We start from the raw sequence: 51,480 nt of genomic DNA on the forward strand, positions 1-51,480 counted from the left end.
TCAATTTTTCTTGGCGAGGCCTATATGGACGTTTCCCGAGCTCTTTCTGCCCATATCAGTTGAGCCTGATAAAATTGATATCAAGAGACAGTAGCATGCTTTTCTATTTATAATGTAACACCTAAAATCTGTTAGATTACAAAAAAAAAAATCTTTTGAATAGCGAATTTGTAGAAAGTGTTACTTTTTGTTCAAAGAAATAATTCTTGAAAAGAACTTTACCCACCCCTGAATCCTTAAATTTGTAAATGCTGACAATTCTTTTTTTTCGACTTGAGATTATTCCCTTTGATAATAGATAAAACAAATTATAATAAAATAAGAATCTTGCCTTCAAACATCGATCAAAAAATATCCGTATGAATCACAAAATATAACTGCACATTTTTATTTTAGATGACATATTCAAAAGCTCACCAGAATTTTAGTACCTATCAATTTAAAGTAAAGTCAAATCGGCAATCAAAGACAAGCTACTATTTTCTGAACGAAAACATTTTGTCACTTATTTTATAATAATCTGGCGGAACAAAGTACATGTACAAATTTTACAAGTTCTCCAAGTAAATCGTAGACCCCTTTTAGTGTTTATAATTTGACGTGGGCATCGATGATGCCATTTGCTATATAATTCATAACGTCACTTCATAAAGCTGGTGTTTAACTATTAGCAATTTTATTTGTTTGTAATTGAATACGAAAATAAATGATAAATATCACATCTTGATTTGGGATTTGTAAGGATATGAATTGAGAAGTGATGTTTTTCCCAAATATCTATTACTTGAATGGATTTTAGTCTGGCAGTCAAGTTTGCTTTATTATATCATTGGTAAATCTAGCTGTAATTGAAATGTCTGTTCATATTTGAAAGCGTTTTATTTTTGTAATTACTGAAATGTTTCTTTGGTTCAAACGGTTTTATATTTAAAAATCTTTTATAATAATCATAAAGAAAACTACAAGTGTAAATTCATCTATATATGATAAAAAAACAACAACAAAAAAATAACAGTATGTCGAGCTGGAAAGTTTGGTATACAATGTCAGGAGAACTGCGCATTAAATTGCAAGCATGGTATTTGCTATCATGTAAACTGGGGTTGTAGTAAAGAGTATAATCAGGGCTATCAAGGAAAGTACAGAAAGTAAGCTTTCTTATATCTTGTAGTATTCTTATTATATAATGTTGTATTATATTTCTGTAGTTACGATACGCGTTACATAATGCGTTATGATATCGTGTTTTATCAACAATAATTATTCGATATCATCATTTATTGTAATAACAGCAGTACATAAATAATCCGTTTGTTGAACTTACTTTAAACGTTTTCACAAATAGTTTTGAAACTCGTCTTAATATATGTGGTGTGCTGTTATAAAGGAACGCTATTATTCACAATTGTATTTAATCAATTAAATTGTATAACAATTAAATTCTGTCATTGAAAAATAGTCAATAAATTATAGAAGTGTATACATTTCACATTATTGTCATGATTCCTTCGACAATGTTTATTAATAAATTATGTTAAGGATGTGATAACGGTAACTATGGTGATAAATGCGCCAATCAATGCAATACTAATTGTAAAGAGGGAGACACAATATGTAGACATACAGATGGAGAATGTTTGAATGGTTGCCAGGCAGGGTGGAATGGTAAAACATGTGATTCAAGTAAGTAAACGACCTTACCAAATGTGGTTAATATGTTTTTATGTTGACTACAATAGATTGTTTGTTTTTTTTTAATTTTATTTCTCTGATTAAACAAAAGTTCAAATTATTTCTGTTTCCTAATGTTCCTTACATCACTGCAGAAGAAAATTTCTTTATAAGAATATTTAACTTAATTTGGACCCTTAATAAAAACTTAACTTTTTATTATGTATATGTTATTCTACACAAACCTCATTCTTTACTGACCTATCTTTTATGTTGCTTTAAATGTGTTTTCTTCCACAGTTCCTCGCATGATATAATCGTTATTCACTGTTTTCGAAAATTACAGCCCCTTTATTGAAATATATAGTATATGTTTCTCAATTCAAAATTTTAACATTTCATGTTTAAATGTTGAATTCTGCTTAAGCCGGTGCTAGGGGGCGTGGACGATAGTTTGCACTTTACAGTACCGTCCATGAACAGACTCAATAAAACAGAGCCTGCAACAGTTTCAATTATGTTCTGTTGGACAAGTTATCTTATATGTGTCATTGTTGTCAGAGTACTTGCCTATTAATTTCGTAATATACAATAACATTTAAATAATGTGAACATTTGTCACATTTTTGACCAAGAAATAAACTTGTGTTGTGCGTAGATGGCCTCTGCAAATCCAGACATTTTTCCTACTTATTATGAATGACAATCGCTTCAATCGCTTCTGCATCACTGTCATTAATAGAATGTATGTCCGGAAAGTTTGGTCAAGGATGTGAGAAGAATTGTCCGTCAAACTGTTATGGCGATGCATGTGGCTTTATCAATGGCAATTGTGTTGAAGGTTGCAAGCCAGGTTTTCAAGGAAACAAGTGTGAAGAAAGTAAGTTGGTCGCCGAAATATTTTCTTATCAACCAGCAGCGTTGATTGCTTTGTTTAATTAGTTAAGAATATTGCGTAAGCCAGAGTTGTATGACAAAGGCAAGTTTACATTTTTATTTTATTTTCTTTAAATAAACGTGCATTTTTCTCATTTAACGTTTTCTGCTAACCCGGGTACAAAGTTTTCAAAGATTTTGAAATGAGACTTTCTCTGTCATCAGTTGTTCGCCGTTTAAAGTTTTCCACATGTTTCCCCTAATATTTCTCCTTAATCACGTAGCAGTTTAGCGAATTTTGACTAAATCTCATGAGACTTATCATAAGTCGGATATCTACAGGGAAAGCGGTATGTCTAGATATGATAAATAATAAAATTATAAAGGAACTCTCACACAATTTTGCTGAATCACTCTGTTGCCTATTAATTCAATCTTTACAGTCTGGAAAAGTTCCTTCACAGTAGGAATTATCCTAAAAATATTTCCAAGGCTGAATATGTATACAACTTCTGTTAATTATCTTATCAATGTCATCGTCTAAGACATACAATCAATCATTAGACTGTTTGCTGATGACACATATATCCATCTCAAACTTAATTACCGCTGCTGGAATCCTGAAGTCAAACCTAAACAAGATATGCAAATGAGCAGATTACTTGTTTGTCAATTTCAAACCGATTAAACTGAATCAATTCTTAAATCTAAGAAGCATCAACAACATTAACATCCACCCCTTTTTATGAATGATATCAAAATATCTGAAGTAGAACACCTTGGAGTAACGCTATCTAAGAAATGGGTCCTGGTGTGAACAAATTTTAAATATCAAACAAGAAACTTGGCAAAGGATCAATAGCATGCGGAAGTTAAAATGTACCATAGACAGAAAGAACCTAGAAACTTTTAACTTCACCTTTATTATGCAAGTTATAGTGTATTCAGACGTCGTATGGGATAATTTGACACAAAACATGAATTAGAACAGATTTAGTTGGAACAGCTCTACACCAAATTAGTCTCACTATCAAACCTTAACAAAGAATAAGAAGGCTTAAACAAAAATTGATAAAGTATTATAAAATGACAAACTGCGTGATATCACCATATCTCTCTTCTCTAGTCCCTAAATCCGTTGATGGTGTCACACGTTATAATCTCAGAAATGGCCTCAATTCCAAAAAGATACATTGTATCTCTCAATGGAACATTTACAGTTAAGCTGCTACCTTACCACTTTCAAATTTTCAGGTCAACATCTGATAGAGATTTTGTTACGACTAAATACTAATACAGACCAAATTCTGACTGTTGTCTTTCCTAGTAGTAGCATTTACTATTACATAAGTGACCTTAATTCTAGCGTATGACTGGACAACAACAAACCTTTAATAATAGTAAAATTATAACCAAAGTTGTATGTACACGTTCGTACATAACTTTTTATTTTTACCATACTGTAAAGATATATTTAACATTTTTTACCAGTTTGTTTTCAATAATATTTAAATGAGTCCAAAGGTATGGATGTCGATTATCAATTTATGTATACCTTGTTTATTTTATCTCTTAGAAAACCATCACTTTCAAAACTTAATAAATATTCTGTGTAGTATTTCATGTACATAAAATAGCTCTCTGCTTTTGATCAGATCGACAGCAAGTCTAGGTAACAGCTATTGACAGTATGTATACACAGATTTTAGAGCTGTTATTGATTCAGGACAATGCATATGACAGATATACAATATATGATATACAATGACAGATCCATCTTATATCAATAATAGAAATAATGAGGATAGGCAGACTTTTTTTCAAAAAGAAAAAAGAAAAAAAAATGCTTACAAAGAAGCAACATATACATGTATTTTGAAAGCTTTACGTGTAGGCGAAGCCTTATATACTCGTAGCGATTAAAATAGAACAAGTAATATAATTATATATGTATATCATCAATTTAGTCTCCCATTACTCATATATTTGTTTCATTAATCTTAATATCCTACTTGATTAAGATAGTGAAAATATATCATTTGCAGAGAAAGTAAAAAATATGATAAACAAGATCAACAAGGAAAGGCGGTGTTCAATGAACGCAACCCCCAGTCTGCGAGATAATGAAGATAATATAAAATGCTTATTTTCTTTTCCCATATATACATTTGTTAATAATTGATGACATTTTGAATGTTAAATGTCTAAGACATTAGAATCTACATTACAAATATCTTTATTTAGTTTCTAACACATTAACAGTTTGCAAATATATCGATTAAAATTTCGATGTCATCGGTACATTTCTTATGAAGTAATAAGTATGTACATTTAATAAGTATGTACATTTAGTAGGGACCCTTTTAAGACAATAACGAAATTGTTTAAACACAAACTTTTGAAATAACGTAATTTTCTGATCTTTATGTCAATAGAATCATGATCAGTAATCAAGACCACTCCGCTTATCTTATATCTAGTCCACAAGTTTCAGTCCCAATTCTTTCTTTTATTTGTCCGAGATATTGAAACATTGTTAATCCAGTCAACACCAAAGTTTATTTCTCTGAATTTGTGTTTGTGAGGAATTAATTCGGATATGAATTATGAACATTATTTAATGGATAAGAAAAATGATAATTTGATATTACGTTCTTCTAGTAAACAGATTAAAAAGTATAACATCTTTATATATATAATGCATATTGTTTGAACATGATTGTACAAAATGACCAAACGAGACCTTGATTATAATGTAAGCCTTAACTTCTTTTGCTCAGTGCAGTTGGTGGTCTTTACTTCAAGGTTGTTGTTATATTAAGAGTCACCAATATAAATGATTCTGATAAAGTTATGAATTTGTTTCTAAACCTATGATGACATCAGTACGCCGTTAAATGTTTTATGTTGCAGATTTAGAAATTATTTAAAATAAGAATTTAGAGAACTACATTTATAGTTGTGTCTATGTTATCATAGAGTGCCAAGCCGAAAAATATGGTGTAGGATGTAAAGAGAATTGTTCAGCAAATTGCAAAACTCGTGTTTGTAATCATGTCAACGGCAATTGTAGTGAAGGGTGCAACCCGGGTTATCGAGAAAAGACGTGTGAAGAAGGTAAGCCAGCTCTTGGTAAAGAATATATTTAAACGATGGCGATCATGATATAATGTGATAATATATCAACTGTAATTAACATGATATTTAAAGTTTAAACATTCTATGCTGTAAGTAATCATTTACCTGTACAGTATGACCTCGCCTCTTACTCATATCAACTTTTTATTATTATTTTGAGGCAATATTTACTTCAATAGTTAGTAAACGTTTAACCCAACGCATGATTTGTTTTAAAGATAATCCTTTATATTCATTAACCAAGATTTTTTGTTCAGCATTTTACCCACTTGAATTGTTGTGAATTATGGAATATTTACTTTTATTATAGATTGATAGTATTTTGATGTTAATTTACATTTTTATATGGCTTATTGAAACAATATTTACTTATTAATGATATTTAGAATGTAATAACGGTAACTATGGTGATAATTGCGCCTATCAATGCAGTGTTCATTGTAAAAAGGGAGGCATAATATGTAGACATACAGATGGAGAATGTTTGAATGGTTGCCAGGCAGGATGGAATGGTAAAAAATGTGATTCAAGTAAGTAAATGGAATTAACAAATGAGCAACGTCATGACAAAACCAACATAATGGGTTTGCGACCAGCATGGATCCAGACCAGCCTGCGTGTCTGCACAGTTTGATCAGGATCCATGCTCTTCGTTTTCAGTTTCTCTACTTGTAATGGGGTTGGTAAGCGAACAACATGGATCCAGATCAGTCTGCGCAGACGTACAGGCTGGTCTGGATCCATGCTGGTCAAAAACCCATCATGTTGGTTTTTTCATGGCATGGCTCAAATGTGTATTTCATTTGACTTTCATGTTTTGTTTTTCTATTTTATAAAAATCAAATAAAAATCACTTCAAAGTATCTCAATTTACCTCATTTTCATACATCAAATAAAAAAATGTATCAAACATATGTAATTCCAAAATATTTCAACACCGTTTAAAATCTGTTTGTTAGTTTTATTATTATAAATATTATTATAATACTTATTATCATTTTGTATCGCTTGACCACACAGTTAAAATAGAAATATTTACTAATCAAGAAATAAAATCCATTAGCTATTTTGATTTTATCGTCTTTTTATAATAAATTATCAGCGTCGCATATGCAAGCAGAAATACGGAAACTCAAACACACTTATATAAGAACAATTTCATTTTGATATGCCCGAAAGAATTTCAGGCATATTATGCTATACCCCCTGGCGTCCGTCCGGCCGTCTGTCTGTCCGTTCCAACATTTTGGCTTAAGGGGCTATTTTCTTTGTTATTTTCTTTGTTTTCTTAAGGGCAACTAGCCCCTAAACTCTTTGATCACAGAATTAACCTATTGTTCTCTTTTGTTCTCTTTATTGTTAAATAGCCCCTAAACCCAAAATGTTTGCTCGTCCAACCGTCCGTCTGTCCGTCCGGCCGTTAGCAATTTGGTTCCGGAGCATAACCTAAGATCCATTTGGCCCACATTATTCAAACTTCATAGGATGATTGTCAATATTGGGTAGAAGACCCCTTTTGATTTTGGGATCACAAGTTCAAAGGTCAAGGTCACTATGACCTGAAAACTGAAAACAGTTTCCGGAGCATAACTTAAGTCCTATTTGGCCCACAGTGTTCCAACCACATAGAATGATTGTTCATATTTGGTAGAAGACCCCTATTGATTTTGGGGTCACAAGGTCAAAAGTCAAGGTCACTATGACCTTAAAACTGAAAACAGTTTCCGGAGCATAACTTAAGTTCCATTTGGCCCACAGTGTTCAAACTTTATAGGATGATTGTCCATATTGGGTAGAAAATCTGTATTGATTTTTGGGTGACAAGGTCTAAGGTCAAGGTCACTATTACCCTAAAACTGAAATCAGTTTCTGGATCATTACATAAGTTCCATTTGACCTACAATGTTCAAACTTCATAGGATAATTGTCCATATTGGATATAAGACTCCTATTGATTTTGGGGTCACAATGTCAAAGATCAAGGTCACTATGATGTTAAAACTGAAAACAGTTTCTGGAGCATAACTTAAGTCCCATTTGGCCCAAAGTGTTTAAACCTTATAGGATGATTATCCATATTAGGTAGAAGACCCCTATTGATTTTAGGGTCATAAGGTAAAAGGTCAAGGTCACTATTACCTTAAAATTAAAAACATTTTCCGTAGCATAACTTAAGTTCCATTTGGCCCACAATGTTCAAACCTCATAGGATGATTGTCTTTATTGGGTAGAAGACCCTTATTGATTTGGGGTCACAAGGTCAAAGGTCAATGCCACTATTACCTTCAAATTGTAAATCGTTTCTTGAGCATAACTTAAGTTCCATTTGGCCCACAATATTCAAACTTCATAGGATGATTGTCCATATAGGAGTAGGTAGTAGACCCCTATTGATTTTGGGGTCACAACGTCAAATGTCAAGGTCACTTTTACCTTAAAACTGAAAACAGTCTCCGGCGCATAACTTAAGTTCCATTTGGACCACAATATTCAAACTTCACAGGAGGGTTGTTATTTGAAGGAGGTAATTTAATTCCAATGTCTTACAAGTGCTCCATCTTTACTGAAAAAAAGAAAATCACTTTCGGGCATATAATGCTCCGCCTAGCGGTGCTCTTGTTTGTCATTGTTGATGTCATACCATAATACTTTCTTTAATTATGTCATTAATAGAATGTTTGCCTGGGAAATTTGGTATTCAATGTAAGGAGAGTTGTCCTTCAAATTGTAAACATGATGTGTGTGGTTATCTTAATGGCGATTGTAATGAAGGGTGTAAGTCAGGCTTTCAAGGAAACAAGTGTAAAGAAAGTAATTATGTTACATTTTATTCTAGTCCTTCGGGATCATTGAGTACAGTGCTTTTAGTTTTTTAAATTAATGCATGTTTCTTTAGCACGTGGTTTATTGCGTAAAAAATTGCACTTCCCTTAATCTAATAAGCCTATGAGTCCATGCAATTTTCTCATAGTAGGTTTCTATCATTATGTTCAATCGAATGATTCACTTTGAAATTTCTTACTGCCTCCAACCTTCAGCTATTTTTTTTGATAAAGATAATAAAGATTTTTAATGTCTTCTGTTGTGAATCTTTAAATTGAAATTAATTTTTGACATATTTTGCAGCATACATATACAATAAAATTGAAAATCGTGCCTGCATAATTTGATTTGCAAAACATAACTCTTTATAAAAAGGAAACACGTGTATAATTGAATCGTTAGTACAATTTTAAGTATCTTTAAATAAATGTAAATCTGACTGAAGTCCAGATATATGTATACTTTAACACGTACAGTTAGTTATGTCCTGCATGTAAAGTTGATTGTTATCGTATTTGTTTTGCCTTCATTTCGCCTTGCCTGATTATGGAGTAATTGTCTTTTTTTATTTTTACACTGTGAACTTGTCCGGAATAAAACTCCACACCACATGAGGTATCAACAAGGAATTTTGTTATGAGATAGATCTCATTAAGTAGAAGTGCAGTCATACGAACTGTTTTTTTCTCTTTTAGTTGCTTTGTCTTTTGTCTTAGTTATTGCTTTTTTACACTTTTTTTCACTTTAAAATATTTCTTTTTGACTCTGAACTACAAGATATATCAAAACGAAACAAATTAAAATTTCTTTTTTCAAAAAAGAAAAAATATTAGGAGCGTTTCACCCGGTTTGACGGGCTTTGTTTATTAAAGGCTGTTGATGCCCCTGAAATAAATGAAATTTTACTTCTTAACAAAGGGTAAATATTAATTTTAAAATATTCAAGTAATGGTTTAAGAGAATGTAACATGCTTGTTACCTGAAGAATTCAGCGATACATGAGAGGAATAATTTATCATAAAAGTAGCACAATGTTACCAAAGTAGTATTTTGACTTCTGTACAAAATTTTTTATTTACTTTAACTGTACTGGCACTGTAACTTTATAGTTGTTTTTAATTAAAGAAGTAAAACAGAAAAACACAGACGGTTTGCACAATCTCCACAATGAATTGAAATGTGCGTTAAACAATAGCTTTACCAGCAGAAGTCACTTTTCATTATATACTGACACTGAAACACATGAAATCCTTGTCTAAAATTTGACAATGATGTTAGCTGTGTAAAAAATTATTTGGAATTTCAGGTTAAACACCGCAATCAACAAATAACAAACAACGGTATCTTTAAATCATATAAATTCTGTGACGATACAAATTACAAGTCTTTTTGACATAACATTTCGTTATTCAGAGATAAACAAATACAAAAACAGGGTATGTGGGAGAGTTTATTTACTTGTACTGTGTATTTGTGTAAAAACGAATGAGAAAATTGCACAAAATTCATGTTTTATAGCCAAGTATCGTGTGTCTGTTAACGATATACAAATTAACATTCAACCAATTTCATAGGATGACCAACAAATACATACGATGAACTCTTGTATTGAGTAAAAGAAGTCTTTTGTTTAACGCCTATAGTTGAGGGCCAAGGTCACAATAATATTAAATGTTACATCGATGGATAAAGGTTAAGGTCAAGAGTGACCTAGACTATGAAAGCTGTCCTTGCTCATTGTCTCACATATGGATAACAATGAAAACAATTGTTTGTTAGTATATAAATGTAAGTTATGCATAATATAATAACTCCATTCTTCTTTTTGTATAACATGTTTAAATTGACTGAAATGCGTAGAAAAACTATAGTAATTTTTTTGAACTGGTGGAATTAACAGTTTAATTGTCCAAATATGTATGTCAGAACTGCTAAAATCTATTATGTAAATATGGGATTTGTTTTTCTTGATTGGCAAGAACAGACATTTTTTTTAAGTTTTCTCCTTTAGTATTTTTGTGTATAATTTATCAGCTTCTAGTTAAGTATGATAACAATAAACTACATGTACATACATAAGGTTTTTCTTTCAAAATGAATTTAAATAGGTGGATAAGATGATATTCAGATATATGTATGATATTGTACTTAAATGACTATGATTATTAAATTTTTATGCCCCCACAATGTGGTTGCATATAGCGTTGCACTTGTCCGTCCGTCAGTCCGTCAGTCCGTCCGTTCGTCCCGAAATCTTGTTAACGCAACTCCTCTTAAACCGGATGGCAGATTTTGCTTTAACTTACAGGGATGAACAACCTTAATGTGTAGATGGTAGTAAAGGAAGGAATTTTCGCTGCGACCAAATTTAACAGAATTATGGCCATTGTTGATTTTTTCACTATATACTATGTAGAAATTTTGTGAACGCAACTCCTCTTAAACCGGATGGCAGATTTTGCTTAAACTTACAGGGATGAACAACCTTAATGTGTAGATGGCAGTAAAGGAAGGAATTTTTGCCGCGACCAAATTTAACAGGATTATGGCCCTTTGTTGATTTTTTCACTATATACTATGTAGAAATTTTGTGAATGCAACTCCTCTTAAACCGGATGGCAGATTTTGCTTAAACTTCCAGGGATGAACAACCTTAATGTGAAGATGGTAGTTAAGAAAGGAATTTTTGCTGCAACCAAATTTTACAGAATTATGGCCCTTTTTTTATTTTTTCATTATATACTATGTAGAAATTTTGTGAACGCAACTCCTCTTAAACCGGATGGCAGATTTTGCTTAAACTTCCAGGGATTAACAACCTTAATGTGTAGATGGTAGTAAAGGAAGGAATTTTTGCTGCGACCAAATTTAACAGAATTATGGCCCTTTGTTGATTTTTAGTTTTCAACTTGTGGCACATGTAGTCCAAAATTTTTTGACCTAGAGTCATAAGATTGACAGAACAGTGGCGTGTGGGGGCATCCGTGTCATATGGACACATTTCTAGTTTATAAACCTATTATATTTAAAAGAAAGTTGTTGTTGTTAATTTTCTTGTTATAAATACATCCCAGTACATTATCAGTTTCTCTGTGACTTTGGCTCTTATACAGACTCAATAAAACCGAGTCTGCTATTTTCATGTAATTTTGTTGTGATTAATGCTTCCGAGGGAGATTTTCAAGTGTTATCTTTTTTCTGCCTTCCTAAAAAGTTGAGGGACATTGGGCATACCTAACAATTTTCCATTTCTTAGTTTTCCTTCTTTTTTTCTGGATGTTTGGTTCCAGTATTCATAATCACCCAATGGACAAGTTGCCTGTTTTACATATTTGACAGATTGTGAAATTCAGACTACCTCAAAACCTCTTATACCTTTAAAAATTATACTTTGCAAACTGCATCGTCTTTTTTTCGCTCCGCGCCCCTGCCATTTCAACTTGTCAACTCTCGCCTTTTCGCTTGAAGGGGTCGCGGGGCGAAAACACAATGATCGTATCTTATCTTGCTTTGTCGGGCCCTTGTAAGTTATTTTCTAGTTGCTCTGCCTTCCTTTCAAGCATCGAGTACTTTAGAAATGGTAATTAGCCTCTGCCTTTTGTATATATTTACAAGATCATGAATATGTTTTTTTATTTCGTCTTTTGTTAGAATTTGACTTGGTGGGGATTTGTTTTATTAACATTGTTTTGTCAAATAGAAACATATTGGGGTTAGGAGTGAGCTTTGACTCGCCTTAAACCGGTTTAAACTCCCCAGTGCTCTTACTGCGACTAATCGTTCCAAGGCGGTACCCATCTGTGTTCCTTCCCGTGTTTCATGTGTACATGTTACATGTTTTGAATGTTTGCATGTTTTATGATGTCTGCCTTGTTACATTGTCGTTAAAAGTAAGTATTTATTCGACCTCCCCCTTTTCACCCAGATTACCCTACCCACCTCCCGTCTTTCACCTTTCACTCTTTATACCTTTTATTCTTTAATTCTAGGCCTTTTTTGTTTCTTATTTCATTCACTTATTTCCTTCTCATTTTGTCACTCTTGTTTTCTTTCCCTCTTCTGGTTTTGTGCCTTCTGAGTGTCCTGCTATTGTGGCTGGGGTGTGTCAGGGACTCCTTTATCTTGTTAATTTTCATTTTCATTTTCTAGTAAGGTTACCGAATCTCAAAGAATTCTCTTTTATACTTAAGTCAGATTGATTCACTTATTCCCTCAAACAAAAGCAAACAAACAGACAAACAAAAAGATACAAGTAAATATTAAATCATATAACAACTGACATAAATAACTTAAGTATGTCGATTTGGTTTTTTGCTAACCAACTCAAACTATCATATTGGGACACTCAATATATGTGCGTAATCGTTAGCCAGTAGGAAACATTATTATTGTAAAATCATCTTAAACTAAAGTAATGATAGTTTTACATTTTTATATTATGTTACATCATACTATTGTAAGTTAATTGCTGATAAGGGTATGTAACATTACATATGAAATACAAAATATTAAAAATTGTCAATTTTACCCTTTTAGATTGTAAAACAAAATCAAAGACAATATTGTTTGAAATAGAGATAAGGACATCAAACTTAAACTGAAACAAATTATTATAACTCTCATGTATTTCAATATTAGAGATAAAATAATTTTTTTACAGTTTCAGATAAGGTTTTAAGTGACACAAAACCGTGTACAGGATGTCATGAAACACCAAAACTGAAAATAGGTTTGATATGTGTCGGAATCCTTTGTGCCATTCTTGTTGTGTACGCTACAGTTATAACGATCTTGTGTAAACGTAATACAACGCATAACAGTAAGTTGTTTTTGTGCCTCTCCCCACTTTAGGGTGAGGGGGCATTTAGATTTACCCTTGCCCGTCCGTCTGTCCATCAGTCCATCCGTCTGTCCGTTCTCTTTTGTGTCGCATGTAACTCAAAAGGTTTTTGACCTAGGGTCATGAAGATTAACAGGAATGTTGATAAGCATATGCAGTTGTGAACCTGGGTATTTTCGTGTGGATTTATTTATTTATTTATATGGAGTAATTGCCATTGACTTAGTAAAAATTTGCAATTTACAACTTGTGTCGCCCATTACTCAAAAAGTATTTGACATAGAGTCATGAAACTTTACAGGATTGTTGATAAGCATGTGTAGTTGTGCACATGTGTACTCTGGTGTGGATGTGTATAGTATTTTAGAGTAATGACCCTTGGCTTACTAAACATTTGCAATTTTCAACTTGTGTGGCATGTAACTCAAAAAGTTTTTGACCTAGAGTCATGAAACCTTACAGGAATGTTGCTCAGCATGTGTAGTTGTGCACCTAGGTATTTTCATGCGAATTTATGTAGTAATTTTTGAGTTATTGCCCTTGACTTCGTAAAAGTTTGCAATTTTCAACTTGTGTCGCATGTAACTCAAAAAGGATTTCACATAGAGTCGTGAAACCTTACGGGAATGTTGCTCAGCATATGTAGTTGTGCACCTTGGGTTTTGCTTGTTGATTTATCCAGTAATTGTTGAGGTATTGCCCTTGACTTAGTAAAAACCCTTTCATTATGTTGTGTGATTTGTTTCTTGAGTGCTTGAGTTAGAATCAACCAACTTTACAGGAATAATGATCAACATCAATGTGAAGCTATTGTAGAGTTATTGCCCTTGACTAACAGTGGTATAAATTTGCAGTTTTCAACTTGTTCATGCATAGCTCAAAAAGTATTTGACTAGTTACCCTGAAGGTTTACAAGAATGTTGGTAAGCTTATGTACTTCTGCATCTTGGGATTTATTTAGTATTCGTAAAGTTCTTGCCTTTTACTTAGTAAAAGATGTTTAGTTTTCAACTTGTTCCATAAAGTATGTTTGACCAAGAGTCATAAAATTGACAGAACAGTGGGGTATGAGGGCACCCGTGTCCTATGGACACATTTCTAGTTATAAATTAAATAGCTTCTAATCTTTAAGCTTATATAAACTATGACAGAAAATTTTATTTAGATAAACCAATGTATAAACAAAGAACAAAAATACGGAATTAAAACCAAAGATTATATTTTTTAAATGTTTTGAAGACCAATACATTGATGCACTTCCAGAATTCAACATTATATCGATTGAAAGGCAATATATGTGATTAGATATGAACTCGTTTTTGGTATTTTACAATATTCATTTCTCTGATTCATTGATTTCATGTTAAAGAACAAGATGGGACTGGTGGCAGTTGCAATGAAAGGTAAATACATTGTTCCTTAGCTCATATATGTTAATATGTTATTTAAACTTTATTCTGATATCCAGTAAGATTTGCTCTTGGTATTAACATCTGACAAGATCATAGCTAAATAATTTGTCTTATATAACATAAGTATTAAATAATACGTAAGATCAATTCAAACTGAATTATTTAATTATCCAATATTGTCGAATGAGTAAAATGTAATGAATATGCAATTCCATCAATCTAATGAAAAGAAATTTGTCGTTCCCTAACACCCATGTCGCGATTTCCTTTTATATGACTCCACCTAGTCAACTCATTGATCTATCGTCAACAGACATAAGTGTGCTTAAATCCAGTTTAAGATTAAAACCTTAATCTTGCATTTATTTTAGCAATCTATTTTATCTTTCTTACTCTAGAATTGTCCTTTCAATTGAGTTTAATGGTCCTTGAGAAATGTTGTATTCTATTTAAGGAGCTATGATTATGCTAATGCAAATGTAACGAATATAAAAGAAACTGTAACAGCTGTAGCAGCAACAGTAGCAGCATCTGAACAAGCAAGACTTGACGATGAATATCATCAATATACAGATCCTACTCCCGATACGAGAGATGTCGGAGCAACATATGAAAATATTCAGCTTGAATGACCATTACTATAAAAAAAAGTGTTTCATAACGTGTTTTGACAAGGTGTTTAGTGTACTCCCTTACAATCTAATGAATTTGTTCAGTCCTTTAGATTCGATATGACAATGATACTTCTTTTAATAGGACTTTGTCCTTTAAAATATTATGTGCGTTGCGTTGAATATTATGTTAAAACAGCCACCAGGATTGTCGCACACTTCACTACCATTTAAAAGTGTCGTTAACATTAATTAATCATTTTACATTATATATTTAGGGTTGATTAAGAATAATTGACTAAAATTACGCATTTTTTTCAAATTCCAATCCGATTATTTTCCGGCATTATATATTTCTCCAATCGGTTTTCTTATTATCTAAGAATGTGTTTAATACGTATTTTAATGCATTATCTTCATTCTTGATGAATCAATTTAAGCATTTTTCGAAACAATGAAAAGGGTTTTTCCATTTATTGTAACTGGCAAAAGTTTCGACTGGAATAAACCCTTACTGAATATTTTACCTATTGGATTTTTTTTTCAATATTTTTTGAGAAATAAATTATATCGGAATTAATTCAAATGAAAATTTATCCTATTTGAATTTTAAAAAAATACTTAAGATAGGTTTATGTATTTTCCAGACTAAATAAAGGTAAAATGCATAGGTTAGTAAAAATGACCGTTTCACAGCATTGTTGGAATAATTTCAGATATCCTTTTCTTTATGCTGATTAAAATAATGTACTGATGAATTCGCTGTCTCCTTGCGGATAAGAAGAGACATATCACGGGGCAATCAAAATATTAGAAATTTCAGACTTAGATTTAGCAAAGCTTTTAACTGAAACTTATTTTAAAATTGTTTTGTATAAACAACCAGTTTTGATATGTACTTAGGCTTATGACATCAATCAAGGATGTCGCCCTATAAATATTAGGGTTGAACACACTAACTTCTATAGTGAGTAAACCAGGTATCCATACTTATCTACTTAGGAAATAACATCGGCCTTGACAGGTGTATTTCGGCTATTTAACACTGATTTGGAGTTTTGATGCGTAGAAATTGACCACGAAGGCTAAGGCCTGAATGGTTAATTTTGTCGCATCAAAACGACAAAACCGGTGTTAAATAGCCGATATACACCTCTCAGGCCGATGTTATTTCGATTCTAAACGATAAAATAAGGAAAATCACTTATGTTATTTTTCAAGCGGAAATAACTTCCGGTGCCGATTTTCGTATAACGCTGTTCGATTTCGCACCCTACTGTTGCGGAAGATTATAGAAATTTATTCAAACAAAAGAAATAATTAAGAAAAACGTTTATTTTTTCAAGCTTTCAACAATAAAAAAACCACGTCGTATTGTGTTAACATCAGAGCCCCATTTTCATTATTGTATGTTATGAAAATAACGTTCAGTTGTTTATGAATGCGTTGTTACTTACGATGACGTCCATTTACGCTGCTTACGGATTGGCGCCGTTTTGTCCAAAATATTTATTAATCTTATAATTTGGATCTAATATTTTGCGTTTAGTGTATATGTGAGGGATAATAATTTCGGTACTTTTGATATGGGAAAGAAAACCTTTTTTTAAACGAACTGAAAATATAAATAAAAAATGCTTTTTAAATTGTTTCTTTAAAAATGCCTTTGTAATCTATAACAATCGAGGTGAAAACATTAACAGCACATATACAGTTAGTAGTCCCTAAACCGCTGTTTATTGGCAGTTTACACCAGTTTTTTTCCTTCTTTGTCTATAGTGAACAAAATCACGTGAGTGTTAGAATATAAGGTAAATGTCAGTTTACGTTTTTTTATATATTGTTTTATTTTCTCTCGCGGTTTTGGGGCTATGAATGTTTCAAATCAATATCAGCTATAAATTATTGTGGCTGAAATTGTGCCATTCGTTTTTTGGTCTGAAGACCCCGCCAAGCGAAAACCCGAGAATAAACAAGTTAAAATGGCGGGGGCGCGGGACGAAAACACGCTTATAAGCGGTAGTTTTCGGGGCGAAGTCTAATAAATAAAACTTCGCCAGTAGGGGTGCAGAGCGAAGTTTAAGAAATAAAACGACGGGGGCGAGGAGGGAAAACACGCTAATAAGTTAATAAGTGGGGGCTGAGCGAAGCTTGATAAAAAGTTTCCAGTAGGGGGCGCGGAGCGAGATTTAAGAAATAAAACCTAGGGACACGAAGCTAAAACACGCATATAATCACGGACGCGGGGTGAAGTTAAATAGATAAAACTTGCCCTGCAGCCCGGCAAATAAGCGTGTTGTCGTCCCGCGACCCTGCTAAGCTGTAAGTAGAGAATTAACAAGTTAAAATGTCGTTTTATTTCCTAAATATCGCTTCGCGCCCCTTCGGGACGATGTTTTATTTATTAAACTTCGCCCCGCATCCCGCTAATTTGCGCTTTTTCGCTCCGCCTGCCAACCATTTTAACTTGTAAAATTCTCAAATTTTCGCTTGGAGGGGTCTCGGGGCAATAACACGAAAGGTACAAATCAGCCACCATAATAAACTAGTTTTCATATGCATTTGTTTGTCTACATATATTTTATATGAATTCGTATTGTCAATATAAATGTTAAAATAATCGAAACTTTATCTGAATTTTCGCAATACAAACATACAAGCGTTAAAGCTGAACGCCTCCAGATGAGCCAAAATATTTCAAGAAATTCAATTTTTAGACAAATATATTGATATATCTTAAGAAAATTAAAAAGATTCAACATCTAATTAGTTATTTGCATCTTGATGCATGCTGCTTTAAGGGCAGTTTTACATTCAACACCAAAGCATGCTCTATAGTGTAGTCTATTGTTTTTATGATCACTACAAAACCTGACAACCTTCTCAAATTCATAAACTAGTATATTAACAGCATTACAGTATTCAAACTGTAAGTCTAACCTGTCAAACAGATCTTGCATCTTTGCACCACCGAGAGTAGATGAATATACAGAATTACCATTATCACTTTTTCAATCTTTTTGTCTAAGGTAGTATAAAGTCGCCCGGGGCTCCTGGCCTCTGGTACTTGTTGCTTGGTCGTGTTGGGTATGCGTTCATTGAATGGTGATTTTCTGGAGGTGAATATAGCGTGACCAACAGCACATTCTTTTCATTTATCATAAGCATTTCACCATACTTTCATTTATCACATATCCTTTGGAAAATATCTAGTCAGCTGGTTTTCAATCATAATTACAATTCCAACTATGTTTCCTGCAGACATGGAATTCAGAAATAGATTAAACACATTTTCAAATATTTCAACATAGTTTAAACCCTCCGATATTCCATTATGCTTTACAGGAACTTGATCGTTTATCCTGGGTTTTTATCAATAGTGCCCCTTTGGGATTCCGCTGTGATAATGATATATTTTAAACAATGAGTATGCACCGCTTAACAATAGACATAACTGTTGAAAATTGACGTGTATGAATCTGTTTTTGGTATCTCTTTTTTATTATGTATTTTAGTTTATGAATTTGTTAAACAAAAATAATAATAATAACAGTAGTAGGTATAGTATCAGTATAATATCTAAGCTTCAAACTATTATTCTTTCTGATCAATTTAAATGCTTTTTGAGTATGTTTTAATAATTGAAAGAAACCATCAAGAATAACGTTGTCCCTGTTTTCATCCATGGACTATAACCCTTTTATATCTTATGGTGTTTGTGATGTAGTTTTTGGCGGTTTCACTGGTTATGAACGTTGAATAATTACGCTTTTTATCGCATTGTTATTATGAATGGAATGATTTTTTCTATTTCGAGAATTAATAGTTGTCCCCATAGAAAAACTTTGTTGGTGTTGGGGTTTTTTCATATAGTATGATGTTTATAAGTAATCCGGTCTCATATTATAAAGTTTAATTGCCGTGGTTTTCTTTTTTCATAATACAGGATAAGCGAAATCAGAATTTATTGCAATGAATACTAGTATTTGAATTCATTTAGTTTTACTTTAACAAAACGTTGTTTCAGGTGGTTCAGTTTTTATCTAAACCAGTCGTAACCACTGCCAAGATGGATTTGAAAACAACCTTTCTTTTGAAGAGATTTTAATTTTTAATTTTTCGATTTTTTTTTTTCAATTTTTTTGTATGTTTTTTCAGTTTTTTTGTTTTGGGGTTTTATTGCTCTCGAGGGGGGATTTCTCCCCTTTTAAAGGGTTGGGCGAAATTTTAAATCAAACAAAAATTTCTTTAAAAAAAAGGGTGAAATAATTTTTTATTTTTAAATTTGTTTTGTGAACAACTGATTTATTTATAAGAAAGTTTTTTTAAAAAATAAAATTTTTTTAACAATTTTTTTTAAAACCCCCACCATAAAATTTTAATTAAATTTACCGTTTTTAAAGCTGAAAATGAGTTTACAATGTTAAAGTTTTAAGTTTTTTTCAGCTTACATTAACTGTCTAAAAAATTTAAATTTTTTTTTTTTGTGAAAAATAGATAGGTAAATTTGATTAAAAATTAAATTCCATTTAAAATTTAGTTTAAACCAAATTTTAAAACACTATTTAGAAGTAATTTAACCACTCAACCATAGCCTTTTTTTGCAATCGGTAATTTCCTGTTTAATATTCAAATCTGTTGTGTTATATCATAATTTTTTTTTTAACCCATACTTTATTGCTTCGTTTGCGTTCTGGTCCTTTAATGTAAAATATTATAAAATTAAATAAATTTATTATTAATTTAAAGGATTTATTCCAGTTAAAAAATATATTTTTATATAAATATAAAAAATTAAAATAAAAAAATTTTTAAAAAAAAAAAAAAAAAAAAAAAAATGAGTTAAATAACAAATTTATTTAAGGAAATTTTTAAAAATATAAGTTAGGATGTATTACAACTTTTGATATGTTTTTTTTTTTTTTTTTTTTTTTTTTTTTTGTAATAGCATACTGGCACGTTTAAAGGTCCCATTTTCCTGCCGATGGAAACATATGGAATGTTTCTCAGTTTACACATTAAATTTTTTCAAGTTTTTAATTTTGAATTCCTGCTAAAGGACGGGCTTGGAGGTGTATTCGATCAGTTCGGGAAAATATATTTTGAGTTAAGCGTAAATACAAAAAAATATTTACGTCTTTTGTATAAAAATCTTAGGGTTTTCAAGAATAAGTAAAACTTGTTTGCCTCTTTGTCAAAATAGTTTTCCTCGGTTTGTTCGGGTTATTTCAATTTTTTAATCAATTTTTAAGCTAAAAGTCCGACCGCCGACTCGTTTTTAAAAGGAAATACTTGTTTTCGACAAAGAAAAATACCAGCGGCGGCGCACTCTCAGATTCTAACTTACATATTGGAATACTTTCCTATAATGTTAATGTACCTTTAATTTAATTTAATATTGTAATGTCTTTTTTTGAGTATAATATTTTCTACCAACGTTCGTTACTAATAATCAGGAAAATTTTGAAGTAAATTAATCCTCCTTCCAGTTTGCTACCGCCTGACGATTGCAATATTGTTGTTCATTTTAACAATTTTTCTTATTAAATAATTGCACGACAGGATGGAAAGTTGAAAGGGGAAACAGTACTCAGAATACTCTGATTAGCTTGCCCGTTGTAACATAATTTTTTTTTGTCTCGCCCCAAAAAGGGGTTTTAAACAATAATGAACCTTGGTATTCATTAAATCTCTTTGAGCCGTAACCAAAGGTCCACGCCTAAATAAATAAAACTTTTCTTCGGGTTAATTGTTTTTTGTCTCTTGTTTCCATATTTCAAATTTTTGGATATTTTTCTGTTCAATATAACTAAACCCAACAAACGGAACAGTTTGCCGTCTGAGCACATCTACGTGGATGTTTCAAAATTAAAAAACTTTCACCGCTTTCTAAAATGTTAAATTTATGTTTAAAAACCGAATGCTAAAGGCCTTGGTCGGTAATTTACTTGTTTTTAATACCGCCCATGCGCAATCAATCAAAGCTTGCAACATTTTTTAATTTCGTTGTTTTTGAGAGTTCTTTATGGATTTCTTTTTTCTTTATTTGTCCAAATTTATGATTTTAGTTTTATATTTTAGGAGTAGTTAAAGTGAACATTAGTGTCAGCTAATTTTAATATAGAAATAACAAAGTGTGACAAATGTATAGAATGCAGAATGCATATGCTGTACAAATAATTTAAACAATTATTAATGTACTTTAATGATCACCCCTAGGCCTAAGTTAATTTGACTTGATTACTTAAATTAACTGAGAAAAAAAATTCATTCATGTAATTCGTATTATTACTATTGATTAACCTGTACTATTTAAGACACGTAGTTTGAGAATGAAAAATAGACAAACAAACAAACAGACTAACACTTGATTGTTAAAAGTTTAACATTACCCTTACGGTCAGACTTAACAGACCATTCAGGTTCAACAAGTTTGGAAAATGTAAATGTTTGCCCAATCGAACTCGACCAATTACAATATGCATGAACAAAGATCAATACAGTGAATCGTTAATACTCATTTGTTAATATTTACGAGAAATGACGAATTCAACGAACTGATGTACTAACAAACAATAATGTTGACGTATATTTGACCGATGTAAGCTGGAAAACTTTTAGGTAAATGCCCTACGTGATAATAGTTCAACCTCGGTTGGCTCGAACTACCGATCTCTCGAACAAATTTTCACGGGCCCTCCGAGTTCGGGCTGTATTTTATATTTTTGCTCAACTTGACAGCCAAAAAGCATAATGTCACTAACTCAATGTAATAATATATTTAATATATTCTGAGAAATAAATATTCAAATAGTAGTTTAGGATAGTACTTTGTGCAGAAAACCCAAAATTGACACACACATATCAAAGCTCTTGGATTTGTATTTATAGACAAGAAGATTATGTTTATATATGATTATTCTACAAATAATCAAAGTTATTTTCCTGACCCTGTGACCTGCCCTGTCTCAAGACAGCAGAAAGAAAATGTATGCAACAATAAAAACTTTTTTGTTACCCGATAATAGCCGTCTTGACACCTTAAATTCGGCCGTCATATCTCCAATGCAATTCTCAAGCATGCATGACTATCTGTTTTTTTCTTTCTTTTTTTAATTTATTTTATCATTATTATTATTATTATTATCATTATTATTTTATTTTGTGTTGTCGTGGTAGGAGGGAGTGCAATAACCAAAACAAGTAAATATAAGAAAATAAATACAGCTACAAATTATATATGTTATTCTCTTTCAGTCGCTCTTTCTTATTTTCGCCCCCTCAGTTTTGTCAAAAGGAAAGAAGTAAATGGCAGAAATCAGCAACCATACAAAAAATCAATTTTGAATTTAGTGGTTTAATACGAGGGATGTCCGGAAAGTTCATATACTTCTTCATTTTTTATTGTATAACAATACATACGTTGAACAAATTTTGTCAGCAGAAACATACATATCTAGCGAACAAATTTATAAAAAATTACTGAACTGTGACTAACGTTTGTATTTTAACAGTAATTACATACAACATATATACATCATCATGGAGCACTTTGACAACGTCAACGGCGTCAAATTAACTTCATGTTTATCCGCTATTCAATTTCTTCCGATTTCAACAGCCATGGTACATGTCTGGCTTATACAAAATATATGTTGTGTTGCTTTTACTTTATGAATTGCATATTTAAAATTATTATTTAAAAACAAAAATGTCACTGGTTCCCATACTGTGTTGTGAGATGTCTGTCTATTTTAAAGTTGTTGTAACCCAATATACGAAATCTCGCCCATGCTACCTTTAGGCGTCTGGGGCGTTTCTTATACGATATACTGTCATCGCCGCTTGTTAATCTTGTTTGCCATTTAAACACAAGTTGCCTTTAACATTTTTGGTTGGTATTGTTTTTAAAGTACAGATTAAAATCTCAGCTGGTGCCATATTAGCGTTGCTATGAAGGTAAATATCATTACGTTGCTCCGTCCGTAAATTTGACGTCATTTTTTCAACACAGAATTTACGCACCTTCATTGCCTATAATCGTCGTTAACAAGCTGTTTATTTGCGTATGACGTCATTATTTTCACTAAATATCATGTAATAGTATCTCATGATGTCACAAAATTAAAACGACAGTTTGCGTTAAAATTACAACTTTTAGCAACTTATTACTCAAGTAGCTATCGTGATGAAATCAAAGTGCTCCGTGATTCGTTGATCATGTTGCCATGGTGATCGGCGCTTTGCGAATATTACTGTTATGATGTTTTTTAATTTAGAAATATGTAGCAAATAAATACATTAGCAAAATATTCAATCAACATATTGATAATGACTGTTTATAGTAATTTGATAGTCTTGTCTACGAACTTTCCGGACAACCCTCGTAAAACACTTCTGTAGGATAAGAATTTAAGAAAACTGACTTGAAATTGACATACTAGTAAGCTGTACTAATGAACAGCGTTAAGATCATTTTACTATACTAGAAGTTATTGTATTGAATAGATTCTAAATCAGATACCCAAAGATTTTTATTGTTCCATCCTACTAAGTAGTTTCTAACATAATATCACTTGAAAAATAGTTTAAAGATAACGAAGAAACAATAACCCTTGTTAACATTTCACAAACCCTCTCTGGTGTAAAATCTTGGACAATTATACTTTTTATAATTCAATGCGTGTAATTGTTTGTATATTTATATGGCATATATTGTATTCTCAATGTCTCTCCACCTATATCTCTTACACAAGTGAATAGATGTTGTAAAATTTTATGCAACATCATTATAAAATTACTATCATGCATATAAAAGGTAACTATTTCAGTATAATTTTGATCAAATATCTTATTAACACAAGCGTTTTTATCTTGATTACGAATTTTGTTACTGTTATGATATCAAGAACAGATAACTCTTTTCATGTGTAGTTGTACAGTTACTGGGATTACTTCCCTTTTCATGATATTCATTAATGCTATGTTATATATATGATCATGCCTCTCTGATACCTGAGCATTCACACTTGAGCTCTGGTCTTAACAACATGTATAAAATGGTTATAATAAATAACTAGTTATAATAATACATTAACAAGCGTCAGTGTGACAGTTCGCAGCATGGCTGCGTAGTTACTTTAATGCAAAATGGAAAACCTACAGCCTTTGCAAGCACATCATTGACCAACTCAGAAAGGTCATGGGTCATGCTTGAGAAAGAACTTCTTGCCATAGTATTTGGCATGGCAAAGTTCAGACAATATATTTATGGCAGACACATGACTGGAGAAACAGATCACTTACCCTTGATTAGTGGAGAGGCAAAAAGGTCACAATATTAAATTAAGACAAAGTATATCTTTCTATATAATAACATGACCAAATGTAAGTTGGTCCTTAACAAGATAATAATTTCATTTAAGGAGTTTGATCTTTTTTAAAAAGGCGCTAGTCACAAATAATACACAGTGCTAAACTGGTTCATTGACCAGCACATAAATGCCCCATTGAAAATGGAAAATGAAAATATAGACCACATGATGGTCATTAGTATATTAAACAGGAAGGTTAGGAGTCTCCATCAACTGAACCATTCTTAAAAAAGTGCATATGCTTATAACATGAATTATTTTGTTTGACCAAAATAGTTAAAGTAAGTTAAAAAAATGCTATAATATAAGTACAATATTATGTATATATCTTATCGATACATTGCTTTATCTTAATACTTAATTGTAAGGGCATTATGCTTTTGATCTTAATCTATATGTATAGCTGACAATTTACATTCAATCGAGCCATAGTTGACGTTAATGCTTTAATTGTGAATTTCTGTAACATTTTCTTTAGTAAAAATACAATAAATTTAAAATTGCCTATAATGATTCTAATAATATGGTTTGAGATGTTCTATTCGAAATCATTTAAACATATCAAATTATGTCTAAACTTGGACTTACGTCAATGGATTTTGCATATTTTATAACAACTTTTCATTAGCAACGTCATGAATTTGCTTTGCAGAAAATGTACACATATGTACCAATAACACATCTATTAAACATGTTTATATATATCAGAATTTAGATAAATTTACATGTTTCGGATTCATTCATTTTGGTAATCGTATTTTAGAAATTCTGATACATATTCAATATTTCTCAATTTATCTTTTCATGAAATCACGGCTTTAATTACAATTTAAACAGTGGTTTGAACTGTGTTGAAAACGAAATGCATCCCATCTGTATATTAGATTGCACAAATTTCACGTTGTTCTATCTTATCTTCAAATCGTTGTGTTAACACATTTTTGTTTATTTGGCTATTAACGTAACCAACGACAACATAATAACAGAATAGAAACTGTTTCTGACAAATAGAAATGTGTGTTAGAATAAGGTCTATACTTCATGAAGAGCACATTATAATACAATAGCTAAAACTTTTTATAGTTATCATCTTTTATTAAATTTAACGCAAAGCATTTTCGGTTGGATGTAACTATAGTTAGATGAAATGATGATTTTGAATATCTTTTATATGGCAGAAAACCATTTTTGATTTAAAATGCATACATCTGTCAATATCCTTTACATGATGAAAATGTCTAACCTGTAGAAATCCTTGTTGAAACAGTTGTTGCAAGTTACTGATGCATTAATTAAAGGAACGAATCAATATGGAAACTCCATCATATACTGTTCAGCTATTTATGTTTAATAGTCACGTTTTTAATTTTTTTTGAATTATAACAGTAAATCTATTTTAATTATCAAATCTACCTTACATTAAAGACGTGATTCTGGAAATATATGTAAATAAAAGGGTCAGCAGTATAACCCTTTTTATGCTTAGTTTATTTATAATGATTGGACGGACTATTTTATAATGATTGGACGGACTATTTTGAATGTTTAAATATGCTAAAACAGAGCAGCGCCATCAATATCCTTGTAGATATTGGTCAGATTGCATACAAGTACAGGAAATCGTCACTAGCAATTACATAGTCCAGCCTTTATTCTGCTGAATGTCTTAAATGGGCATGTATAGTTTCCATTTACGGGACTATCTAATACCGATATTATAATATAACAGGAATAACAGGATATCCGATATTTCAAAGGATATCAAAAGAAAAACTTAATTGTGATCAGTAAACAATATAGGCTAGTTAGACTACCTTACTCTCTACAAGATACAAGATACAAAGGCTTTTTTTTTTTTTTTTTTTTTTTTGGAACCACGTTTAAGGCCCGTTTACAAAGGCTTATCAGCAGTGAAAGGTTTATAATAATAGCAATAAATAATATGTTTTAAAACAGATGACGAATATATCTGAGTTCTCTAATAACTTCGTTGTCAATTTTGGCATGTTCATATATGTTCATCAATGTCACAAACAGTCCGCTCTTCACTGATCCATCCCTAAGAAAAAATAAATTATACTGGCTTTTACATGATTAGTTTATACCAAAAATGTTATCAATTTGTGAGTAAAGATTTCATTCTTCAGTAACTATGTGTACCTCTTTCGCTTTCAACAGTTATTAAGATTAGAGACGTTTGGAATTTGGAAAACAAAAATATAATTATATTAATGATATAAACAGTGGTGTAGCTTGGATATTTGAGGAAAAGTATGTTTTGAAGGTACATGTTTCACCCTGTTTAATTTTTTTGCTTCGTATGCTCATATGGCAATTGGTATACTTATAGTGACATTATATTTTGTATGGAAGACAATAGACTACTTTATTTAAAATTTGCTACATTTACGACACAATACTGCACATTCATACTTTACTCTGTTAAACGTCCAACATGCTCTCAATTAATTATTAAAATAATATCAAATACATGTGTGACATTTCTAAAGAGGATTTCGGAGGCATAATGTGTTTTTCAAATTTACGCACATGAAAATTCGGATGTTAATTTTACCCAGAATATCAATGCAATGTTATTCTTTTTTATTTAGGAGTTAATCAATTTGATTTATTTCCCTTTGTACAAATCTTTTACTAACAGGCCCGATCCAACCACTTTTAAAACTGTGTTTTCTTTAATCTTTTATGTTCTTGTTGGATTTTACTTCGCACAAACAAAGTTAAAGTAAAATTAAAAAAGGCGAATTTTCGAGCTTGTGCCCCTCCATGGAATATTTCAGGCAAGAACGGGCAAGTAGAACCACTACGATTCGGTAAATCTTTGATTTCACTGCTCTCTCTATGAATTTTTGGATGTCTGGCAGGTATTTCTAAGATAAAACAACATGCAAATCAAAGAACAAACCAATTTGAAACTGCATTTAGTCATGTGACCGGAATACTGATAAAACAAACCAAATCAGCAATGCAATTTCAAAAATTAATTGTTCCATTTCAAACATATTTTGTTTTCAGATGACTTGCAAAATTTAAATGTCAATCATATGGGTTTTTTTTAAAGATGGTGATATTCAATAAATTAAAATTGCTTCGTCATTGTTATGATTATCAAAATTTCTTTAAGATCTACTAAGTAGCTTTGAAAAAAGTCTACTTACATATGTTTTCGTCGTAAGACAATTTCACTATGACCTTGATATTTTGCTCATGCAGCAGACGACAATAGTCGATTGTTGTATTTTCAAGTGGCATCTTTGCGACGTAATAGCCTTTTTGTGACTGTAGCACTAAAATTAAAAAAGGGGCATATAAGATAAATCTCATCAGAGGACGACAAATCAATGTTATTGCAACACTTCTTATTTGATTTTGTTTATTAATCAAAATGCCATGTGATATTAGGAATTTATTATCTTCAACAATAAGTGTTTGATTTCATAAGTAACGACTTACTAAAACTATTTACATTTTTTATATACAATATTTAAAATGTTTAAACAATTAGTAATAATTATCTCGATACATTTCTAGATATTTTTTTACACTGTATAGATGTTTAGGAATGGGAAGTTGGCGAGAGATTGGTGCCTCATTTTTCAACATTTTACTATATTGACTACGTGAGGTATGGCACATTTTTTTAAAGTGAATTTCAATTTTAAAGATTTTCTCTGTACATACCACTTTATATTGATAGGTCACTAACTGTTTCGAGATGTGAGATGTCATTGATTTACACTTGATATCTTCTTATTTATAAGATAAACTACTTGATAAAATATAATACTGGGTCATTCCAATTGTTTGCAAGTATCTATACGAAATGTTTTAAGCCTTTGCTTGACACAACACTTAACTCGTCAGTGATCGTCTTCCGTATGCAGTCACATCCCGTAAATTTGGATATAGCAAGATGAATGATTTTAAATGATTTTTGAAAGAATTAAAGGGACTCCACTGAGGTTAAAAGGCCTAAAAACATAACATTTAAATTTCTTACATAAATGAGCTGGGACACTTTAAACAGAAAATTATGCAAAGATAGTTAGGAAATATATTTTGAAATAAATTGAAAATTGTTTTTTATGCTTTTCTTAGCCCGATTTGAGAGAAAACCGTTTAAACACTTTTCATTTTGGTCAGAGTTTTACAATTTAAATAATTATTTTTGAAAAACGAAGTGCGCGAATGATCTGAAATTTTGCACACAGATTAGTAGTTTAAACCGACATCAAATGGTACATTCATCTGGAAAAAATATTTTCAGTCCTATCATGTCAAAAAACCTCAGTGGAGTTAGTTTAAGCTTTTCGCTGATGGGCCCTTATTTACCCGTTAATCGTATGCTCAGTAACAATCGCTGTACCATACGTGCAGTTTTTGATTGATGTCTGATTGCTTGATTGTTTCGCGGATTGATTGATTGATTGATTGATGGAGTGATTGATTTGTTGACTGACTGACTGATAGAATAATTTATTGCGATGAAAGGGAAGTATGTTGTTATTTTCAGACTAATCTGTTTTAAATGGCATTGATAAAATGCATGATTAGTCTTTAAATCATTAAACATTGAATTATGGAGCTCACTTTTTAAATATATTCCTAGATTTCGAAATGTTTAATGAAATAAATAATAACTGTATATTCTTGATGTTAGGATGTTAATATATGTTTAAGTAAAATCTAATCAATTGAACTAACAAAACGTACCGCCCCCTTATTGTAATATTGAGGTTTAAGATACAAGTATGTTGTAAGAGAAACGCTTCTGTATAAATACTTTTTTAAATAAAGACATAATTATGCGAATGAGGAAATAAAAAGTAGATTTAAAAACTTCAGTAAGTACTTCATGTATGAATCATTTAAAAGCAAACGTGAGGTCAAGTGTCCGTCTTTCTTCCCGTTTGTGCTTGAAGTAACAAACAAAGAACCATCACGAATTTCCTTTTTCATAAGTAATCATTGAATGCTACCGCATAGCTTTATGACTTCAATACTATTTTTATTTAAAGATTAAGTAGCTCTTTAACCGGTTTTAAGTGCCGCAAGATATATAGCATCTTTCATGTCTTATGATATGCTCAATCGAACAGAGTCAGAAATTTTCACCTTTTAATATTCTATTTAATTGCTCAATAGGCAACAATATGTGTTTGTGCCTGAGGTAACGACGTAGCTTTATTGAGGCATACTAAGACGTGCTCTTCAATGTATTTTGGTAAATAATAAAATTAAAGTTGGGAAAAATATCATATGACAGACAAACATTAAAAAATTCATGACCAAATAGGTCAAGAAGTTAAATAAATAAATAAGTTTTATTAAACTGCCGTGATAAATGATTTTATACTCTTATCCGAGCTGAAGTGATAATTAACAGGTCTCAACCAAACATCCTAAATGTAGACTTTGCTAATGTCGCCCAGATGTCGGTCGTAAGGTTGTTTTCATTTACAGGAGTTTTTTAACTGTGATACACTATTGGCACTTTTGGTCGTATCATATATTGCTTATACTCTTACCTGTGTCTGATATTTATTTATAAATCATGATTATATTTGAATGAAAAAGTTGCCATTTTCCCTTAGTTGTTTTTAATCAGAATTCTGTCTTCGAAAATTTAAAACCTCTTCATACCACTGCCGTCCTTGTAACTGTATCCTCAAACAGACATGCAACGTTTTCAATTGTGTAGTTTTTAACCGAAATTTAATTTATTATTTTCACTTAGGCGTAGTTTTTGCTATGTGATGGCCGTACAAATAGTCAATCAATAAGACATTACTTGTAATGAGATCATGTAATAACAGGTAGCAAGTAATCTGTGAACAAAAAAGGTGTCAGAGACGCTTTACAGACGCTGCACGTCACTACTCACCACTTAACATTCTTTGTAAAGCTCTAATCAAATTCATTTTTTAAATGTTATTATGTGAACTTAATCAGAATTACACTAATAAGATCATTTAAAATAAGTTGTTGTCTTTTAGAGCGACAATTTGTTTCAAAAAGTCAAAATAAAGTAGTTAAATAGTTTTCTTTATGATATAGTGCGGTTGATATATTTCTATAGTTCTTGATTGCAAAATTAATGAATAACTTTCTTTTTATCATGTCCTTATATCTAAACATGTGATATACTTTGCTGTTTGATAATAACTCTTCTTCAATTGATAAAATAAATACTTTTTTTTCAAATGTGTGTGATCTTTAGGGTAATGATTTTCAAAAATGAAGTTGTTTATAACTGGCAATTGAAAATACATTTCATGTACTAATCAAGGCACCGATGTTGCCTCTTCAGCACCAAAATGTAGTCTCAGATGCCGGTATTGTTCAGCAAACATTTTATCAGACAAAAATGAACTGACATTGAAATGATGAAAGTAGAATAATATTTGTTTTTGATAGAAATACAGGTATCGATATGTAGAATTTTACAGGATTATTCACGTCATATCAAAATTGATGTTTTAATTCATGCATTGACATAGAAGCAAACACATACACGATCATTTAAGTAAAGATATTTTTTGATTAAACGTAAATTAATAAATGATTATATCAAAAGAGTAAGTGGCGTTCAATTCGAGAACGGAAAAGATAGTAATACAAACATTGACTAAGGCATTTATATTGTTGTAATATTGTTTCATTAAAATATTGGTTAAAGACCCGGTTGCATTTGTATACCAAATATCATGAAGCTGTGATGTTACGAAAAATTCCTTCCATTAATGTCAAAAATTTTACTAAGTCGGTAACCAGGAAGTGGATAAGCAACAGACCTGAAATCGAATCCCATCGTATTGGAAAACATGGTAATGCTGTATACGAAATATCAAGAGGCTGTGATAAGTAGTTGCTGAGAAACTTTTACAAAAGTTTCCTTTCATTGACCATTAAAGAAGCAAACCTCCAGACTCATGTCGATTTCTATAACAATTTTGGAAATGTGTTTAAAATTAAAATAATGTGAGGTGAACAAATAAAGTAATTTTCATATTGCAAACGACACTTACAATCTATGACAATTACTAAATAGTGGTCAACATATGCAAAAATGCCCTTCCTGCGTAGTAACGCAGTAGAAATGTGGCGATAAAATACTGACAAAGCAATGTTTTACCGCACTTAACATGTAAAATATAACTTGAATCTTGAATGTTTTTACCTTTCTTGAAGGTTTAATGCATTTTCCTCAAAATTGATTTTCTTGAAATAATTTGGCTCATCTGGAGGCGTGCAGCTTTAATGTCGAAAATTTAACTAAGTTGGAAAACAGGAAATAGATGAGCAACAAACCATAATTCGAATCCCACTGTATTAAAACCTATGTGAATTCTGTACGATAAATAGTTGGAGGCTGTGATAGTTAGATTTTGGGTAAATTGTTACAAACAATCCCCGAAGCCAGCACGCCGCCGCCCGACCGCCGCCCGACATTCACCATGTTATGTTTTAAAGGCTTTTAAACCTCAGTGGAGCCTCTTTAACTCTTGTAGCTTAATGCATAGAACATGACAATAAAAGGAAAAGTACTTATAATCTAGAAAGTACGATGGCAGACTAAAAGTGTATAACAGTGAGCACAAAGGTCTGTCATAAATTACTAAATTGAAAAGCAATAACTATTCAAAATTAAATATATATATATATTCCCCTTTGATATTGAACTCTGAAATTTATCAGGCACCGACAATTGTTTTGCAAAGGTTATAGCTCTGTTTAAACGGACTTAAATATCTCAAGAAGGTACTTTCAAACACAATTGAAATCTAATAGTTCTATTAAGTAGATTTCCAGAGTAAATCAAACAAACCTCAAAATGTCTAGAAGAAAATAATAACGCAGGAAATAAAAGGATTTTTTTTCCTTTTAATATAATATGTTTCAATTTCAAGGAAATAAATACAAAGGGGTCTGTCGAGTTTGTAACGATTTTTCATCGCAATCTAAATAATAATGTGTCATACCAGAAGAAAGTAAATATTTTCAATAGATAAATGTAAAATACAAACCACTATTTGTCGGTTAGTACCCCGAGCAATCCCATTTTCATTTTTGTCGGTAACTTTACCATTCCACATTAACTATTTCCATCGTATGATTTAAAAAGAAAATAAAAACGCATCATTCTAGAAAACACAAGTCCCCGTAATTATGAAATAATTAATTTTAATTAAGATACTTATTCAATCGAAAACTGTTTGTCCCTTTCCGTCAGTTTCCGAACAACCTCGAACAAATTAGTCAGCATACACAGAACGAATGCGGTATTTCGGTCTAACCTACGCTAAGAAACTAAAATAAAAAGTGATTTAATGTTTGAAGTTTTTGACTATGTTTATTTCAATATATCTAGTAAAAGTCCACATAAATGAAGCAAATTTATAGATATAAAAGTAAACAGTGAATAATTTATGTACTTATTACAATGGTTGTAGAAACCGAATACATGTATGTCTACCGTTTGACAAACATTCGTTATTGCTCATAATTCAACATCATTTGGTTATGATTGACAGAAATATTTTCAATCATAACTTTACCGAAATAGACTTTTCTATGTATGTCAAATACATACATTCGTTATATATTATCAAAGATTACACGATCTGATTTTGTGAACATCTAAAACACGTGGTAGAACTACTTACAATCCGTATTAAGTCAGGGATTTTTATGAAAAATAGCCGACGATGTTCCGATTGGATACTTATTTTATGTCAAATATCTTTTCCGATCATAATATAATTCAAATACGGTTTATTTTGATACGATAGAGTCGACCAATAATGAATTCGTGGTTTCTGTCAGAATCATAATAAAAACATGTTGAAGTTATAGTAATGACAGTCGAATTATACATAAAACATACAAAACGATACATGGATGGTGAGTAAGTATGCATTTTAAATATAGTTACAAATAGAATTTCCGAAGAATGCCGGAAAACCCGACACAATTAACAATAATGCCTACTCGGTTGGGTTAAAAACCTTTTCAGCTATATCCTTATTCGGCTGCGCAGTATCCGTATCTGATATGACTTTAAATGAGACGCTTGATTTACTGCGGAATAACATAATTTAGTTTGTAAATCGTCAATAAAAACATAAGTACATAAAAAACATTCATATACACCAGCTTAACACTTCATGACCAATTTTGAATTTGTTGCAAAAAAAATCATTACATTTTCTTGAAATGGAAAGACATCAAAACTTTAAAAGATAATTTTCTTACCAAAGAACTTGTCTCCTAGATTTTAAAATTCAACAAATGGATATTTATAAACATTCAGATGTTTTATGACTGCAACAACTCTAAATTTTTGTCAAAATGCGAAACAGTTCCCCTTTAGGTAGAGACAACGTATTTACGCGTTATTTAATTTTAGCCTGGTTTCACAATTTTAAATCTCGGTAAACTACAGACAGTTTCACAGCCTTTTATTTGTATACGAAGATAAGAAAGCATTGTCTTTCCATAAGGGAAAACGTAAATCAAAATTGTTTTGCGCAAGCAAGAAATTTTATATTGGTAAAGCTGATGTATGTAAATGTTTTATCGTAATCGTGTCATTCCATAGTAAATCGTGCGTCTTTTTCAAAATACTAAACGACACATCTGCTTCGCAAGCGAATCAACCGTAATCAATGCACAGCTGACCATTCCATCGCAGCCATTTAACGCGTGCGTAAAACCTCTCTTGTGTTGAGATTTATAATAATTATTAAAATGTGAACATTTAAAGTCAAATTTAAATTTTGCTTTATCTTCCTTATTAGAAGAGGCATTATCTCTAAGTAGTCCTGATCAATAGTCTCGTTTAATTTTTGTTTTTCACTTAACTTGCTGTTTTTACTAAAATCATTAAACGTTTTATTAAAAGAGGTTATGACCCTACTATTTTAAGACATACTGCATGTTTAGTGTTCAACCCATTTACAGTTGGACATTACGCTTTCCTCTTTTGATTGCACCTGACGGACCAAGTGGGAGACTCTATGATGGATAGTTCGTAAAGCCCTTTGGGACTGAATTGTCTTAATGTTCGTCTTCTGCCTTGCTTCGTCGGGCCCTTGTAGGTGATTGTCTTGTTGCTCTGTCTTCCTTTAAGACATTGAGTACTTTTGTTATGGTCATTGGGTTTACTTTTATATGTTTCTACATGATCGTTTTAGTGTTTTACTAATGTTACCTTTTGTAACCATGACAACTGTTAAAATTTCACTTGGCGGGGATTCATTTTATTTACACTGTCTCGTTTATAGGAACATGGTGGGGCTAAAAGCGAGGTTTGGTGCACCATTAACCGGTTTAAACTCCCCAGCAGTCACTTTGGTGCTGCTGACCGTTCCAAGGCGGCGCCCCACTGTGTTCCTCAGATGTATGTCTATGTTGTTTCATACTGTTTTGGTGACACTTTTGCTTGTGTCCCTTGTTATTTTCTTGTCTACGGTAAGTATCTTCTCCATTGCCTCTATTTTTTATTTCTTTAATTATTCCCCCCCCCCTTCCCCCGGTCTCCTATCCCCTTCCCCTTTGTGGGCCTATTATTATTTTCTTTGAATTCCTAATCAGTTCCAAATTATTTATCATTTAATGATTAACCTGTCCGTGCTCTGTCTTTGCCCTGTCCTGTTTTTGTTCGGGGTCCGCCTGGGCTCCTTGCCGTTGGTTCTTGTTGCTGGGTCATATGGGGGTTGCGTTCATTGAACGCCGCCTTTCCTTGTTGATCTTGTTTATCATATTTTATGTTTTTCTTTATATCAGTACATGTAATACAATTTACAATGCTCCAACTTTCTTGTTTAATAATAGTTTGAAATGTATCTTTTATCATTGAATATTTAATGGCAAGATATATAAATATTCCATTTAACTTATAGTAAGAAAAACAATAAGAATACGATATTGATCAAAACGTTCTTGGCCCGATGTACTTCCAGTAGTCAGAGAACCCAACTAATGGTCTTCCTTTTCAATAAAATCGCTCCTCTGCATCAATGCATCTTGCCAACCTCTGTTACAACTTGTTTTGCCATTCAAAATAGTAATCTATTTTGGCCCTCAAAAAACTCATTGACGCCTCCATGACACCTTCATTGCTTCCAAAACGTCTACCACGAAGCTTGGTTTTCAGTTTCTGAAACAGGTAGAAGTCAGAGGATGCTAAGTGCTGAGAATATAGGGGATGGGGAAGAATTTCAAAGCCGCAGTAAGTTGAAGCAGCCATCGCAATTGGGACGTGTGAGCTGGCGCATTGTCGTGCATGAGCAAAACGCCTTGAAATAGAGAAAAAATAACCCCTAAAGAATGCCCAACACGGCAAAATTGTAAAATGTTGCAGTCTCGGTTTCATTGAGCCTGTTCATAGACGGTACTGGATAGCGCAAGTTACCGTCCACGCCCTCTAGCACAGGCTTAATCAGAATTCAAAATTTTAACACAACAATGGTAAATTTTTAATTTAGAAACATCCGCAGATGTGTTCATACGGTGGTTATCATGGAATCTGCATGTTACACAGTAGTGTCATTCCTTGAAAAGCGTCTTATGGGCCCTAAGAATATGAATGAATGCGTCCTAAACGAGAAAACAATTGGCGGAACTAAATAAAATAGAATTTTGAAAGGGTATATGAGGTTATGAAGCCTGAATATTTGAGTCAGTTTTCCGCTCCATTTACGCGCAATATCTTGACGCAGACGTCTCAATTCGCCTGCATAGTACATACCGCCAATGGTACGACCTTGCTCTTAATAGTCAATCATGATTATCCCCTGATTATCTAAAAAAAAATGAAGCTATCATCTTCCCTGCTGAGGGCACCCTCTTGAATTTATTCTGAAGGTATGAGACAGGGTGCATCCACTGCATGCTCTGTTTTTTTGGATGGTTGATCGAAGTGATGGGCCCATGTTTTATCCCGAGTTACGATCCGGGAGATAAAATAAGGTTCATCCTCGTAGCGAGACAACATATATCTTAAAATGTCAAGCATCGTCCGTTTCTGGTCGTCATTCAATTGTCTGGGGAGCCATCTAGCGGAAACCTTTGACATGCCGTAGACATTCTGACTTGTCGGAATTGCCTGGACTGAACCAAACCTTTACCCACTTCCCTAGCATTAAGAATGATACATGTGCATCAAAAATTTATTTTTTATTTTCTATTATATTTTTATACGAAACACTGATGTCGTATGTGTTTGACATGACTTCATTTTTGATGTTTGTGTATCTGTTAAAAAAACATTTTAATATTTTTTCTAACCATAAATGTAGTTTAATACAAAATATGTTTTCTTAATATCTTTCTTCGTCCTCTAAGTTTTATCTTTTATACTTTTATACTTTTATTTTATAATGAGAAATATAGCAATATTTAGTGCCCAAATTGATATATTTTGCGTAGCCTGCAACAATAATGATGACAAAGAGGAGGTGGGGTGGAGGTTATAATCTAAGGTTACTAATATAATCAGGTTATGATTCAAGTAAACGTTAATTTCAGGCAATTAACTCGGGTTATTGGTTACACCGTCGTGAAAAAGCAATGATTTAATGTGTTGGGTATTGATTTGCTCTGTTACCTGTATACGACATTATAGTTGTAGGGTGAAATACACATAATATATGTAAGAATCAGGAATTCCTTATGCCACCAAAAATAGGTTAATTTTAATCAACTCTGGATAATAGGAAGCATTTGCTCACTTTTCATGATCATGTTAAGAAGCTTTTTACTCGAAAAATGGAATTATGTATATATAAAAGTGCTTGTTATCAAAATCAAATATCGGATTTTTGCGTCACTGGTAGCACATTATTTAATTTTAGTGTCGAACTATTATTTAAGATATGCTATAGCTGTAATGTTAATAGAATAGAGAAAAACAGAATCCCTATAGAAAGCCCAACATGGCAAAGTTGAATAGACCAATCTGGGGGAAAGGAACACATTGAATAAAACTTGGGTCATTTAACTTAAAAAAAGGAAATCCTTTATCATCTTTCTTGGTTTATAGAAAGTTTCTTGTTTAACAGAAGCGTGCAGTTTTGAGAATGGAGTAAACAGATTTGGTGATAAATGTGGATTTATGTGTCATTGCAAGGGCAATAAAGAGTGTCACGTAGTTACCGGTGAATGTTCATCTGGATGTGCACGTGGTTGGTATGGGCCCGGATGTCAGTACAGTAAGTTTGCATTACAAAATACATGCATTATACAGCATAATGATATATATGCTCTAACAATAGGATCAAGATTTTACGCCAAAATCTGCAATAATATTTTAGAATTCTTTTAATGTTTTTACAGTCAAGGTTGAATTACGTGCAAGTCTTTTTCTTCATCAAAATGGACAGATTACTCTAAAACGAGATCGGCGGCAATACAGTTGACTCTAAATAAGTCAAAATCGCCTCACTCAAAATTCCGCATAAGTCGAAGAATTTTTAAAGTCCCGTCAAATTTCCTTCTTTATCTTTGTAATTTAACTCCCGCTTCGGTCAAATTTTGACTTACTGAGACTCCTGTTTAAGGAATGTTTGGTCTGCAGTATATTTTCATCTCAATTAGTCGAAGTGTGAAAAACAGCCGACGTATCAATGGTCGGCGACATCAAAGTGAGATGTTGTCATTCTGGTTCACAAGTTTCATACTAGTTTTAATTGTCGGTCATCATGTATTATCAACACGTTGTTAAAGTGACTTTAAGAAAGTTGACACGTACCAGTCTGACAGGTGTTAGTCCTATAATAGCCTAGGTATTTATGTGTGTTATCAACGGAAATAAAATAAAAATGTATAATAAATGTTTCGCCATTTTACATATGTATACATAAATAATAACTTCCTGTTCACGACATTTGCTTCTTTCGTTTTTTAGTCCGATGATTAATTCACGTCTCCAAGTATTAGACATACTGATGTTGAAATAATTGTGTAATAAGTGGTGCTTCTATAGTAATGAAATTCACGAGTGCTTATTGTTAACATGTGCCTAATATCATTACTGATGAATACTGACCAACTTGATTTGCATTTATGTCATTGCTACGAATGTTTCTGTTTATTTTTCAAAATTAATGGATTTTAAAATATATTTATAATTTGTAGTTGTAAGTGATTAACCATCATTTCAACGGTTACATGTTGCAGCATTCTCGCTATCAACAAAAACCTACTACTTTGGACATGTATATACATGTACGAATGTAAACGTAATGGCGGCAGATCAACGTTACTAGAATTCCGTTTCTCTCGAGGTGAAATGCACAGTTCATTGAAATTCGAATTACCGAGAATCAACTGTATATTTTTTCGCTCCAAACATGTCTTTTGTCATTTTGAAAAATAAATACAGCTTGTAAATTCTATGAAACAGTTTTAATTCTGCCAATACATGTGCATGTCTTTATGAAAACTGTTGCACACGTCTTTAAGTGAATACATAGTTATTAATAGAATGTTCTTTCAATATATTAATTTACAGAGAATATGTGAATTTGTAGTTTTACTATGTTGTAAATTTAACTATGATTATTAAGCAAATGTTAATAACAGATATATTCTTTTACATTTTAACGAATTATTTTTACCACTAAAATTATAGATACAATGTTTATGTTCAAAGAGCCTCTACTAACATTGTCACATTTATTCATGTTAGCATGACATGTGTGTAATATAGGACATCTGACTTTACACGACTTGAATTAATTATGTCAATTATGTCAATTAAAAAAGCTTGGTTCTTTTGTTTTTACACCGTTATTATTTTGTAACTTATGTGATAATTGAATATCGTCCTCAGATAACACCAAAAATTATATTTTAATGTGTTTCTTAATATCGTTACTTATTATACAATATAGAATGTTTCTGAATTTCTTTTTAATGATATTTTGTGTTGTATGTATTTCTATTGTAAAAATTGTTTAAAAATTCCGTAATAACTTACATTTAGAAGAAACATTTTTTTTAAAACGGGGAGTCAAAGACTGGGATCGCGAGGCGATCCAGGGTTTTAGATTTACCGGCCATAGACTACATGTGAATATTGAAAGGGAAATAAAGGATAATATATATAAATGGACATTTTATAGATTTCTATACCTATCAGTGCATTTTTATGCCCCACAATGTGGGAGCATATAGCGTTGCACTTGTCCGTCCGTCCGTCCGTCCGTACGTCCCGAAATCTTGTGAACGCAACTCCTCTTAAACCGGATGGCAGATTTTGCTTAAACTTACAGGGATGAACAACCTTCAGGTGTAGATGGTAGTAAAGGAAGGAATTTTCGCTGCGACCAAATTTTACAGAATTATGGCCGTTTGTTGATTTTTTCACTATATACTATGTAGAAATTTTGTGAATGCAACTCCTCTTAAACCGGATGGCAGATTTTGCTTAAACTTCCAGGGATGAACAACCTTAATGTGTAGATGGCAGTAAAGAAAGGAATTTTTGCTGCAACCAAATTTAACAGAATTATGGCCCTTTTTTGATTTTTTCATTATATACTATGTAGAAATTTTGTGAACGCAACTACACTTAAACCGGATGGCAGATTTTGCTTAAACTTCCAGGGATTAACAACCTTAATGTGTAGATGGTAGTTAGGGAAGGAATTTTTGCTGCGACCAAATTTAACAGAATTATGGCCCTTTGTGGATTTTTATTTTTCAACTTGTGGCACATGTAGTCCAAAAAATATTTGACCTAGAGTCATAAGATTGACAGAACAGTGGCGTGTGGGGGCATCCGTGTCCTATGGACACATTTCTAGTTTAGTCTCAATTCAGTCTCAATTCTAGTTGTTCACCGCCATTTTTAAATTAATTCAATGATAATCGATGAGTTATTCCGATTACGAAACAACTTTAAGTTTTCTCTCTTTCTCTCCTTCCTTAATTTAGACAAATGTACTATTTATTAATGTTTTGTTACTTACAGCATCACATTAATCAGTATCGCTCAGTCATTTTGATTGCTATATAGTTTCTTACTTGTATTACATTATCTTTATTTTTTCCAAATATTTACATTCATCAGTTGTCATACTTGTATAAAGTACAAAACTCGCCACATTATACAAACACACTAAAAAGGAGAAAAAATTTAATAAGACTTAGTCCTTCGTTCTCACCCTTTTCCTGAATATTAAATGTTTTTGTATTGTATATGTTTATATGTAACTGTCTATGTTCGGGAAATAAATATGTTTGAACTAATCGCAAGTTTTAAAGCAGCACACCTCCAAATTCATGGTAATTTTCATGAAAATTTTGAAAATGTATTTTTAAGTGTTATTTAGTGACATAACCAATGGAAGCAATTTACACATTATAAATGGCACTTACAACCAACGTAAACTACTAAAAAGGGGACAAATTATGCAAAAATAGCCCTTACTGCGTTAGTAACGGAGTAGAAATATAGTTATAAATACTGAAAAATCAGTCATTAATCGCCCAAAACATGTAAAATATCACTTGAATCTTGAATATGTTTCAATTTCCTAAAATCTCAATTTTTCTCAAGTTTGATTTTATTGAAATATTTATGCTGATCTGGAGGCATGCAGCTTTAAGCTTGAGAATAATCGTCGAGATGTTCCGATTAAAAACCGAAGCAGTGTATAAAATACCGATCGGCAACTTTAAAACGAATAACGTGAAATGAAAATGAACGAATTTTTTTTCTGACTTAATACAAATACAAGACATCTATATAGCGCAAAAATGTATTAAATATTCGATTGCGCCTTTTTGGCTTTGCCTTCTGTCATAGTGTGTGTATTTCTTAAAAACTTTACTTCTTGTTGCTATTGTCTTTATAAAGTTGGCATTACTATTAACACTGGAAAAATTATAAAACTTTTATCGTTATCTTGAGCCGATAACAAGAATGATCTTTTAAGACATTTTGCTAGAATAAAAAATAAAATAAAAATTTATTTTGAAAAAAAAAACAAATTGGCGAGGTAAAATTGTTACAAAACTAAAGATTTTTCTTTGTTTATTTCTAGATGCAAAATAACACGTTTCGAGAAAAAATTGTCTTCCTCAGTTTGTGCAGTGCATAAGTGCGCGCACGTGCGTGCGTGTGAGTGAGTGAGTGTGTGCGTGTGTGGGTGGGTGCATGCATGCACGTGTGTTTGCATGCGTGTGTCTTAAACCTACTGTTCCTCAATTGTGTGTAAATTACGTATTTGTTTGTAGTGATGTATTTTATATTAGGAGATATCATAGAAGGAAAGCATTCCAAACTCTCAGATAACAGATACGATATAATGGCAACTGACGGTAATACTAACACATGTTCCCGACAAGGTAAAAGCAGTACTACTAAAAACCTGTCTTGGAGTATTCGATTACCTTTTAACGAATCAATAAATGAAATACAGATTACCACTAATACCTGGTCTCTTGGTAAGCAAATTTTTTTATCAATATAGTTATACATTTAAGAAAGAAATTTCAAAATAAAAAAGAAAAACACACAGGAGAATTTTATTTCTAATGAAGTTTTGTCCATATCATGTAAAATTGTAAATAGTTGAATAAGAAAGCACATCCTTTTATAGTATTGTGTTATTTCAGTCTTTTGATTAGTCAAGCAACAAAATGCGTATAAAGTTTAAGTCATTAAATGAAATGGGACATATCGAGAAGTTAATTTGTAATTATGCATATTTATTTCTTACGTACATGTATACTATCGTTCTATCGTAATTGTACTTTTTGCAATACATGTATTGACCTGAGACTGAGAATTTTTCGAGAGTTCTTGTTTTTTCGTTTGTTTCCGTTATTCATTACGATATTCCTATTAATTTTAGGTTCTTAATACTTTCATGTATAATCACGGCCCGAAATTTCATAAAGGCATATATAATTTTCAATAAATCCAATGTGTAGTGTCGTACAACAGGTAATTTTCATACACCGAAAATAGAAGTCAAGTTTTACCAAAAAAAGTTTAAAAAAAAAGAAAAAGGAAAAATAATGTTTCACAAAGAGTTATACCAGACCTTAAATTTGAAAGTCTTTACTTCTAGTCAATGAGCCTTGTTAGGTAAGTGTTATTTTACTTACTTTTTGCTATAAATAAAAATACACAAAGTTTACTTAGGAATTCGATAATTACCGATAAAAGAATTACCGATAAAAGGTCATTGAATATTCTAATGTTTCAGGTCAATATTGCCAAACAATATGATTGAACATATTAACAAAACATTTAATTATGCTTGTATAATAATACTTATAAACATGTTTGTCTAATTTATTTCAGTTTATTTCAAGAACTTTGAAGTTTTTGTAGGATATATTTCAATATCTGGAAACGATGATGATGTTAATAAGCAAACGTGTTTTAGACAAGGTCATGACATTCCCAAAACAACAACATTTACAATTTTATGTGATAAACCAATCATTGGAAATGATGTGAAAATTGAACTTGAAGAATCCCAAAACGTACTAAATCTTTGTGATGTGAGAATAAACGGAGGTATATTTATAATGTACTATACATTTTCTAATCATTCGTTATCATTAACAAATTTAGTTGGCAAGTGGTAATTCCACTGAACAAGGAAGTAATTCCTTTGTGATTTAAAAAAAGGTTTGGACCTATAAATAAATAAAACAAACAAAAGACGAACAAACTTGATGACAGTTCGTCAAAATTATACAATTGTATGTTTGAATGTTGAATTCTGCTTAAGCCGGTGCTAGGTTGCGTGGACGTTAGTTTGTACTTGAAAACAGTTTCAGTCAAACAAAACATGCAACATTTTCGATTTTGCCCTTTTGCACTTTCTTTATGACTTATTATTTTATCTACTTTATCGCTTTGAATTATAAACGATGGTGTCCATAATGGCCGCTTTAACAGTGATCATGTAATAAAGATGTAAGAACTGATTTTGAACAGATAATTATGTTATTTTATTTGAATAAAGAATCATCAAAACTGTTTAAAGATGTGATCCGAAAACAATTATAAGAACATTCTTGTAATTTACGTTACCATAATAACGTGACATTGGAAAATCAATTCGCACTATCAAAATAGATCGTATTATTTACTTTGTTTTGTCATTTGAAAGAGCTTGACCAAAACTATTAAACAGTTTCAAATCAAATGAGTTTATATATAGTTTACGTTCAAAGTCTTAACGCGTTATGATACATGGTTAAGACATTCATAATGTTAAAAACGGTAACGGATGTTAAACATAGTAATTTTATTATTTCTTGAGTGTTTTGTCTTACTTTAGTATTACTATAAATGAAATTCTATTTATTGTTGATGAATGATGATTGATCAGTTTTTGTAAAAAAATAATAAATTTAAAGCATTCTTATCATTCCATTTTGAATATAACATTATGTTCACCGATGACAAAGTGTCATCGAACGGATTCATAAATAAGACATGAAAAATTTGAAAACCTACTATCCACCCCAAGGCTAGCTTCAACCAGGGTTACGCCAGACCACACTCGTCGAAACATCAACATGCCATCAGCTAGAGTATTAGTCAGTAGTTATTTGAAAAATAAAATTCACATCAAAAGCACATAACAACGTATTATTATAGAATTCAAAGAAAGTGCATACTGTTGCATGATTAACAATATTTACATAATTTACAGCAGAATATAACTATCTGTCAACTATGATTTTGAGTTTGTTCATAGAAAATAGAAAACAAACAAAATCTATGAAAATCAAACCGATAACATACTCGTTTCTTTCCTTTTTGTTTTGATTTTATTTATGTCAAGTATTTTATAGTTTACTCGGCATGATTAATATAAAAGATCTTTTGACCATAAACAATTATGTATGCTACATTTCTCATGTTGTTTGTTCAGGGAGAAATTTTGCATTTGGAAGAACTGCTTCACAGGTATCAAAGGCATTCAATTGTGGTGATCAATTATGCAATGCTAAAGCGTCTGTTGACGGACAGACGAAAATGACTTCAGTGTGGCATTGTAGTTATACGGATGAAGTTAAAAACCCTTGGTGGGAAGTGGATATTGGTTTTCCTATAAACATATGGAGTGTTCAGATATGGCCATTTACAGGTATTAAAAGGAACATACGAGCTATATATAATTGAAATAGAAAACAGTCAAACACTTAGAACTTTCTCAATGACTATACTAAATTTTTGATCTCATGTAAAAGCACTTTTACATTTTTTCACTTCTTTTAAAAGGTGAACGAAAAAGGAACATGATTATAGCAATCCTAGCACAAACAATGTTTTTTTTTAATGATAAAAGTGTGTTTATGTATAAACGAACATGAACACAGCATCCAAAGAATCAAATAAAGTAATGGTTAAAAGATAATTCTAACGTCAGTCTTTCGCTAGTAAAGAAAAAAAGCAGGTAGCAGGCTAAAACATGTGTTTCTTAGCGATGTTAACTGTAAGTTACGGCACTCCTTATCATTTTCAATGTCTGAAACAGAGTTAACATGTCAGTTACATTTTCTGTTTCCGCTTATCAGAAAATTATCATATTACAGACAGAGATCACAAGCAAGTGTCATATGTAGTGAATATACAATATCGAACTAATGACGTTGAAGGAAGCATTTACAGGACAAATGAAGTTTCAGGTCTGGCACAAGCAACTTTTGCATCAAATCCACTGGGCAGGATTGTGAGAATATCTATTGAAGGGAGACATAAATTAGCAGTATGTGAAGTTTTTGTTTATGGAGGTAATTTATTTTTATGTTTGTAGTATGACTCCTGATATTCAAGATGTAGTATTAACATCTCCCTTAAAAAAAACCCTAAAACTCATCTTTTACCCGGTGCCTAATTATGTTATTAAATATCTTTTGTACTTACATTTTTTTGATGTTCAACAACATATATTTTATTGTGTTGGTGTTTAAGTTTCAGATTCAAGCTCTACCGGCGGAGGGACACTTTAAGTGTCGTTTCAAGCATCTTTTTAGACAAGAACGGCCACCTGATCATAAGTGGAAGCACCGGTGCCCTGATTTAAGCTTTATTTCAGAGACAAGCATGTACCTCTTTAAAACCACTGATCTCCCTTTAGCCAGGTAGATAGTTCCCTTTTATGTTTGAACTCAAAGTCCTTGACTGGATTGGAACCGCCATCGGTAAAAGGAATGAAATTCAATGATTTTAACTTATCAGGAAGAGGGAACAGTACATTCGTCAACCTTAGTTTACACACTGATTTTAGAAATTCACAAGACATCTTAATTATATGTGTTATTCTGTTGTATACCAGATTGCCCAGATAAAAGGTGTGGGTATAATTGCGATAAATATTGTCAGTGTGAGCGTGCAACAATTTGGGAGAAATTTTCTGGAAATTGTTCAAACAGCTGTGATAAAAAAGAGACAGGTTACCAATGCAATATGCGTAAGTAAAACTGAAATGAATAGAAATGATATGAACTGAAGTAATAGTGCCACTGTGTACGCTTTGTAGAAATTCAAAATATCATCATGTAAAATCAAATATCTTTATCGAATTTTCATCCTGAACTTAAAGGTATACTTTTTCTTAGGAACGAATCAATATCCCTTTTTAAAAAGGGCAAATATGATTTTTATTACATAATACATTACTTAAAGCATGGTTGTTGTTCAACACCTAAAGAAAGGAGTGTTGAATGTGAAACTATTTGTGACAAAAGTAGCAAAATGTCAACAAAGTGCTAATTGCCAAAAGGCACTTATATAAAAATTAGATCAGTTTATTGGTCAATTAGTATCTTTCTAGAAACTATAACAAGTCCCCGAAAGATAAGAAGTTCAGGGGCGTGATGGGCCTTAAACAGTCTTCAACTAGTTTTGATTTCATGTGGATCTTTGTGGCACACAATAAATGTTTGAACCTATTTAATTCATGTCATAATTGATTATATTCCTCTTAACTTTAAAGGGACTTCTACTGACTTTTTTTCTTATTTATAATTCTGTTTGAAGTGTCCCAGTTAATGTATGTAAGCTTTCCATTTTACACTCATATGTTTTGGTTGACAGTAGTGGAGCTCCTTTAAGATAAAACACCGCTGAATGAGTCCATGCAAAAATATTTTTTACCGTTTAAGTATTGTCATGTCTTCGAGGAGTGGTTTGAAATACTCATTAACAACTACAACGTTCACAAAATAAACCACGAAACACTCCATTATGAATTAAATATGTGCACGATAAGTGGTTTTGGTAGTTTATTTTTATATAAGCACTGGTCGTATGTGCGTTACATTACTTCATTTCTTATGTCTTTGTACGTTAATAACCTTTTGATATGTTTCAACATAAATAATGCCGTTGAATACTAAATTAACTTCTATTTGTTATCTTTTCTTATCATCATATTTCTTATTTTCTATACTTTTATTTTACAATGAAAATTTTAGCAATATTAAGTGCACATACATAATCTCTTTTGCGTAGCCTGCAAAAATAATGACTGCGCCTTTAAGTGTGGAGAAAATTGTTTTGGAGATGCCTGCAATCCAAAATCCGGAGAATGCTCTAAAGGTTGTAAACGAGGATGGGTTGGAGAGTTCTGCAACTACAGTTAGTTTATGTTTTATTTTTCCAAGTCTTTGATATAAATGATAAACATAATATATATTGTATGTTTGTTTCAAGAATGATTATTCGGGTTTCTATGTTATTATACCCCCACAAACGAAGTTTTGGGGGGGTATATAGGAGTCAGCTTGTCGGTTGGTCGGTCGGTCTGTCGGTCGGTCCGTCGGTCGGTCCACATTATGGTTTCCGGACGATAACTAAGAGTTTGGAATGAGGTATTGTAATCAAACTTGGTATATAGCAACCTTATGTGAAAACTCCAGTTGGTATTGCATTTGGACCCTCTGGAGTCAAGGTCAAGGTCGCCATTACTAGAAATAGAAAAATGGTTTCCGGACAATAACTAGAGTTAGGAATGAGATATTGTTATCAAATTTTGCGTATAGCAAGCTTATATGAACACCTGGGTTGGTATTGCATTTAGGCCCCCTGGGGTCAAGGTCAAGTTCATTTTTACTAAAAATAGAAAAGCGGTTTCCGGACAATAACTTGAGTTAGGAATGAGATATTATTATCAAACTTGGTGTATAGCAAGCTTATATGAAGACCTGGGTTGGTATTGCATCTGGGCCCCCTGGGGTCAAGGTCAAGGTCACCGTTACTAAAAATAGAAAAATGGTTTCGTGACAATAACTGGAGTTAGGAATGAGATATTGTTATCAAACTTGGTGTATAGAAAGCTTATATGAAGACCTTGGTTAGTATTGTATTTGGGCCCTCTGGGGTCAAGGTCAAGGTCATTGATACTAAAAATAGAAAAATGGTTTCCGGACAATAACTAGAGGTAGGATAGAGATATTGTTATCAAACTTGGTGTATAGCAAGCTTATATAAAGACCTAGGTTGGTATCGCATTTGGGCCCCCTAGGGTCAAGGTCAAGGTCATTGTTACTAAAAATAGAAAAATGGTTTCCGAACAATAACTAGAGGTAGGATTGAGATATTGTTATCAAACTTGGTGTATAGCAAGCTTATATGAAGACCTGGGTTGGTATTGCATTTGGACTCCCTGGGGTCAAGGTCAAGGTAATTGTTACTAAAAATAGAAAAACGGTTTCCGGACAATAACTAGAGTTAGGAATGACATATTGTTATCAAACTTGGCGTATAGCAAGCTGATATGAAGACCTGGGTTGGTATTGCATTTGGACCCCCTAGGGTCAAGGTCACGGTAACAGTGTTACTAAGAATAGAAAAATGGATTCCGGACAATAATTAGAATTAAGAATGAGATATTGTAATCAAACTTTGTGAAAAGCAAGCTTATTTAGAGAACCCAGGTGGGATTACAATTATTTGAAATATTTCTTTGTTCACAGTTGATAGTTTGTGTTCAATTTTTTTTTTCAGACTACTTGTTTTTCAAAAAGTCAAAGTTGCTGGTGGGGGTATTAATCACTTTCAGTGATAAGTCTACTTTATATTGTTTTTGCAAAGGAGATATGGATTGAGTGATTTTAGACGAAATAAAAACTACGATGCGGTAGATATTTAAAACACTCAGACATTTCTCAAATTAAATTACTGTGTACGTTCTTTCAATTACGACTGAAGTCAATGACATGTATAATCAACAGTTCATTAAATATGAATTAAGAAAGATGCTTCTTAAAATAATATTACTTGTAACATTAAAAAAGATAAAACGAGTACAAATCTAGCAACCGACATTCGTAATTCATTCTCAAATTCCACATTAACTTATTTAAGATAGTAAGACGAACGCATGTATAGATGATAGTATTGGCAGAAAAAGATACCCGATGATATGGTTTTCTTTTTTAAATCTTTGTAGGTAATCTATAATATACGAGTATCTACATGTATATATTGTCTTATTGTTCTTGTTATCTTTTCTATAACTTGTCAACAAAATATACTTTTTAGCATTTTAAAAAAAAAAAAAAAATAGATTGTAATGCTGGTTCCTATGGTCAAAACTGCTCGGGAACGTGTAGTAAGCATTGTGCAGGTGGACAAGAAAATTGCTATACTATCAATGGACATTGTCGATCAGGTTGTAATCCAGGATGGACTGGCCCACTTTGTGACAGAGGTAAAGTTAATTGATTATCTAATATATTGTTCGCACTGACGTTTCTTACAAAACATGGTTTTATTCTCAAATATAAACTACGACACACCCACATTTGATACTTCAAGTATAATTACTTTTTCTTTTATTAAAAATGTTTGTTTTTATTTGTTTTCGCAATAGAGATATGGATTGCATTTTCAATGATTGTTTCGAAACGAACCAGGAAATATCTTTAAAAAGATACTCGGCTGAAGTATACCTGCTTTTACTTGCATATGTTAATTTGGCATTCATGAATGCATATAAAAAAGTTAGCTCATCGCGTGTTTGATTATGGCAGTAATTACGAGTCCACATTTTCAGTTGCTGATCATACTCTTACCACAATTAACAATATATTTATTGGTGTTATCTGGGAAACACTGTAAGCTATATTTCTAAATTATTTCGTCTTGTTCCGGTAATTGTATCGTGTATTGACGTACCCATGTTCACATTTATATGTACTTTATTACTTTGCACAGATACATACATGTATGAGAATCAACTGAACACATCAACATTCATACATAAATTGGTCTCAACAATACATTATGATTTTTTATCACGCATATTTTAAAAAGTGCGCATAATTATGGTCAAATTGTACCTAAACATACAGCATTAACTATAAATATGACTAGAAAGCAGTTTCTTATTGATTGAGTTAAAATAAAATGTAATGATGATACTTCTTTTTAATCTTCGCAACTAATCTCAAATTTCAACATCCACATATATTACTGGATAGAATAATCAAAAATATTTTACAATACGTACTTCCCCTTTTCAATTAGAAAGGATACGTCAAGTAATTAGGAGTCTATAGAATAACTAACCGTCGTCTTAATCGAAACTATTTTAAAAAGGATTTCGTATGCATGGTATAAAGGACACGGTTATTCTATTAACAGGTTCGCATATTGCAAAGTAGGGCAGGAAGGTGATAATCGGTCAGCTAAATAATGGCCCTGAGATCTTTAGCCGGGGGATATTTATTTGTGGCTGAATATGTCTTTTTGGCTTATCTATGACTTGTATTTATGTCAAAATACATTTGTCGATATTAAAGACTTTAAAATTATTGTTCGTTAAAAATGTAAGAGCCACGGTGAGGCTACATTTTATTGTAGAATCAAGTCGCAAGCTTCATATCTCCCCCCGAAAACATTATAACTGCGTTAAAGTTAAACTGTAACTTTATAGAACTTATCTGTTCTACAAATCACAATGTCAATGTTCGGGGACGTGATATATGACATTACATTTGACCGCATTAGCAAACGGCCCAATTATGAATACAAATATTTGGCCCCGGGCTGCATGAAGTCATATTTGGTCACATGGCAATTGTTGAACTTGTTACTATATATGTATAGTAACAAGTGCATTTTTATGTATGTATCATTTAAAAACTCAACAGGACATCGCAATATATAGAAAGAAAATATCACAGCAAAATGTTGTTCGAACTTCTTGTATTATAACGTACAAGTAACAATGAACACATTACCTCGCGATAGCATAAAATACCAATGAACAATCGATCTCAAAAATACGCTTTTTAGACGGTACCATATGAAACTATAAGTTATCAATATTAAGTGCATTTTATTAATATGGCAGTAGGTGCGAGTATTTTTTTACAAATGATAGTTTGGGTTCCGTTCTTGATCTGTAAGTGTTTACAACTTTTTCTGTATGTCCCATTTCAAACCTTTAAACGAAAATAAATATAATATGAACAAAAAACTAGAAATGATCTGTATAATTATAAAGATTTGATGATGACATTCTCGCTCTGAAATCTGCTTTGTGTTACTGTCACCGAGAGATATACCTTTCTTTAGACTTTAAGACTGACATCGGCAGGTATCCAGTGACTATGTCAGCCTGGAGTTCCTCATCTTGTAATGTCTGTTCCTTCAAAATCATTTAATTCCAGTACTTTTTGTGTTGAAGACTGACCATCCGGTAAAGCGGTGCTAGGTAGCA

At 31.9% G+C, this 51,480-nt stretch overlaps 2 protein-coding genes across 2 annotated transcripts; both read left to right on the top strand.

Annotated features, from left to right (window-relative positions):
* Positions 1-1,539: 1,539 nt before the first annotated feature.
* Positions 1,540-16,630, top strand: LOC132744434 (multiple epidermal growth factor-like domains protein 10; the record flags this gene model as incomplete). Its single annotated transcript, XM_060733145.1, has 8 exons — positions 1,540-1,683; positions 2,414-2,551; positions 5,527-5,664; positions 6,072-6,215; positions 8,359-8,496; positions 13,169-13,327; positions 14,718-14,751; positions 15,215-16,630. Coding segments are annotated over 8 exons (1,073 nt in total), but the record flags the coding sequence as incomplete, so codon positions are not given.
* A 25,407-nt stretch (positions 16,631-42,037) lies between these two features.
* LOC132744435 (uncharacterized) lies at positions 42,038-43,441 on the top strand. The gene is made up of 2 exons (XM_060733146.1): positions 42,038-42,223; positions 43,089-43,441. Exons 1-2 carry the CDS (start codon positions 42,085-42,087, stop codon positions 43,376-43,378), a joined length of 429 nt encoding a protein of 142 aa, XP_060589129.1. The 5' UTR covers positions 42,038-42,084; the 3' UTR covers positions 43,379-43,441.
* The last annotated feature ends 8,039 nt before the right edge of the window (positions 43,442-51,480 follow it).

The sequence above is a fragment of the Ruditapes philippinarum genome, unplaced genomic scaffold, assembly GCF_026571515.1.
Source record: "Ruditapes philippinarum isolate M1 unplaced genomic scaffold, ASM2657151v2 ctg6444_1_1_1_1, whole genome shotgun sequence".
Classification (NCBI taxonomy): Eukaryota; Metazoa; Mollusca; class Bivalvia; order Venerida; family Veneridae; genus Ruditapes; species Ruditapes philippinarum.

Coding starts and splice junctions, on each gene's coding strand:
- LOC132744435 (XM_060733146.1), top strand. CDS start 42,085: ATGGCAACTGACGGTAATACTAACACATGTTCCCGACAAGGTAAAAGC. Junction 42,224..43,088: donor CACTAATACCTGGTCTCTTG/GTAAGCAAATTT, acceptor AATTTATTTCAG/TTTATTTCAAGAACTTTGAA.